This window comes from Papaver somniferum, chromosome 3 (genome assembly GCF_003573695.1).
Source record: "Papaver somniferum cultivar HN1 chromosome 3, ASM357369v1, whole genome shotgun sequence".
NCBI classification, from domain to species: domain Eukaryota; kingdom Viridiplantae; phylum Streptophyta; class Magnoliopsida; order Ranunculales; family Papaveraceae; genus Papaver; species Papaver somniferum.
Window position 1 is genome coordinate 203,301,477 of NC_039360.1, and position 72,089 is coordinate 203,373,565.

At 37.0% G+C, this 72,089-nt stretch overlaps 1 protein-coding gene and 1 pseudogene across 1 annotated transcript in view; both read right to left on the reverse strand.

The window, feature by feature from the left end:
* The window catches only part of LOC113358453 (rhodanese-like domain-containing protein 4, chloroplastic), a 3,359-nt gene extending 2,479 nt beyond the window's left edge, over positions 1 to 880 (reverse strand). The window contains exon 1 of the mRNA XM_026602025.1: positions 158 to 880. Within this exon, the coding sequence (XP_026457810.1) occupies positions 158 to 783 (626 nt within the window). The 5' untranslated portion in view covers positions 784 to 880. The remainder of the gene's footprint in view (positions 1 to 157) is intronic.
* A 44,760-nt stretch (positions 881 to 45,640) lies between these two features.
* On the reverse strand, positions 45,641 to 45,740 carry LOC113362376 (annotated as a pseudogene).
* Positions 45,741 to 72,089: the final 26,349 nt, after the last annotated feature.

Genomic DNA, 72,089 nt, shown 5'->3' on the forward strand with positions numbered 1-72,089 from the left:
GTTGGGAAACAACTTATCTAAGTATACATTTCTGTTTGTTATGATCAAAATTCCGTATCCGGTAGGTTAGGATTCTTAGAAGTGTAACATTTATCAGAAAAACTATTCCGTTTACATAAAAGTTTAGAATAAAAACCAAGCAGTTGAGAAGTTTTACTTGTCAAGAATGAGCAACGTAGTATTCTCTGGTTCCTTGAACTTTAAAGACAATTTCTTCAAGAACCCTGGTTTGTCATCACCTTTGTATACAATAGAAACTGGTTTTTTCTTCAATCCTCTAATATCCGGACTACCCATTTTCTTAATTTCAGCTGCTGCTCTAATATCAAGTAATTGAGCATTTCCATCTTCGGCTAATTTTGAGTAGGAATTTTTGGCAGATTCAAGACCCCATGCCTTGGGTTTCTTGCTAAACACTTGAGATAATACTAATGGAAGTCCTAAAAGTGCAAATCCACCAATTATAATTGCTGGGTTTTCTGTAACAAATTTAACAGCATTGTCAACGATATCAAAATCTATATCAGAATTGTCTGTGCTTACAGATTGTTGTAAAGCTTCTTCATATGTAAGTGCTTCTGCAAACCCACTACTAAGAACAGAAGATAATGCAACTAAACCTCTATTCAAACTTTTTGATAATGCAGAAGAAGCGTTAGGAGTAGAAGATTTTAAGAAACTAAGTTGAGGAATTGAAAGTAGTGATGAAACTTTTCGGGGTTTCGTTCTTCTATCAGAAAGAACTGAAACTGGGGTTAAGCTTGATGCATTTAAAGCTTCCATTGCATTTGGGTTTCTCAAGAAATTGAAAGTTCCATCAGAATATTTAACTTTTCTGTAAATTACGTTTCTTATGAGAAGATAGAGAAAAAGAGATGAAAGGCTAAGGTTCATAGAATGTCGAGTTGTTGATTGAAGTGGGCATTAAAGCTTAGCTGGAAGGAGAAATGAGTAATCTGCGAATAGCAATGTGACACGTACATAGGAAAGATGATACTTTCATGATCATGTTAAACCTGAATCAATGTGGCTTTATTTCCGTCGTCCATTCTCGCTATGACACTGCCTTGAGCAGTTTAACATACGCTTCTGGTGCACCATGTTAGTCATTTTTGGCTACAATCTAGCAATGAGAAACAACTATGCTAGTGTAGATGGTGATTTTCTGATAGGTAAAATTAAGGGGGAAAAGTTGATACTATTAGGCCTATTCCTATGCACATGCCAAAAACGAATATTTGGCATATATATGTATCCATTATGGGTATGCCAAACTGCCAAATTCGTATGGCTATATGTCAGGAACAACATATAGGTATACACAACAGAGTTTCCAGAGAGCGATAGAGTGTCCATCGCTCGCTGGTCATTCCAGCGTAGCGCTAGTCAAGCTGTCGCTCGCTGGTCTGATCAACGCTTATCAGATCTTCATCCAACGGCCATCAATTCCCCCTATAAATACCTAATTTCTACTCATTCCAACCCAACTTCAAATTCACTTCAACATGCCTAGTGCTCGCATACCGAAGTGGATTTTACTCCAGAGGAAGATGTTTCTCTAATTCGATGTTGGGTTTCAGTTGCAAGCGATAGAGATTTCAATTTAGAGAATTTTAACTTATGAGACACTGTGTTTCAAAGGTTTACGACGTTAAGTCAGGTAAATCCAAGAAGAAAAAAATGAGTATCTTCAAAATCGTAATTGTTTCATCAATAACAATGTTTGAAAGTATCAACAAATTATGTGGTTAATAAAAGGGGGTAATCCTGGGTTGTCAAATGAAGAACTAAAAATTAGAGCTCGTACCAAATGCGCCGAAGACAACGAAAGATGGTTTAGTCACGATGAATGTTATGAACTCTACAATGTTCATGTGCAGGGATTCAAATTATAAGTATTGTGTTATGCAATCAAGGTTAATTTTTAATGAAATGTAAAACTAGTTTGTATTTGAATATTAATCTAAAAAAAAGTTTCCATTAATTGAAAAAAATTATTACATTTCAACTAAATTGCTTACATAATTAAATTGCTTACGTTTAAACTACTCATTAACTTGTCCATTACCTCCCTGGCCAAAGATCCAATTGCCCGCGTTTTCTGGATCAAGAGTGTTGTTCAACATATCAGTTAGAGAGCCGGTTTGAGACTCACTTGGTGCTTGAGTCTCATCAGAATCACCATAACCTTGATAAGCAATGGGTTCAGTGTGCATGGGAACACGATGCAAATCTTGAAATACGTGTTGTTGATATGCTTGAAGAGTTTGCTGCAATGGTTGAAATGTTGATGAGCTTGAGGAAATTGGGGGGTGGAGGCAATTGAGGTATACAAAGTTGATTGCCTAATTACTTCCATGTTCACACCACCACCTGGAGTCATTATGTCAGATGGAAAATGACTAAACATACGTGCAGGAGTTGTATCCGAGCCAAAGTTTTATTCACCACCACGTACTACTTGACTATCTAATACTAGGTTTGGAGTAGAACTTTCTGGTACCTCCTGCATAGGACGACGTCTCAATCTTCTTTCACTTCCACGACTTTGATGACTTCCAGTTGGACTCATTCCTCCACCATTGGGACTCAAATGAGTCATTCCTCTACCGCTGCGACTCAAATGAGTCATTCCTCTACCAGCTCTACCACCGGGACTCATTCCCCTACTACTACCTGAAAAAGCGGGGGTACAACAACCACACCCAATATTTCAATTAACAATCTATATGGACTAATTCCAATATACTTTCAAGAGAATCAACTAGACTCAATCTTAATAAAGTATATCAAAGAGTTATATCTCTCTTTATCGATTCAATTCTTATTCAAGCAAATAGAAATCTGTGAGTCTAATTGAATACAAGATAAATCACTTGAATGGTATACCAAAGACCAATGTTCAAGGATCAATCAATTTCAACCAAAAACCAAAAGTCGGATTTCCCAATTGATTGATTAAAACGCACAACCTGTGATATTTCAATTATAGAGATAAACAATATAATGCAGAAAAGAAATAACACAGACACCCGAATTTTTGTTAACGAGGAAACTACGAATGCAGAAAAACCCCGGGACCTGTTCCAGATTGAACACACACTGTACTAAGCCGCTACATACACTAGCCTACTACAAACTAACTTCTGCCTGGACTTTAGTTGAACCCCAATCAATCTCACATTGACCCAAGGTACGGTTGCGCTCCTTACGTCCCTGATCCCATCAGGATACTACGCACTTGATTCCCTTAGCTGATCTCACCCACAACTAAGAGTTGCTACGACCCAAAGTCGAAGACTTTAGTAAACAAATCTGTATCACACAGAAAAGTCTACGATAATACATAAATCTGTCTCCCACAGAAATACCTACGAGTTTTGTTCCGTCTTTTGATAAATCAAGGTGAACAGGAACCAATTGATAAACCAGACTTACATTCCCGAAGAACAACCCAGTATTATCAATCACCTCATAATAATCTTAATCGACGCGGCGAAAGAAGATATTGTGGAATCACAAACGATGAGACGTAGATGTTTGTGATTACTTTTATATCTTGCATGTCGGAGATATCAATCTCAAGCCAATCGTTACGATTGTACTCAATACGATAGAAACAACAAGATCAGATCACATAACTACAAGAAAGTAGTCTCGGCCTGGCTTCACAATCCCAATGAAGTCTTCAAGTCGTTAACCTACAGGGTCTCGAGAAGAAACCTAAGGTTAAAGGAGAATCGACTCTAGCTTATACAACTAGTATCACACAGGAGGTGTGGGGATTAGGTTTCCCAGTTGCTAGAGTTCTCCCTTATATAGTCTTTCAAGTCAGGGTTTGCAATCAATGTTAGCTTAGTAACAAATCATTCAATATTCACCGTTAGATGAAAACCTGATTAGATTCAAGCTAATATCTTTCAACCGTTTGATCGAAAACTTAGATTGTTACACACAAATGAAATGCACTATTTTAGGTTTGTGTAACCGTACCCAAACATGTACATTCGTTGGTTCAACAATAGTTAACCAAATGGTTATCCATATGAGCACTTTCATATCAACCATATTCTTCTTTACCATAACTAGTTCAAATGACTCAAATGAACTAGTTAGAGAGTTGTTCAATTGCTTAGATCTTATAGAAGTATACAATACACAATCGAAGCAAAAATGGTTTGATTCACTCGAATCAATTCATGAACTTTATATCCACGGTTGGCAAACTTGCATTCCTTAGTTTATATAAGTATAAGTTCACGAATAATCGTTTTTAGACAATAACCAACCTAAGTACGCGGACTAGGTATGCGGACTTAAGTACCCGGAATAAGTTTGTAAATGGTTTACAAACTCCAGCAGATTTTCTCGGGAAGAGAACCTCCAACAGTTCGCGGACTGGTGATAGGATCCTGGGGATACCTATTTATAATAAATCGCAATCGCACGATGTCTAACTAGTAGACAGAGGCAAGTACGGGTCGAACCACATGGAGCGGTGGAAATATCAATAACCAGTATTCCTAATTAAAATCAAGAATAAAATAATCAAATTCAATATTTTCAGAAATTCGTGGAATTAAAGAAAATAAATAAAACGTGATCAATGATTATGGAGGTGTTAGGGTTCCGGGAATCCATTGTAGGTAAATTATTGCATTCAATCACAAAGGGTATTGACACAGAAGATATTTCGTTTAAAATGTCGACAATAATTATCAAAAGATTGTTTGCTCTCACCTAAAAGTATAACTCCTAAGCACTAGATATACATGGCATAACTAGTCAAACGAAATTCATAATTCAATTATTACTAAGGTTCAATGAATTCTTCTACTAATCTAACGATGGACTATACGTGGCATAGAACATAAAAATCTAGCTAGAAGGTAAGTCACTGATAGAGCAACAAACCACATTTATTAAGCTCATATTATAGAAAACTCTTGTTTCAAAAACAAAAATAAATCAAGCTACAACTTCATCCTTTCACCCCTAACATGAAAAACTAGCAAGTCATAACAAAAGAAAACGATAAAAAGCAAACCCTATTCTTCTGTACAGTTGTGGCTCCGCCTCCTTCCCCAAAACAGAACTCCAGCCGGCCTCCCCCTGTCTTCTGTTTCTTTTGGTTCATATATAGTCGAACCCTGCTTTTGGGCATACTGAAATCTTTCTAGGCATATTGAATAAAGACAAAAAAGGTTGTGAAATAGCAAATTCAGATAACCCCTTAACCCAAATTTTTTTTAATGACAAATCTGCCCTTTAGTATTAGTGTTAGTAATATTGATTAGTGATTAAATATTTTGTTTAGTGATTAAGATAATTTTCAGAATTATAAAGGTTGTTTAGATGAAAAATTTTGGGAAAAAAAATCAATGTTTTTATTGAGAAGGAGAGAAAGAGAAGGAGAAAGTGAGAAAATTTTAATTCTTGATCAATGGAGGATGAGGAGGGTCATAATTCATCTAAAAAACCTAGGAAAATACACATCAACTACACCAATGATTCCCAAATGGCTGATTTCTTAGATTATGAGAATGATTTTACACCCACTCAAACTCAAGCTCAAACTCAAGATAATGATTTTTTATGAGCCAAGTCCTGATGGTGAAGACATTGATGAGGAACCCAATGCTTTTGATACACAGGTACACTTCTATTTTATGCTTAATCTCACTTCTATAGCTCTTAATTATCAAAAGTTAGGTTTTTTGGATCATGGTTCGGCAAAACAGGTTGAGGTTCGGCTCACATCTATGAGACGAATCTACCAATTGATGAACGGTTCGGCTTATATGAAAGTTTCATAGTAAGCCGAACAACATCCTGAATAGCTCGAAAAAAAAAGCAATTAGGGGTTCGACTTATATTTCGCAAATAGTATGAGCCGAACATCAATTTGTTATTTTTTGGGTTAAAATATTATTATTGGTTCGGCACATATTGAGAATATCGTATAAGCCGAAACCTCTAAATGTTCATAGTTCAGCATATAATATGATTATCGTATGAGCCGAACATAAATTTTTAATTTTTGGGTTGAAATATTTTTATTGGTTCGGCATATTGAGAACATCGTATAAGCCGAAACCTTTAAATGTTCAGGGTTCGGCACATAATATGATTATCGTATGAGCCGAATATTTCTATTATTTTTCCTTTCAAGTATTTGAACCTTGTGATATTCTTTGTAGATCGTACCCATGGAAGATCAACCTGATCCAGTAGACATAATTCACGAGGATACCAAGGATCACTTCCAAAATGATTTGGTATGTAAGAACCTTTTGTTTAACTTAATGTTGTCGGAATATTCCAAAGTTTTGGAATGAACCTTTCTAATTACTTGTTTTGGAATGAACGCAGAGATGGAAAACTAAACCCGAAGTTCTGGATTGGCTTGAGGAACACGCGATGAAGATAAATTGTGTACTAGTTAAAGGGCAACAAAGCCGATGAGATCGGTTTGAAATGATTTGTGAGTGTAGTGGAACCGGCGCTAGCAAGGTTAAAAAGGGTACTGTATACGTTAGGAAGACCGGGAGAAAGATTAGGACGAAGAAGAAGAAAAGAAATTGCCCTTTCAAGATCGTTTTCAACCTCAAGAATAAGTCCTTGAACAAATAAGATCACTATTTCATAATGAATAAAGATATGGATTGTCGTCATAACCACCTACGTCCCAAAGACCTGCATGGACATGCGAAAGTAGCGCGACTCAAACCCGATGAGATGCTATAAGTGGATAAAATGACACGAGCACGTTTGCCACCGTCTAGGATTCTTAGCAAATTGAAGACGACAACAAGAATAACAAGTCGACTATGCAAACTATCTACAATGCAAGACAAAAGGTTAGAAGACTCAATTTGCAAGGTAGGATGGTGATGCAACAAGTAATGTGGTTAGGGGTGAAGAATAACTACACTTTCCAAGAGAAGTTGGATGAGTTCGTTCAAGTCACACACCTTTTCCTTGCCCACCCGGAATGCGTCCAATTGGCTCTATGCTTCCCATAAGTTATTATATTGGATTGCACGTACAAGACTAATAAATATGAGATGACATTGATGAACATTGTGGGGCATACTTCGACAAAGGCACCGTTCACCGTGGCTTTTTGTTTCTTGAAAAACGAGAAGAAAGAGAGTTATGTTTGGGAGTTAGAACAATTGAAGTTAATCTTCCGTGAGGGTGCTCTTCCTAAAGTGTTCGTTTCCGATCAAGATTCATCGTTGATGTATGGTATTAAGAAGGTATTTCCGGATGCATTCAATTTTCTTTGTACGTTTCACATATGGTGCAATGTGAGGAAAAAATGCCAATCGAAAATTCAACCACTTAAGTTGAAGGAATTAGAGAATATTGCTAAAATCCAACCGGAGGAGACACGAGTAAAGAAAAAGAAGTAATTCTTGAAAGAATATGAACATAATGAGATGTTGTGAGCTTGTTTCCAAGGAGAATGGGAAGCTTTGGTATGGTCAATCACCGAGGATGTCTACGAAGAAAATTTTAAAATGCTTATTAAGCATTGGAAGACCGGCTACCCCGATGTCACTACTTACTTGGTCAAAGATGTGTTGGAACCTAATAAAGAAAGTTTCGTGTTTTGTTTCACAAATCGGCAAAAACACTTCGACAACCAAGCCACAAGTATGGTAGAGTCGTCTCATTATCGGTTAAAGAAGAAACTTTTTGGATGTGTTGACACTTTTGTCACGGTTTTTGATGCAATTGATGAATATTTCAAAAGTGATGTTGTGAGAATTAAAGCCGCCTTCGAGCATAACCTTATGTTTAGACACAAGAATTATGGTAGTAAATGGCTACGAGAATTAACTTATAGAGTCTCACATCTATGCATCGACTTGTTGATGGAAGAAGTGGATTTGATTAAGACATTAGGCGCCAACTTGAAGGAAGGGTGTGTTTGTAAAATGAAGACATCTATGGGACTTCCATGCCGCCAAGACCTACTTCGGTACAAGGATGGTATCATACCATTTGAGGATATTGATCATTTTTGGAAACAATTAAGCTTCGATCCTCTCCCAACCGAAGACGACGAAGATGATCTAGAGATATGGGACACGACAAAATGGCAAAAAGTTGGCGGAGATGTATAGGAATATGGGCCAAGGTCAAAATAAATTCCTATGGGACAACATGATGCCGGTCATGTATCTTTCACCTAAGAAAATATTTTGGAGCCGAAGAAGAGTGAACCGAAAGGTAGGAAGAGTAAGAAAATGAATAATTTTCAAACTAGACAAGCCAACAAGGAACTATTGGGTAATAAGAGGGATCCATCCGACGTTGACTACCATGATGCAAGAATTGAAAAGGAAAAAAAGTAAATTGAGAAGTTGATGAAGGAGGAAGAAGTCAAAGTTCCAAAAAAATGAGGTCGTCCAAGTATTCAAAAAGCCGAAACAAGTAACAAAGAGGTGAATAATAATGATTGTTCGGCACAAGCAAAGGATAGTCAAGAGGATGTCAATAGGAAGGCTAAGATGTATCCTTCACAAACTAAGATAAAGGAGAAAAGGACCGTACATGAAATTGGTAGGATGAGAGGACCTAGAAGACATAAGTCCGGTAAGTATTTGAGGCCTATCAATTTAATATACGATAACTACTTGGAAGATCTATCGCCAATAATTCATGAGCATATTATAGCAATGGACGACGTGCAAGGTGATGGAAATTGTGGATATCACGTCACGGCGGAACAACTTGGTCTTTTTAAGGAAGAGAACAATTATGTGCCCCCTGAAAATGAAGTTAACTATATTCGGAAACGAATGTTACAAACCCTACGTAAAAACAAAGATTTCTATAAGACAATGATGAGAACAGGTGCAAGAGGAGATGCAGGGGTGGCAGCGGAGTACATTGCATTCGAACGTCGTTTGCATGGGGATTTTATCATTACCGAAGAACATTGGATGTCAATGCCCATTTGTGGGTTTTTAATAGCGTAGACATTCGATTGCGTCGTACATTGTTTCTCATGGACGGGTAGTAGCTGTACTTACGTGCCTCCAACAAAACCTTGCAATGAAGGTGTAAAGGATAGAAGACTTGTTTTTGGATTTGTTCAAAATTGTCATTTTATCCGCCTCAAACTTACACCCGCTTGCCCATTACCACCCTTGATGAGTGCAGCCTTTTGGCCTAGATTTGAAAATAATTTTGCGATGGATTAGTGTGCAAATTATGCGACGGAAATTGATCTTTTGATATCTTTGAATGTGCATCCTCCAAGTGGACAAGTAATTACGTTTTCAAGTGATGAGGATGAAGATGATAAGCCAGAGGTCAGTGAAGATGATGAGAATGAGGTCAGTGAAGAGGATGAGAAAGAGGTCAGTGAAGAGGATGAGATTCGTTTAGGATCTCCATAAAAATGTTTCATGGATTTATCCGCGTATTTTGTTTCTTTTGATTTTCGTGTATGATGAGGATGATATTTTGACTAGAATTGCAATTACATGTACCCATCAAAACGAAATACTTGAATGATTTACTTTTTGGTTATGGAACGTGTTGTTTTCTAGAAACTGGAACCATGAACATAGGATATGGTTCGGCTTGTAACTTTAGTTCAAGGAAAGCCGAACCCGACAGAGTGATGAAAATCCAGAGTTTTTCTGTCAGGTTCGGCTTAGAGTATTATTTTGATGAAAGCCGAACCTGACAAAAAAAAAACAGAGTTTTTTTTTCAGGTTCGGCTTATAATATTATTTCACTGTAAGCCGAACCTGACCAAAAAAAACCTGAGTTACTAGGCTAGGTTCGGTTTGTATTATATTTTTTAAGAAAGTCGAACAATGGATTTCAACATTCGGCGCATAACTGGAATTACAGGATAAGCCGAACCTTTCATGATTCATGAACACAAAAAATATTATATCATTCCAAATAGACTTTTCAAATTCATAGAAAATGTGGATTACACACCCGTTACATAATAGTGTTACAATAAATTTCTAATCAAATTCTTCTAATATCCTAAACGGGTAATGAGAAACCTTCTAAGAATGTAGTAGTGATCTTTGTATTCGAAATTCTTTCCTTTCCATCTTCGCCATTCCTCTAGAGATCGATCTTCAATCTCATAGTTTGTTTCACCCTTGAGACGATATAGACTCACAATCCGAACTAAATCTATAAAGTCTTTCACCGTTTCTTTAGTAGTTCCAATTCGGAAAAACAAGGCCGCACTATACCGGTTGTGAGGATTACCCGTATCGATGCTGAAGGCTTCATGAATTCTAACCAAGTAGTACATACTCATCAATCCCTTCACTCGTCGTTCTTTACCCTTCTTTGGATAGTATGCTACGTAATTAGTGCAAAGAGACAAATCTTCTTCTAAAGCAAACTCATGAATTGAGGGTGCCATTTTTTTTAGTATATTCTATGAAGATTATGAAAAACCATGTATGCCTATATATAATATAGGTTACAACGGCTATATATTTCAAAAAAGAGTCGTTCATAGATTTTTGTGCAAAAATAGACAATGTTCGGCTCATAAGAAGGTTTGAACATAAGCCGAATCCGTTTATGTAATGGCTAGAATTTCAAATTTTGAAACTTCTTACAGATTCGGCTTATACGAGTTTGAAGATCTAAGTCGAACCCTCCACTGATTTACATAATAGTTCAATCTTAAATTATCTCTAACGAATCTCGGCTATTAGTTCTCTAATGGCGTATTTCACAAAGGCTTTGAGATCTAGCTTCCTTAAAAAAGAAGAATACCGAAGTTAGTATGCAAACAAAAGCATACTATCGAAATTAAAGGTTCCGCGCAAAACTAATTCCATCGAATAAGCCGAACCTGAAGGACAAAGGATTCGGCGCGTAACTAACATTACATGATACGCCGAACCAGAGTTAAAACATGAAATTCAAGGTGTCCATAACACAATCCCAGCACCATTAAAAACAAAGTTCAGCACCTAAAACCAAAGATGTTTGCAACACCATAAAAGTGCACTTAAAACTTAAGAAAACATTAAAAGGGACTTGGAAACATAAAAGGGCATTTAACCACGACCCCTCTTCTTAGTTGCACGACCACCTCTTCTTCCACCTTGGTCTTCATCTTCCGACGCATCATTACCGGGTTGGCCGGTAGCACCATCCTGGTTTGTACCTTCACCAACTTGTCGAGACCTCTTACTGGTAGGCTTTTGTGTGGGTTACTCGGGTCCTTCTCCTTTGTTGATGATTGCATCCCACTTTTTGTAGAGGTATTTTTGTTCTTCCACGGTCATTGGTGTTTTGCAACCAAGTTTGGCCTTCATTTTTTTCAACATCTCCCTACCCGCGGCAACCTATTTTTTCATTTGTCAACAACTTATAACCGTGAGGTTGAAGACATTTTTACCATAACTAATATATGAAAATAGTATAAAGTGAAGTCATTCTTACCATTATCTTGAAAGCGTTGATTACATCTTCGAAAGTAGACGTGTTGGTGATCTTGATTGCCTTCACCTTCCCCTTATCAGCTACCTTTTGACTTTTCTTATTGATAATGAAGGGATGAGAAATTTGGTTATACCAATCCATATAGCCCGGATCCTCTTCACATGGATCATCAAGTAAAGGTGCTAACTTGGACGCATCTAATGTGTGATCTTCTAAGTTATTCCAAAACTCAAGGGTGGGATCAGGATCATACTTTGGTTCCCAAGATGAAGTGGTGCTTTTAGTTTCAATACCACTCTTTGGTAACAACCTGAATTTCTCATCAAACAAAGGAACCTTTTGCACGCATCCTAATTGACAGAGTACTCGCCGAGGATCGTATATAACATAACCACCGGGATACCACAATGGCCCATGATACGTACCTACCGGCATATCCTCATCTTCAACAACTTCATCTTCTTCATATTCCTTCTCATATGGTTTAAAAGTGACATCATCAACACCCAGTAGGTCTAACGTCTCTCAAACTTGCCACCAAGTGTTTTTTGTTCCTTTTCTTCGAGTCCTCGTACTTGTACCGTGCTGCAGTTGGCTCCGTATCAACATAATCGACATCCTTCTCAAATACTTTGGCCAAGTTCAAAATTGGGAAATGGTCATATATCCACACCTACATCCAAAGAACCACATTAAAAAATCAAAGGAATTGAAGTGATAGAAACAATTTTTACTTGGAAACATCAAGGTAAGAATAAAGTTTGCAAACTCAGAGAACTGTTCGGCTTATATGGATCAAGTATTACAAGCTGAACATAATAAATAACAAGTTCGACTTATACGATTTTATGGTTATAAGCCGAACCATACTCTGAACTCCCAAAAGTTACCTGGAGCAAAGTGAAGTTCCCTCCGATGTTTGTACTTGTCAACCTAGACGCGGTGGCAAGTTGTTCCATCAGGTAAGCGAGCGTAGCCGTTCCCCAAGCATACTTGTTACAAGTTTCAAGATTCTTTACCAATTGGAGATAATTAGCATTTACCTTGTTTCCGGTTGTGTCGGGAAATATGTCTCTACCAAGAGTATAAAGCAAGTAGGCAGTTCCGGCTTGCTTCACTTTGACGGGATCCATTACTCTCTTCTTTGTGTTCTCAAACTCCTTTTTCAAGTTAGTCAGCTTGATCTTCTTATTCTTCTTATTTCCGCCATTGGGAGTGCATACGGAATTGACATCTTTAACGGATCGACAAAACTCCAACTCAGTTTTGTTTGAATCCCAACCAAGACTTTCCTCGAACAAATTATAGAGCTCATCCCAATTCATGTCATAAAAATCAGCATCCACACTTCTACCCATTGCTTTAAGGCCTGTAATCTTTCTAGCCTCATCAGGAGTGATTTCCATCTCTCCAAAAGGTAATTGAAATGTGTAAGTTTCTGGAAAAAAGTGCTCGGTAAAGGCAGAGGTCGACACACTATCATATTCCTTATGTCCATAATTGATAGCAGGCCATAAAGCACTGGCTTGTACGTAAGCAATCACCTCAGGAACCTTTTCAGAAAGTTTCCATTCCGCTGTCCTCTGGTGTCTCAATACTCGGACTGCACTGTTGTGATCAGGAGTCTCATAAATTTTCTTCGCCCAAGATTCGTCATAACCAATCAACATATTTCCTCCATCTTCCGGAAGACCATGAGGAAAACCATCTGATCGAGGTGTAATTACGTCATCTTCATCAGGAATGTGTAAACCAGTGATCCGTCGATCAACATCGTCCTTCTCTTTCTCGGGTTCTGCCACCTTCTTACCTTTCTTGTCTTTCTTGGGCTTTCCTTGGGGTTGTGTTTCTTGATGAACTTTTTGATTATCATCTCCAGCTATTCCTTCTAGTTCTTCATCTTCAGATATTCCTTCTTCCTGTCTTTCAACTCTTACTTGTTCAGCTTCTTCTTCTAAAATGCCTCCTCTACCTCCCGCTCCCAATTTTTTCTTACCTCCTCTCGAGGATCGGGAGTTTTAGAAGTAGAAGGTAGTACCTCCATCTTCTTTCTTTTTTTAGCTACATCGGTCCTGACACAAGTATGAAAGTTATAAGACTACTTCGAACAAGAAAGGGATACAAATTATACGAAATATGGATTTCAAATGCCAAAAACTTGTCAACAAATAAGAAGGCTCGGCTTACCCTAAATAACACATATGAGCCGAACTATGTCTTAGAATTTTCAATAGCTTACACTGAGAGTGGTTCGGCTCATACCACAAACTATTTATAAGCCGATCTCATTTGTTCGTCTCACAACCAATACTATCGAATAAGCCGAAGCTAAAATTATGAATTCAAACATTTATTCGGCGCAAAACTAGTACTACCATATGAGCCGATCCTATACACATGCAAAACTTATGAAATTGAAACAACATTTATTCGGCGCAAAACTAGTACTACCATATGAACCGATCCTATACGCATGCAAAACTTATGAAATTGAAACAACATTTATTCGGCGAAAAACTAGTACTACCATACAAGCCGATCCCATACACATGAAAAATTTTATGAAATTTCCACAACACAAATTCGGCGCAAATCTAATGCCATCGAATAAGCCGATCCTAAATACAAGGCTCTATGTCACTAGGTTCGGCGCAAAACTGATACGCATTTTAAGATGAATCGTTCATATGCAGTTTCAGGGTTGAGTTTGAAGAACAGTTCGGCGCAAATCTAAACTTGATTTTACGCCGAACCCAACCCTGTAACCGCTGCACAAACCATGTTTTTGACGAATTAAACCAATCATACCAACCAAAAACATCAAATACGAGATGGGGTTGCAAAACTAACCTTCTTATTCTCATTTCAGGAGTTGGTTCTTCTTCAATCTCTTCCTCCGGTTGGATTTGTGGTTGATTTTCAGTTTCTTCGTCACTCTCTAAATCTTCTTCTTCTTCTTCAACAGGTTGTTCAATTGATCGATTAGAACGAGATATTTGCTTACGACGACCCATTATATAGATGAGTTTAATCGTCAATTAACTTTTCACGAATCGACGATCAAATTTCGGCGATGATTTTTTTTTTGGAGAAGATGAACGGGTTTGCTGCTGTGGAGAGGAAGAAGAAGGTGAATGAAACTGATTTTAGGTTTATTGATTATAGGTTTTTGTATTAGGGTTGGGGATAAATTAGTAATTTAAAATATTTAAGGGCATATAGGTAATTGAACTACCCATAGGGTACCCCTTATAAGGTCGCCCAAGTTAGGACTATTGCTTTGTATGCCTAGAAAGATTTAGGTATGCCCAAAATCAGGGTTAATATAGTCTGCTGCGACGAAATTCAGTTAAGCCCTAGCCGAGTTGCCAGGCCCAGTCCATTTGCTTATATGATCACCGATTGCACAATTAACATTCCCTGATCAGCATACTGACCCTTAGCTGCGGCACTATGTACCGGCCACAGACCCAGCTCTATTCCAGCTAGTATTGCCTTACACAATCAACTTTCTTAATTCTGACTCTTCGACCACATCACCATTCTTCATCCTGTGTCCAACCAAATCTCGGCACCACTAGTTAAGAAGCAAGTCAATTATCTCCAATGAAACCATCTCACTTCGAACAAACAACTCCACACAACACCATCCAGCAGACATCTTTTAAATCTCCTCGATCTTTCCAGCAATTAAACCCAGTTCAGCCAAACAACAACAAACATAATATTCCCTGATTATCCGAGTTTCGTCACCACCATGGTACATCGATTGCAAGCAGCACCTCCATTTCAGTCGACTGCGGTAATGGCAACTGCAAGATGAAACTTAGCTTATATAAAGACAACTCTCTTTATTGATGTTTAGAAAATCTCTCAAAAACTAAACACAAGCTCTAATCTTGCTCATATGATCAACCACAACTTTGGTGATCATATATATATAGAACTATGAATTCCTTTTTCTAGTCATATTACCTTATTACATGCCTTTCCTTTTCTTAGAACTAGATGACTTCTAATTCCCTTAGGATTACATCAATTTCCTAATCTTGTCCTAACCAGCTTGTTAGTGACTTCTATGTTGAAGTTTAACCAACATTCTCCCCGTTAAGCTTCAACCTTACCCGTGACATATCTTGTACTCCAATCAATTGTCTCATTTCTTCAAACTTGATCCGAGCTAATGCCTTTGTCAATATATCTGCTTTATGCTCAGTTCCTGGTATGTGTTCAACGTTGATGATCTCCTTCTCGATACATTCTCATATGAAATGATACCTTTTGTGAATGTGTTTCTTCTTCCCATGAAACACTAGATTTTTAGTAAGTGCAATTGCAGACTTATTATCAATCTTGATGAAAACTTTTTCAGGTTCTCTTCCTTTGATTTCACCCAATAATTCTTGAAGCCATATTGATTGTTTAGCTGCTTCTGTTGCGGCCATGAACTCAGCTTCGCATGATGACAGAGCTACTGTGTCTTGCTTCTGTGAACACCATGTAATAGGTGCTTCTCCTAGATAAAATATATGACCAGTTGTACCTTTTCCATCATCTTGGTCAATATTATGACTGCTGTCACTATACCCAAAAATTCTTTTTGATCCTCCTCGACCATACTTCAATCCATAGCTGATTGTTCCTCTTAGATATCTCAATATCTGCTTTATTACATCACCATGAGACTTGCGTGGACTCTGCATATAACGGCTTGCTACTCCCGCAGAGAAAGCCAAGTCTGGTCTTGTGTGTAACAAGTATCCAAGGCATCCAACATTTCTTCTATAACTCGTTGGATCAATCTCAGCTTCTTCTTGTGCCTTTGAAACTTTAAGTCCAAACTCCATTGGTATCTTAGTTGGATTATAAGTTTCAAGTCCTGCTTCTTTCAGAATTCTACTTGCATAAGCTTCTTGTTTAATCTGAATCCCATCTACTCCTTGATGGAATTCTATGCCAAGGTAATAAGTGACTTTTCCGTGGTCTGACATCTCAAACTTTGATGACATTTCTCTCTTGAACTCATTGATCACCTTAAGGGAGTTGCCAGTCAAAAATAGATCATCTACATAGACTGCAATCACAAGAAGCGTTCCCTTTTCTTCTCTTCTGTATACTGATGTTTCTTTAGAGCACTTAACAAATCTGATTTCTCTTAATATTTGATCTAACTTTGTATTCCAGGCTCGAGGAGCTTGTCTTAGACCATATAGAGCTTTTGATAACTTACAAACCTTATGCTCTTGTCCTTTTACTTCAAAACCTTCTGGTTTTTCAACATACACATCTTCTCGCAATTCACCATGTAAGAATGTTGTCTTAACGTCTAAGTGGTGAATTTCCCATGAGTTTGATGCTGCTTCTGCTATTAAGAGACGAATTGTCTCTAGTCTAGCAACTGGTGCGAAAACTTCATCAAAGTCTATGCCTGATTCTTGAACGTATCCCTTAGCTACAAGTCTTTCCTTATATTTGTTGACAGTACCATCATCATTCCTTTTTATTTTGAAGATCCACTTAAGAACAATCAGTTTTACCCCACCTGGCTTATCAACTAGAAACCAAGTCTTGTTTCTGTTGATTGAAATAATTTCTTCTCTACATGCTTGTGTCCATTTAGTCGAGACCTTTGCTTCCTGAAAATTCCTTGGTTCATCATTAACAGAAAGTAGCATAATCTCACATTCTTCTGCATCTTGAAAAACATAATCCTCCAGATACTGTGGTTTTTTATCTGTCTTGTTGATTTTCGCAGTGGAATGGGTTGAGTTATTTCATCGATCTCTTCTTCTTCTTCTTCTTCTTCTTCTACTTCTTCGTTATTCTCAGTGTTTTCATTATTCTATTCTTCTTCTTGATTATCATCATTGTTTCCATTTGTATTGATGATTATGGGTCCTTCGCCTTCATCAATTACTTGACCCCATCTCATGTGAAACATTCCTGGATCCCTACTTGGTCCATCATTAGTTTCTTTCCAGTTCCAGTTTGCTTTTTCATCGAATACCACATCTCGACTCACTATTACTCTTTTCGTTGTTGGATTGAATAATCTGTAAGCTTTGGATCCAGGCTCAATTCCTAGATGCACAAGAGTCTGAGATCGATCATCCAGTTTCTTAAGAGTTGCATAATCAACTTTTGCGTATGCTTTGCAACCAAACACTCTTAAATGATCTATGTTTGGTTTTCTCTTTCGCAAACTTTCATATGGAGTCATGTCTTTCATAGCTTTCGTAGGTATCCTGTTTATCAGGTATGTGGAGTGTCGTACATCTTCTCCCCATAGATAATTAGGTACCTGCATAGCCTTTAAAGAACTTATTGTCATCTCCATTAGAGTCTTGTTTCTCCTCTCCACCACTCCGTTTTGTTGTGGTGTATATGGTGCTGCGAGTTGCCTTTTGATTCCATTTGACTCACAGAACTTGTTGAACTCTACGGAAGTGAACTCTCCTCCTCTATCAGTTCTAAGCATTTTGTCCTCCTCTTTTAACTCTTTTTCTATCATATTTCTGAAAGCTTTGAATCTGTCAAATGCTTCACTCTTTTCTTTCATAAGAATAGACCACATATATCTTGAGAAGTCATCTATAATAACAAATATGTATTTGTTATTTTCAAGGGTTTGTGGTGTAATAGGACCACATAAATCAGCATGAAGAAGCTCTAATGGCTTTGAGGCTCTGAATGTTGTTGCTTTTGGGAAACCTTGACGAGTTTGTTTCCCAACTAAACATGATTCACAGATTTTTGCTTCATCATTTATCTGTGGTAGTCCTCGAACCATCTTGTTCTGAGACATTGCCTTTAAAGTTCTAAAGCTTATGTGTCCTAACCTTGCGTGCCACTTCCATGTCTGATCTTCCAGTCTCATATTCAGACACAATGGCCTTCCAATCATGAGACTTATCTTGTAGAGTCTATTCTGTGAGCGTGAGACTCTAACTAAAAGTCTTCCACTTGGGTCATGAACTGTTAGATAATCTTGCCGCATTCTAACATCACATCCAACTTCTGTAGCTTGTCCTAAACTTAGAATGTTTCTTTTTAAGTTTGGGATGAAGTAGATGTTTGTGACAAGCTTCTGTTCTCCGGTCTTGCTCTGAAATAGAATTGATCCTTTCCCTTTAATTTCTACAGAAGATCCATCCCCAAACTTCACTTGTCCTTTGATTTTCTCATTGAGTTCAGAAAAGTAGTATCTCTTACCAGTCATGTGATTGCTGGCTCCATTATCTAAATACCAGATTCCTTCTACTTCATCCTTTGATTCGTAGTTCTTTGGTATTAGTTTCCCTTCGTTTAAGAATACAACTTCGTGCATGAAAAGAGCTGTATCTGCTTCCCTTGTTTCATTTTTGTTTGCTTCTTCCATCTTTTTTATTCTTTCAGGGCATACAGAGGAGAAGTTTCCTGGTTTATCACATCTGTAACAAATAATGTTTGATCTATCCTTCTTTTCTTTCCCTTGGTTTTGATCATTCTGACTTGTTGTTCTATCTTGTGAGTTAAACATTCCTCCCCTTCCTCGGCCTATGTTTCCTCTACCACCTCTTCCACGACCTCTTCCTCTTGTCGCAGAGTTTTGTTGGTAAGAGTTTGTGTACAAGAGTTTTCCTTGAGTTTCTCCATTGTTTTCTTCATCAAGGATTATTTCTTCATATGCTTTCAATCTTCCAATTATATCTTCATAGCTAGTCTTCTTTAAATCTAAGACTTGTTCGAGAGAAGCTATGATATGAATATACTTGGATCTTGGTAAACTATTGAGAAACTTCTTTACCAGTTTATCTTCATCAATGGATTGTCCAAGTGACGCAGCTTTTGAGGCTATCTCTGATAGCTTTCCTGCTAAGCTATCAATAGTATCAGTGTCTTTCATCTTCACTCTTTCAAATTCAGACATTAAGGTTTGCAGACGGGCTTCTTTAACTCGATCAGCTCCGAGATTACGTGCCTTTATTGCATCCCAAAATTTCTTTCGAGTATCCTGTTCACCAACTTGTAGAACAAGACATTCTGGTATTGCTTGAAAGAGTAATCCAATGGAAACATTGTTTTTGTCTGGGTCCAATGTACCAGGATCAATTGTTTCCCAAACTTTGTAGATTTTCATCAGTACCTTCATTCTCATGGCCCATACTGTGTAGTTTGTGGTGTTGAGGATTGGAACTTGTATTGATGGTGGCGTGAACTGTTTTGCACCCACAATGGTGGTTTCGTTTTCCATGGCTCAGAAACAAGCTCTGATACCAATTAATGGCAACTGTAAGATGAAAATTAGCTTATATAAAGACAACTCTCTTTATTGATGTTTAGAAAATCTCTCAAAAACTAAACACAAGCTCTAATCTTGCTCATATGATCAACCACAACTTTGGTGATCATATATATACAGAACTATGAATTCCTTTTCCTAGTCCTATTACCTTATTACATGTCTTTCCTTTTCTTAGAACTAGATGACTTCTAATTCCCTTAGGATTACATCAATTTCCTAATCTTGTCCTAACCAGCTTGTTAGTGACTTCTATGTTGAAGTTTAACCAACATGCGTCACTCAATTTCAATCATCGCCTAGCTTGCTGCTGCCATCAGGTTGCAATTTGATTCCATCTTCTTCACCCCTTCATTGCTGCAAAACCACCAACTTTCTCCTCCACCGTCGGCTGCTTGTCAAGTCGTGCCAAGAAACCTCTTCTTAATCATTCAGCAGCCATGGCATCAGCACACACCACAAGCTGCAATTTCTTCTCGACTGGAAGCAACAAACCATCCACGAACCAGATCACTCCATCGTCTGTGCCTTCACGGCAATTCAATAATCATCTTCTTCCGTGACCATTTTGAGTTCTTCTTTGCTGCTGATTTAGTCTTCAACTAACTCCAACTTCAGACCACTTTCGAACCACGTAGGAACCCAACGTGTTGCTGCTGATGTAGAACGCTGTTATCTTCCCCTGCAACTATTCCATCATCGAGACCATTCAGCCATTCTTCAATTTCAATCTATGCCAAAACCCTCAAATTACTGTTGTAGAAACGAGAGAACACTCCGGCGAGCTTCTGCCATTAAATAAACCCATCGGCTGGAGATCTTGAATCACGACAAGATGGGTGAGACATAAACAACTTTCCTAGACTATTCCCCACTAGCAGATGTGAACCGAAGCTGGAGAAAACGTGAACAACAGCTGCTTGGATCCATCTCCTTGCGATAAGAAATAAAGCTGCTGTTTGTTTTATCAAAAGCCAGTGCTGGACAATAAGACACGTTTCCCTCTTTTAACCCTCGTGCAGCTCACATGCTTGGCAAACGAGCACATTTCTTTGTTCCATTAGATTATGGGAAAAATATCGTTTGGTCCTTCTTTAGGTGGGCTCATGTCTGTTTGGTCCTTTGGTCAAACGCCTTTACTGTTTGGTCCATAATTATTTAAAAATATTAAACTGACAAAAATATCCTTCCATGTTAATTTTTATTTATTTTCTTGTAACAGTTCATTCCAGAAATGAAGTCCATATAAAAACCTAAAAAAAAACAGACTTCATTCCAAAAATAAACTCAATACAAAAACATAAAAAATCAGACTTCATTCCAGAAATGAACTCCATACAAAAACCTAAAAAAACAGACTCCATTCTAGAAATGAACTCCATACAAAAACCAAACAGAGTTCATTCAAGAAATGAAATCCATATAACAACCTAAATAAACAGACTTCATTTCAGAAATGAACTCCATATAAAAACCTAAATAAACAGACTTCATTCCAGAAATGAACTCTATATAAAAACCTAAAAAAACGCAGTTCATTCCAGAAATGAAGTCCATATAACAACCTAAATAAACAGACTTCATTCCAGAAATGGAGTCCATATAACAACCTAAATAAACAGACTTCATTCCAGAAATGAACTCCATATAAAAACCTAAATAAACAGACTTCATTCCAGAAATGAACTCCATATAAAAACCAAAAAAAAACAGAGTTCATTCCAGAAATGAAGTCCATATAACAACCTAAAGAAACAGACTTCATTCCAAAAATGAACTCCATATAAAAACCTAAAAAAACAGAGTTCATTCCAGAAATGAAGTCCATATAAAAACAGAGTTCATTTCTGGAATGAACTCCATATAAAAGCAGAGTTCATTTCTGGAATGAACTGCATCATCATCATCTTCATCATCTTCGTCGTCTTCAACAACAACAACAACATCTTCGTCTTCAAAAACACCACTGTCTTCATCATCAACGGCAGTAGCAGTAGCTGATCTTTATCTTCTTCATCTTCTTCATCATTATCATCAAAATCAAGATTAACACCATCGCCTTCATCGTCAACAGCAGCAACAACAACATATCTTCATCATCTTCATCGTCAACAGCAGCAGAAAAAAGAAAAAAAAAACCTAAAAAAAATCGTATTCAACAGTACCAACATCATCGTATTCATCTTCTACAACTACCGATCTAAATATCTAAATCGATTTTCACCTTCATCACCATCGTTTACAGCAGCAGGAAGAAAAATAAAAGAAAAAAAAATGGAGACGCCATTAACAGGAGGAAAAAGAAGAAGAAAGAAAAAAAGAGAGAGATTAGGTCTGGAAAGATGAGAGAGAAAGTAAATCTGATAATGATTTATTGTCTCTTACTTTTTGACTATATAAATGGTCTTTATCCAAAAGGGTATTTCTTCCACTACAAGGTGACATTTACATCATCCATGACATCATTCTAGGACCAAACCATAATTTTTAGGACCAAATTATAAGTTATATTACCAAATAGGACCAAACAGACAATTGACTAGGTCCACTGGACTAGACTGTCTCTAATATATTATTTGTAGGACCAATTGGTATTTCCTTGTTAGATTATCTGTGAGTTGGCTTATGTGCTGCTGATATGTAGAAATACCAGGCCAGCTACATTTTGTCACATTTGTCTCAAACGCCAATATTTTAGCTGTGTATGCTCCCGATAATCAGAATTGCTTATACTTTCTGTAAAAGCACTAAAAGAGTGTTGTTAGACAAAATATCGAGTCCTAACTAATATAAATATGGGTATAAATATAGGACTTACGTGCTTATCAACTGGGTATGCGAAAACAAGAATTCTCAATCATTGTTATACAGTGTCATAGTATTATCACACAGCATCAAAGTTCAATTGTATCACAACTTCGAAAACAATACTATGGTAATATGTATCACTCCCCCTTGGTCAATACTCCATCTCATATGGAAACCACTCTCCCTTACATAATGATCCGAAAACCATATGTATTTGTAGTGTGAAATACACATTAATTCTCCTCCTTTTTGTCAATAAAATTGGCAAAGGTACGAAAATGGGATCTTAATGAAAATTTCTATAGAGACATTTCATGAACAAAATCAAGCACATATCAACTTATTTAGATGCAATCATAAAGCCGAAGCTAAATGATTTCATCAAGGAGTTTATAAAGATACAAGATAACCCCTATAATATTCCACAGCCGCACTCCCCACAAAGCTTTGGAAATTAACCACAAGTTCAATTAAGAACTCTCCCCAATATGATGTCATTCCGAAAGAACAACAAGAGAGACCTTAATTTCATAGAGAAAAGAAAGATTTCTTTGGACATAACAAATCACATATGAATATGAATTTGAATCCAAAAATGCTCAATTAAATTAACCACAAGAAAACCCATGATTAATCTAATCGGAATTGCTCGACATAAAAGAACTTACGGAACCGCACAGTATATACATAAAATATGGATCAGGGAAGATCAATACTGCAGAATAGACAAGGATCCATTATATTTTCCATCACTATTTGCACAATGACATACAATAGACATAATCCTCGTAAACAAAAGTTCATCCCATCTTCCATCAATATTTGCATAATGACATAATAGGCTTCAAACTTTTGTAACGTCAAAAGTCCATTCATTCTTTTATCAATACATGCATATCGACATAAGAAAGACTTAACTTTTGACAAGGTATGAGACAATCATAGTTCGCTGACGCAAACACACATATCCCATAACACATTGCAATATATATAACCATAGAGATTAATACTACAAAGATCATCTTCCAAACAATTTTAGAATTTAAACAATAAACCTAAAAACAAGAAGATGAAAACGTTGGACATAGCTATGTGTAATCACAATAATGGCTATTCCAAACTCTAATAATCCTTCTCAAAAACGAGAATAAATTCTCAAAAGAAGTTTCCTAGGCATCAAGACAAACTCGTAATGCACATATGAGATGATTTGTCCTTAGAGGGTAGAATCAATTTTGTTCGCCTGGATTTACACCAAGAATAGCTACCAAAGGCGTATAAAAAGATTTTCTTAACAAATAAGAACATACAAAATCATTAAAGATCATGCACCATAGTTCACATAAGATGGTTGTGAACATTCAAGAATCCCATAGCAATACGTGCTACTGCCTATTCTTGAACTTCCTTCTTTGTGATTCACCAACAACATTCTTGTAAAAGCTACAAATTTATTATATTATAAAAATGAATGAAAAGATGATCATACAAAGCTATTGGTTGGCAACCTAGCAACAAGCTGGGCACCAACCCCTCTTTGAATAGAAATGCCTAATCTATGGAAATTATAAAACTACCAAAACCACTACTAGCGTCATTATTAACAAGACAGAACGCTTAAAAAAACATAAAGTATCTTCACCAAATTCCCCCAAAGTAGATAAATCCAGGACCCCAAGACCATACCCAAGTGAAGTGCACTTGTCTAAATATTTAGCACGCTTTCTTGAAACCGCCTTAGAAATAGCTTTCCCTGGGACAAAAGAACGTATACCATCAACAGTAAAGGGCGAGACACCAGTGACATCCATACAAACATCTTGACCGTTTTCCCAGTTGAGAACAAGAATATCGGCAGGCCTCAAGTCTTTATCCTCATATGAGAGAATACCAAGAGAGACTTCCTTGCGAGCAGGTACACTAGCTTTGTAACAAATATCAACAACAATATCACGGACGAGATCATGTCGAAACTTACTTCCAACATCTTTAGAACAAATTATCTTAGAAGAGTATTATTCCAAGAATACAAGTGCCCAAGCCCAAGAGAAGTGGAACAAGTGCGACGAAGCGGAGCAAACACTCAAAAACAAGAGACAGAACAAATACCAATCTTAAGTCATCCAAATTCAGGGATTCTAATCTCCAATTTTAAGAGAATTCGAAGAGGAAGAGAATGCAAAAATAATGAGGTCATTCCGAGTTCGGACGAAGAATTTACGGCTAAAACAAGTTTACCGAATATCGACGTCAAGTATGCATACGGGTTTGCAAACGAATTTTCGTATCCTGGAGCAGTATGCAAACGGGTATGCGTACTTAAACTCCTGGATTTTGATTCTAAATGATGTTATGCATACCTGGTATATGTACCGTTTAGTCCAAACATCCTGAACTATTATTTTCAAACCTAAACATTTAAGAATCTTAAACACAGATCAAGTTAGGTAGAAATGAACGATAAGAAAGGTACGTGGATCATTATAAGTTCTTTAAGCAAATAAAAGCACAACTCTTGATCAATTTTATATACATACCTTTTTAGAATAATCCAGTCGAATTCTACATCCTTACCGTACATAATCTGTGTGCCCCAATTCTCGTGCTTCCCTCACCGTATAGATAACATGACATTCCTTGGTGAGGATGTACTTACAACACAATTAAGTTGTGTTGGGGTGAACAATATCTTGCTCACCACAAGTGACCTTTGGATTATCATGAAAGAGATCGCTTTTAGAACCTTTCACATCCAATTCCATTTTTCCAAAAAACTTGTTAAGTTCCAACATCATGGATATTGCCTTCTCCATAGTTATGGAATTTTCTGGAAGATCATTCCTTTTTCACACTCAAAGCATCATTGGATTTCTTTGGTACCCACTTCTGAGTGCTTTAGGAACAATCGTAACCTTCTTCCCATTACTCTCTTCAAGATTTATCGGAAGAGTATTGGATTGACTATTCTTTTGCAAGTTAGTCTTTCTCCAATTGGGAGCATCGGATCTTGTCTTAGTCTTTACGAATTTATCCTTTTGATAACCATTACGATTGTGAAAAGGATTCGCATGACTTTTCTAGGCAAATCTAGATTTATCACATCACTGATTCCTTTGCCTAAAGGTTGGACAGTTACAACCTGTAGTGTTAAGGGAATTAGTCTTAACATATGATTTTGGTTTCACAACTCCTTGTGATGCCTAAACAAGAACATCATGAAGTTTCTCATTCCTTATACAGAAACGACATCTCCCTTCCAGGTGACCTTTATTTACGCAATAGAGGCAAACATAAGGAATGTTCTTACCTCGATCCGTGTGTGCTGACTTTGGAGGTTGATATACTTTGCTCTTTTGAACCTTAATTGACGGTGAAGGTATTTCACTTTTTCCATCAGTGGGAACCTTTTGTTGAGAAGAATCACTAGCCTTGACAAATTTTACCTCTTTGCTAATACTTGGAGCATCTATTCCCTTATATCCCAATCCTCGTGTATCACGATGATTTTTACTTGCTCCTAGCATAGTGGTTAATTTGCTTGAACTAGTATTGAATTTTTTCAAGTCATCTTCCAATATCTTGATTTTATCAAGAGCAACATCTAAATCAGCCTCAAGGAGTTTTTCTCGAGCGAGAAAAGCACTTTCTCTATCATCAAAACTTGCTTGCTGAGAGTTAATCCTTCCTTCAGTTTCTGCAAGTTTCTCTTCTAACAAGAAGTATTTTTGATATACACAATCACATTCAAGTGACTTTCTACTCAGAAATCCTTTTCAATTTCAGCAAGTTTCTTGTTTTCTCGACAGAGAGGACTGATTAGAAAGAGCGATTCCGACCATAAATCCTTTTCAATTTCTTATTTTCTCGACAGAGAGGAGTCAGAAGAGGTGTGACATGAGAAGTTGTAATCTTATTCATTTTCCACGAATCCAAAAACTTAACATGCTCTGAGACTTCCTCATCGACATCTCTATCAATATCTGAATCACCTTCATCAGAAAGTTCATCCAACTGTTCTTCTAGAAGTGTTTCCCAATCAGCAGTTTTTACATCAAGAGAATGTTTAGATATTGACATAGATGTGACAGTTCTCTCAGGTGAATCCAAGCTTTCAGAATCATCTAGTAGTTTCTGAACTGGTGCGTTATTAGAGATAGACTCGTCCATAATCATATCACTACAAACAAAGACTTATAAGGTCTTAAACGTGTTTTCCTGCTCTGATACCAATTGAAAAAGCGGGGGTACAACAACCACACCCAATATTTCAATTAGTAATCTGTATGGACTAATTCCAATATACTTTCAAGAAAATCAACTAGACTCAATCTTAATAAAGTATATCAAAGAGTTATATCTCTCTTTCTCGATTCAATTCTTACTCAAGCAAATAGAAATATGCGAGTCTAATTGAATACAATAGAAATCACTTGAACGGTACCAAAGACCAATGTTCAAGGATCAATCAATTTCAATTAACAACCAAAGATCAGATTTCCAAATTGATTGATTCAAACGCACAACCTGTGATATTTCAATTATAAAGATAAACAATATAATGCGAAAAGAAAATAACACAGACACCAGAAGTTTTGTTAACGAGGAAACTGGAAATGCAGAAAAACCCCGGGACCTAGTCCATATTGAACATACATTGTATTAATCCGCTACAGACACTAGCCTACTACAAACTATCTTCGGTCTGGACTATAGTTGAACCCCAATCAATCTCACACTGATCCAAGGTACAGTTGTGCTCCTTACGTCTCTGATCCCAGCAGGATACTACGCACTTGATTCCCTTAGCTGATCTCACCCACAACTAAGAGTTGCTACGACCCAAAGTCGAAGACTTTAATAAACAAATCTGTATCACATAGAAAAGTCTACGATAATAGATAAATATGTCTCCCACAGAAATACCTACGAGTTTTGTTCCGTCTTTTGGTAAATCAAGGTGAACATGAACCAATTGATAAACCAGACTTATATTCCCGAAGAACAACCCAGTATTATCAATCACCTCACAATAATCTTAATAGACGCGGCGAAAGAAGATATTGTGGAATCACAAACGATGAGACGAAGATGTTTATGATTACTTTTATATCTTTCCTACCGGAGATATCAACCTCAATCCAATTGTTACGATTGTACTCAATACGATAGAAACAACAAGATCAGATCACACAACTACAAGAAAGTAGTATCGGTCTGGCTTCAAAATCCCAATGAAGTCTTCAAGTCGTTAAATTACAGGTTCTCTAGAAGAAACCTAAGGTTATAGTAGAATCGAATCTAGCTTATAAAACTAGTATCACACAGGAGGTGTGGGGATTAGGTTTCCCAGTTGCTAGAGTTCTTCTTTATATAGTCTTTCAAATCAAAGTTTGCAATCAATGTTAGCTTAGTAACAAATCATTCAATATTCACCGTTAGATGAAAACCTGATTAGATTCAAGATAATATATTTCAACCGTTGGATCGAAAACTTATCTTGTTACAAACAAATGAAATGCACGATTTTAGTTTTGTGTAACCGTACCCAAACATGTACACTCGTTAGTTCAACAGTAGTTAACCAAATGGTTAGCCATATGAGCACTTTCATATCAACCATATTCTTCTTTACCATAACTAGTTCAAATGACTCAAATAAACTAGTTAAAGAGTTGTTCAATTGCTTAGATCTTATAGAAGTATACAAGACACAATCGAAGCAAAAACGATTTGATTCACTCGAATCGATTCATGAACTTTATAGCCACGGTTTGCAAACTTGCATTCCTTAGTTTGTATAAGTATAAGTTCACGAATAATCGTTTTTAGACAATAACCAACCTAAGTATGCGGACTAGGTACACGGACTTAAGTACCCAGAATAAGTTGGTAAATGGTTTACAAACTCCAGTAGATTTTCTCGGGATGAGAACCTCCGACAGTTCGCGGACTCTGTTCCGGTTTTCCTGAGCAGCAAAGTACGCATACTTTGGTTCAAGGAATAAGGACTTATACATATATGTTTTACCACACAATGCTTATATACAATAATGGTTATATATTCTAAACTCTCATTTCAATCATTGACAAATTCTTAGAGGACGTTATATAGTTGTTGTTAACAAACTATTTTTCGTCAAAGCCATTTTCAAGTAATTGAAACATAATATGACTTTCGTCACTATGTAAAGATGAACATGGCCAAAGCGAAATCTTACCAACACATATTTCGAGAAATAGATAAGCGAGATAAACTCGACTCAAAATAGCAAATGTGTATAATCAAAGTCTATATAGCAAAACGACTTTTGTCTCAAGATAGGAGATAGAGTAGATAGACTTTTGAGTGATAGATAAGTTCAAGTCTCTACATACCTTTTAGTCGATGAAGTTCCACCAGTTCCTTGAGTAGTTCTTCGTCTTGTATGATGATCGCCATGGAGTTCTTGAGCTCAACTACACTTTATATCCTAGTCCGAGACTTAGCTATAGTAGACTAGAAATCAAGACTTATAGTTTTGATCACTAACATTGACAAACATGCTTGAGATAGCAACGCATGCGAGTTCGACCGAGCAGTGCTCTAACACTACCTGAACCATCATTACCCTCAAATCCTTGACTCATGTCAAACATCATGCTTTCCCTCAGTTTTTGAAACTCATCCAAGTGGAATCTCTGAAAATCCCTGAAATAGAGCATGATAATCGTTCAACTGGGTCTGATACTGCAACTATGTTGCATTGATCCCCAGTACAGACAAGTATGATCAAGTGCAGTAGAAGCAATTGGATAAGTAACAATCTCTCCAGATGTGCTGGATATAGTCTATACATCCCAAGAAAATGGTGGCATGGTTGACGATGAACTTTGAGAAGGATATGCAAATGCCTCACCCGTCTCTGGTGGAGGTTGGGAAGGAGGAAATTCATCGGCAAGTGGCATCCTACCTAAAGCTGGGAAATCCATCCAACCCAAACTTTGCGGTTGCATAGCAATATTGGGCTTGAAAATATTGTTATACCAAGATAGGTAGTCATTTATGTCCATTGGCTTCTGGATCAATTGATCAGCTTCTTGCCAATGATGACCTTCCCTTATCAATTTGAAGTAATCGTCTTCGGAAACCTCTGTACTTGGATAAGGGTTGATGGCTATCACTGATCTTCTTTGCAACTGGAGAAGTTGTCTTTCACCATAATACCAAACACCCTTTTCAAAAATAGGTCTGTATAACACCATCCTTGTAAGGCTTAGCTGTACCATTCTCTGAGCTTGTTCTTCTTCGAACTAACGTATTGCTTCATACGGCTGGGAGATAAGGTCAAGGCTTGTTCTACACAAATGTTGAATCTTATAAAAAATAGCAGTATGTTGACCATCTTCAATCTGTATAGGTTTCCAATTCTCGGAATCGTACTTCCGTATGTTCGGAAAAACATTGGTATGATTCTTAAGAGAAGGTTCCGAAAAACGGAATCATGTATACCACCAATACTGAAAATAATAACATATATTGGTTATTCATAATTAGAGTTTCTTGATTTTTATAAAAAAAATACATAATTTAAAAATTAAATTACTAGAAAAAACTAACTTACTGCATTCAAAGTCCTTGAAAAAGAACGTGTTTGTAGTCTTCCACCATCGTTCTAACTTGAACTCCTTGAGTCATGTGGTTTCTAGGTTGTATATGATATAAATGTTGCCAAGGATATCTTCTAACTATCTCTTGAACAACATGGGGAAGTAATTGAAAAATCATATGTAACTCGGTCCATCCACCTATTAGATTTAGCGAATTAACTCGCTCCTCATGGTCAGATGTGATTAGAGAACATACCTTCACCGGATACTTGTCTAACATTATTAAACTCATAATTTGTATCCACAACAAAATTTATTTCACTGGTTGAGGTACTAGTACATCCTTTGGCTTTTCTGTTTCTTTTTCTTCTCTCCATATTTATTTAAGAAGTAAAACGAAAGATAATTGTGAAGGGAATAAGAGTTGAGAAAGGAAACAGAAGAGTTGAGAAGGAAAGTATGAAGAATATCTAAACAAGGTGTGGTATTTATAGGCGTTAGAATGTCGTACGCTGGCGATATTGATTATAACGCCAGTGACCGAGTTAATAGCGAGCGTTATTGACAATATCGCCAGCGATAAAGTCTTTATCGCTGCCGATATTGTCAATAACGCTCGCTAGAAACTCGGTCGCTCCTTGGTTTCCCCATAATAGCACAATTGGTTTGACATGCTAGCTGGTATGCCAAACAACTTTTTTTTGGCATGTGTATAGGAATAGGCCTTAGATCGACCCAAGTTAATCAGACTAGCTCGGCAATCTAGAGCTCGACTAGCTCAACTCAGTTTTACAGCTCGTGTAGTCCAGCTCTATGCTAGACGACGATTAGCTCATCTCCAAAGTGAGACTACCTCAGGTTTTAGAGCTCGAATCGCTTAACTCAGTTTTATGGATGACCACTTCAGCTCTTCTCTAGATCATGACCAGTTTACCTCTCCTCATGACTGGCTCCTAGTACACCCTCGAATAAACTCACTAGTCAAGTTAATATGTTGTATAGTCTCGTACAAACAAGAAACACTCATTAGGCATATATACATTGCCTACTACTCAGAAGAGGAATGCCCTCAATCTAGTATGAAACACGAGACCTTCAGGAACTTACAAGCCTCATTCCCGATCTTGTGGGCACGTCGACGACTGGCTCCATGAATCTGATCTATCCAAGTTCTTTTAAACATTAAACTAAGCTACAATTATTCCACCGAGCTCTTGTGCTTGTCTAAAAGGACCTACAAAGGGGAATTTGGTCTTTGTTATTTCATTGCCGACTACACTAGGTTGATGATTAACCTACATTCATCTTGTGTCTCGCTCATGATCCGCATTTTTATATCGTGATCTCCTCCACATGGCTCATGCTAGTCATAACGCAAAAACTAGGGAGTAATCCTCCACCTCAGTCAACGTCGACTATGGAGAATATTTCTACTCTACCAACATATCAGATACGAAGGTTGACTAGCAACTAATCACTTCTTGGGTTAATCAAAAAATTTGAAGGATATTTTTAGGGTTTTAATCTGGCGTCTACAACACGTGTGAGTATGTAGATGTATTAACCCAAAAAGTAATTAGTTGGTCGTGCGAGCTATCGGAATCAAAGGATAAATAGGCATCACAGAGTTATTCCTAGAGGGTAGACTCAACTCATTTATCAATATATAACATTTCTTATTGTTTTAAGGTTTTAAATAATTTCTTGAGATGTAGAACCTGATTACATTCATGCTCTGGTAATGCTTTCAAGTGGATAAGGAGGCTGGTATTGGTGAAATGGAGACCGACCCTCGTTTTCGCGATTTAGCAGGAGCTTCTCTTTATTTTCACAGGTGATGAAATTTTGTTGTTGAATACTTTTTGGTACTAGATCGTTGACGACGTGAACTTCGTCATCTTCTTGGTCGTGAGCTCTTGAGGTGATATCATCAGGGAAAAAAAATGGAGGTATTTTTTGCTTGATGTATCTGATACTAGCGTTGCTCTGGTGATGGTTTTTCAGTGAGATTATTGATATAAGTATCTTCTTCTGAGTGGCTTCCATATCGACTTGGTTTTTTGTGAACGTCTTCATTAAATTCAGAACACTCGGATGATATGGAGTATTCTGGTCTTCTTCAGGAGTTTGACTGAAAGAGTTGGTGCTGGTCGGAGTAACACCATGAATAACGAAAATTGATACTAGGAGTAACCGGAATGGTATACTTGATATTGACATAATGATATTTAAAAGTTTCTGAACCCAACCTAATCTCAACCGTTTTCAATTTTTATTTTTTCTTGCGAGAAACTGATCTCCCACTGTGGTCGCCAATTGTTTGTACCTAAATTGCTAGGGTAAAATAATGCATTGTGAAAGTACTTTAAGTTTTAGAGATCAAAATCGTATAGGGACAGTCTAAACCAAGATATGGATGTTCTTACCTTGATTCGGTCACAGAGAAAGGTGAAGGGTTGATCTTAAGGGAAGGAATCATAGAAAGTTGAGGAATCACAGCGATGATATATTTACAGTGTGAAGTTGTTGAACTATTGTGTGTCGGCTAGATCTATGAACATAACCTTGTTCTGATCGTTCTTCTTTGTGAACAAATGAGTCTATCTATTTATAGTCATATTGGTCACGTTGATTCCTTATAAGTAGTGGAGGTTGTGAAGGAATGGAGAAGTGGAGATCGTGTAGGAAGTGGTGAAGTCATGCCCGATATGTAAGTAAAGATTTTATGAGCATTACTTTATCACTCTTCTAATTGCTATTGACGGTCACCACTACTTGTTATTTTCTCACCATAGGGTGTTTCAACGCCGTATGTTGCTGCAAACCACCATACCAATTCCCCAATAAATATCCCCATATGATACATTTGATATCTCGTAGAGAATAGTGGATCCATGGACTACCTCTTATTTCGTCTAAGTCATAGCCATGTCTAGTCTCTACCTCTTATTTCGTAGAGAATAAATTGACTACTATCAAGTCTTATTATAGTGATAATAAGTCGATGAATGACTTGTGCTTTAGTATGTCTAATAGTATATAATATTAAATGAAAAAACGGGGGTATAACAACCACACCCAATAATTCGTTCGGAAATCTGTATGGATTAAACTCCAAAATAATTCTGAGAGCACCAACTTAAAAGTGAGACTCAATCAAGAAAGATATCGAAGAGATTTATCACTTTCTCAATATAATCAATAAATCAACAAGATAAATTCGTGTGACTGATTGATATGAGAATAACTTGGACGGTACCAAAGACCAATGTCCAAGTATCAATCAAGTTATATCCAACAATCAAGGTCGGATTTATCAACTGATTGAACTACGCACGACCTGTGATATTTCAATTATATAAACGAATATAATGCGGAAAATAAATAACAGACACCAGAAATTTTGTTAACGAGGAAACCGAAAATGCAGAAAACCCCGGAGCCTAGTCCGGATTTGAACACCACACTGTATTAAGCCGCTACAGACTCTTGCCTAATACAAGTTAACTTCAGACTGGAATGTAGTTGATCCCTAACCAAGTCTCACACCGATTAAGGTACAGTCGTGTTCCTTACGCCTCTAGAACCACGCCAGATTCTGCACACTTGATTTCCTTAGTTGATCTCACCCAAAACTAAGAGTTGCTACGACTCAAAGTTGAAGACTTATAAACAAATCGTCTCCCACATATATGTCTATCCTTTATTCTTTTTGTTCTGTATTTTGATACAGAGATCAAGGTGAACATGATCCAACTAATAATCCGGTCTTATACTCCCGAAGAGGAGCCTAGAAATATTAGTCACCTCACAATAACCTAACTGATTAACAGAAGTAGTTATTGCGGAATCACAAGAGTCTGAGACGAAGAACTGTTGTGATTAATTTTTATATCTTACCTATCGGAGATCTCGAGTAAATTTTAGATAAGATAAAACTCAATACGATAGAACAAGAAAGATCAGAATACGCAACTACAGAGAAAATAGTTGGATTTGGCTTCACGAATCCCAAATGAAGTCTTCAAGTCATTAACCTAATAATGGTTTTGGAAAACTTAGGTTAAAGGAAAATCGACTCTAATTTGCAACTAGGACACAAGGAAGTGTCGGGATTAGGTTTTCCAGTTGCTAGAGTTCTCCCTTATATAGCCTTCAAATCAGGGTTGCTTTCAATCAAAGCTAAGATAGTTTAGTAACAAACCATTCAATATTCACCGTTAGATGAACTCCTGATTTAAGATTCAAGCTAAGTTTGCTTAGAAATTAAGCAATTATTCTCCACCGTTAGATGATCTTAGCTTGTTACACACAAATGAAATATAGTTATATTTAGATGTGGGTAACCGTACCTAATAGTGTATATTGGGTTGGCTCAATAACAGTTAATCGAAGTTATCCATATGAACAGTTTTGACTTAGCCATTTTCACCTAACACTTCTATATCAAATATGATGATCAATCAATCATGATAGATGATCAAATGAATTTAATTATGCTTCAATAGAGTTGTTCAATTGTTCACTATCTCATAAAAATACTCATGAACAAATTGAAACGTAATCGATTTGATTCGTGTTTGTATAGAGTACTTATACAAGAATCAATTCATGAACATTAAGCCACGGTTTGCAAAGTTAATTTGCATTCCTTAAATCATAAATGTTTTAGTTTATGAGTATGAGAATCATACAATACCAATTTTAGAAATTAACCACTGTGTTCGCAAAATGGGTACGCGAACAACATCTCTGGACCTTGGCCTAGTCAAGCCGTTCGCAAACCCGGTTCGCGAACAAACGTTTTGGACCCAACTCAGGTAAACCCGTTCGCATACTAGGTACGCAAACAAGAGTTCCAGACCTGAATCATCACAATAGAGTTCGCATACTGGGTATGCATACCGTGTTGTATTCAAACATGGGTAATCGTTCTAAACTCTTATTTCAATCGTTGAAACATACTTAGAATACGACAATGGTAATATCACACACACCATTAACTTCAAGTAATTTTCAAGTGATCGAATGATCAATAAGAAACTTCTCGAGCTAACATCAAATGACTGTCTCACACAAATCATATAAGATGTTCAAGGTAATTTTCACACGATCATATTTTGACTTAATATTTAGTTTCCAACAAATAAGTTGTTTCCAACTAAACTCGTTAAGAATACGATGAACATAACTAAAGCAAAAATCTCCCAACACGTATTTGGAGAAATAGATAAGCGAGATAAACTCGGCTCGAAATATCAAATGTGTATAATGTAAAAATCTATATAGCTATACCACTTAGTCTCATTAGAAGATAGAGTAGAATAGACTTCTGAGTGATAGATAAGTTTTAGTCTTCACATACCTTTTGTTGATGAAGTTCCTCTAAGCTCCTCAGTAGCTCTTCTTCTTCTTCTTCAATTGGTAAACGCGAAGTCTAAAGATCGACTACACATTCGATCCTAATCCGTGACATAGATATAAGTATACTAGAAATCAAGTATATAGTTTTGATCAACTAAACTTTACAAACGAGCTTGAGATAGCAGTGCTTGCGATTTCGACCGATCAGTGCTCTAACAATCTCCCTCTTTGTTAATTTTAGTGAAAAAACTCTCAATACATATGGATTACAAAATAAATGAACTTTGTATCTTCTCATCCATCATGCTTGATGTCCTTGGCTCTTCAACTTTCCTTGAATTCTTCGTTACTCCAGGTACTCCAGCGATTCTGAACGTGTTCAACTCAGCATCATTGTTGTTGAAGATCTGCAGCCATAACAACAAGAAAACAGATGTTCTCAATCATTGTTATACACTGTCATAGTATTATTATAGAGAATCAAAGTCCAATTGTATCACAAATTTGAATAATACTATGGTGATATGTATCTGAAAATGCGGGGGTCTAACAACCACACCCAACAATTCGTCTGGCAATGTGATAGGACATACTTTAATATACTTTCTATAGATTCAACTAGACAGTCATACTCAATCCAGAATAAAGTATATCGAAGAGTGCAATATCTCTAACTCTTAATTCAATCCGTAATCAGCAAATAAAAATATGCGAGACCGATTGAATATAAGAGGAGTTACCTGAATGGTACTAAACACCAATGTTCAAGTGTCAATCAATGTAAATCAACAACCAAAGGTTGGATATTCTAATTGATTGATCTTAACGCACAACCTATGATATTTCAATTATATAACAAAACATATTGCGGAAAAGAAATAACACAGACACCAGAATTTTGTTAACGAGGAAACCTCAAATGCAGAAAAACCCCGGGACCTAGTCCAGTTTGAACACCACAGTGTATTAACCCGCTACAGACACTAGCCTACTACCGATTAACTTTGGACTGGACTGTAGTTGAACCCTAATCAATCTCACACTGATTCAAGGTACAGTTGCGCTCCTTACGTCTCTGATCCCAGCAGGATACCATGTACTTGATTCCCTTAGCTGATCTCACCCACAACCAAGAGTTGAAAAGTCGAAGACTTGATAAAAAAATATATCTCACACATAAAAGTATATATGATTGAATAAATCTGTCTCCCACAGAAATACCCAAGAGTTTTTGTTCCGTCTTTTGATAAATCAAGGTGAACAAGAACTAATTGACAAACCGAACTTATATTCCCGAAGCAACAACCTAGTATTATCAATCACCTCACAATAAGCTTAATCGACTAGCGAAACAAGATATTGTGGAATCACAAACGATGAGACGAAGATGTTTGTGACTACTTTTTTTATCTTGCGTATCAGAGATATAAATCTGAAGCCAATTTTACAATTGTACTCGTACGATAGAAACAACAAGATCATATCATACAACTACAAGAGAAGTAGTATCAATCTGGCTTCACAATCCCAATGAAGTCTTCAAGTCGTTAACCTACAGGGTATCGAGAAGAAACCTAAGGTTAAAGGAGAATCGACTCTAGCAATACAACTAGTATCACACAGGAGGTGTGGGGATTAGGTTTCCCAGTTGTTAGAGTTCTCCTTTATATAGTTTTCAAATCAAGGTTTGCAATCCAAGTTACCTTGGTAAAAAAGCATTCAATAATACCGTTAGATGAAAAACCTGATTCAACCAAGCTAATATCTTTCAATCGTTAGATCGAACTTAGATTAATACACACAAATGAAATGTACCCTCATTTAAGTTTATGTAACCGTACCCAAACGTGTACACTCACGTTGGCTCAACAATGGTCACCGAAGTTATCCATATGGTTACTCTCATATTAACGTTATTCATCTTAACCATAACTAGTTCAAATGAATCAAATGAAAATAGTTAAAGAGTTGTTCAATTGTATAGAAGACACAATTGAAACCAAATCGGTTTGATTCACTTGAATCAATCATGAACATTATAGCCACGGTTTGCAAAGATTTCATTCCTTAAGATTTAAATGTTTAAGTTCATGAACAAACATATTTGACAAAATAACCAGCTTAAGTATGCGTACAGGTATGTGTACTTAAGCAACCGGATTTGAGTTTGTTAAGTTTCCAAACTCAGTAGAAATTCTCGGTTTGAAAACTTCCGCCAGTATGCGTACGGGTATACATACTTAAGGTGACTAGTTTAGGAGTTTGTAATTTCCAAACTTAGCAGATAATTTCGGTTCGAAAACTTCCTCTTGTATGGGTACGGGTATGCATATTTAAGGTGACTAGTTTAGGAGTTTGTAATTCCTAAACACAGCGGATATTTTCGGGTCAAAAACTTCTACCAGTATGCGTACGGGTACGTATATTTATGTTGTCTCCTTCACCAATTTTGTATACACACATATGCATACACTTGGTTCCCGATTTATGGATTTATTTATAATCATGTAAATGCTACATTTTACACCCATATTTATATTAGCTAGGATACAATATTTTAGTTACTAATACTATTTTAGTGCTTTTGTAGAAAGTACAAGTTAATTCGATCATCCAGCGAATAAACAGAAAAATGTGAGACTTAATGGTGTTTGCGACGAAAATGGCAAAATGTGGTTGGCCTAGTACTTCCATATATCAACAACCAAAATGATAAAATGTTGTTGGCCTGGTACTTCCATATATCAGCAACCACAATGATAAAATGTGGTTGGCCTGGTATTTCCATGTATCAACAACCACAATGATCAAATATGTTGTCCTAATATTTCCATGTATCAGCAGCTGGGTTGGCCTGGTATTTCCATATATCAGCAACCACAATGATGAATGAGATTGGCCTGGTATTTCCATATATCAGCAACCACAATGATGAAATGGAGTTGGCCTGGTATTTCCATATATCAACAATCACAATGACAAAAATGACAAAATGTAGATGGCCTGGTATCTCCATATATATCAGCAGCATAAATTTGTTTCATAGGCGAGGCACAAACGCAACAAAGGAATTGAAATCAAAATGGGGTTGGCACATGCAAACTGAAAATAAGAAGTATTTTATCTTTCTTACTTTATTACAAATATATTCCACCGGGAAAGATAATTTATTTGCCATGTGAAGAATTAATTGAGGAATATTTACACGTGAGATTATTTTGGAAATAAAATAATTCTTTCTTCATTTGGGAGATTTTGGAAATAAGGAGAGTTTATTATTTCATTGGAAGAACGAGGTAGCAATACTATTTTGGGAAAGATACTGATGACGACATAAACTTGTATGCAAGATATTTCATAGAATAATTTATTTTGATACTTTATTTAATGAAATAAAAGAAAGGGAAGGTGTATAAGAAGGGTGTCGACTATTTGAGGGGGCACCCGGCTACAGTGCCGCAAGGAAGGAAGGAAGGGTTTTGAAGTTTTGTCTTCGATTCTTCATTTTTCATTAGCTAGAGTTTAATTTTAATATGCTTATGGCTTTTGAGAAAGCCATTTCTATCTAGTGTTATGTTAGGGTTTAGGTAGAAACCAATAAATTGTGTAAACTCTATATTTATACGCTCAATAATGATTTGAATGACTAGTAGTTTTTCTTCATATATCTTGGTATTTTATTGTTCATATGATTTCATTGATTATTTATGCTTTTTAATTGATATGGTGTGCTTTGGTTAAATCCCTTGACGTGATATACTTTAGGATTGATAGGTAATGCTTTAGAATCGCTATCCATGAAGCGGAGAAACAATATTTGAAAATGCATGGAATTTATTTTTAACGATTAGTAGAATTTTCATAATTGATTGGTGGAAAACGAAAACCCTAGTAACCCACACTCATTTTGTTTATCTCTAAATTATTTATCATTTCATTTTGTTCCGAATTTCTAAAAATCATTAAAACATTATCTTGTTAATTACTTTATTTTTGGTATTAGTTTGTAGAGTATTTCACACTCCTCGTTGGAACGACCTGTACTTGCCATTGTCTACTAGTTAGACGTTGTGCGCTTGCAGTATATTATTGTAGGTTTTCGAGCCTACCAAGTTTTTGGCGCCGCTGCCGGGGAGTGGTAGCAAAATACTCACTAGTTGATGTCAGCGTATATAACTTATTTTTAATTTTTGTACATAATTTATTCTTATTTTTCTTTTAGATTTCTTTTAGTTCTTTTTACGCAGTTTGTTTGATTATTATTTTTTTAGGTACTTTAGTTTGAAGTGCGGGCGAAAAGAAAGTATGCACTCGCAAAACATTTGCAAGAGCCACTTGGAAGATCCATTAGAGGTTTGCTTAGCTCATTTTGGGTATGATTATGATGACGATAGTGTTATTTGTGAAGTAAGTGTCTTATTAGACTCCACACCACTTCTAGACACTAATAAATGGAAGCCCAAACTAGAACCTCTAGCTCTGTCCGAGTCTCAACTAGTTCAATCAGTCGAGAATGCTCCTACCTTGACCCATAGGCCATTAAATTCTGAATTTTTTCGTCTTGATGATATTCATAATGAAACCATTTTAGATGATAATGGGTCTAAGAGTCGTGATATTTTTTCTCCATTGAGACCTTGTTCAGCGAGTGAATTTGAACAAATATCAGTCGTAGAAGTTATTTCCGCTGACTTAGAACCAGATTTAGGGAGTACAATAATTGTTCAATTCTTTAGACAATCTTTAGTAATCATATGCGAACCTGATTTACTTCATATTCAAGTTTCGAATTATGTTTTAAATAAGATTGAATTCAGTTTTAGCTCTCTCGGTACTAATCATTTCTGTTGCAGGATCATCTTTTCAGCTGACCGGATTAGTTGGGTTGATCCCCAACTCTTCAGGTTTTATATATATAATTCGCAACTTACCTTGGGGTACCAACCCATATTGTTTGAGAACGTGCTACTGGAAAGTCGGGAAACAAATACATTTCGCTTCATGGGAGTCAACCCATCAGATTTGTTCCCTGCACTCTATCTTTTATTTTTAGTTCTTCAGTTTGTGCATATGTATTTTAGAATTTCCCACCTTAATTTCTACGTTGGATGACTCAATTACATTGAGGACAATGTAATGTTTAAGTGTGGGAGTGGGTAATTATCCATATTTTTGCAGGTTTTCACTTTTCTTAGGAGTAAAAAAAAAATCAATTGCATAATATCTCTGTTTTGCTCGAGGACTAGCAAAATATAAGTGTGGGGGGTGTTGATAAGCATGTAAATGCAACATTTTACACCCATATTTATATTAGCTAGGATACAATATTTTAGTTACTAATACTATGTTAGTGCTTTTGTAGAAAGTACAAGTGAATTCGATCATCCAGCGAATAAACAGCAAAATGTGAGACTTAATGGTGTTTGCGACGAAAATGGCAAAATGTGGTTGGCCTAGTACTTCCATATATCAACAACCAAAATGATAAAATGTGGTTGGCCTGGTACTTCCATATATCAACAACCACAATGATAAAATGTGGTTGGCCTGGTATTTCCATGTATCAGCAACCACAATGATCAAATATGTTGTCCTAATATTTCCATGTATCAGCAGCCGGGTTGGCCTGGTATTTCCATATATCAGCAACCACAATGATGAAATGAGGTTGGCATGGTATTTCCATATATCAGCAACCACAATGATGAAATGAGGTTGGCCTAGTATTTCCATGTATCAGCAACCACAATTATGAAATGGGGTTGGCCTGGTATTTCCATATATCGACAACCACAATGACAAAAATGACAAAATGTAGCTGGCATGGTATCTCCATATATATCAGCAGCATAAATTTGTTTCATAGGCGAGGCACAAACGCAACAAAGGAATTGAAATCAAAATGGGGTTGGCACATGCAAACTGAAAATGAGAAGTATTTTATCTTTCTTACTTTATTACAAATATATTCCACCGGGAAAGATAATTTATTTGCCATGTGAAGAATTAATTGAGGAATATTTACACGTGAGATTATTTTGGAAATAAAATAATTCTTTCTTCATTTGGGAGATTTTGGAAATAAGGAGAGTTTATTATTTCATTGGAAGAACGAGGTGGAAATACTGTTTGGGGAAAGATACTGATGACGACATAAGCTTATATGCAAGATATTTCATAGAATAATTTATTTTGATACTTTGTTTAATGAAATAAAAGAAAGGGAAGGTGTATAAGAAGGGTGTCGACTATTTGAGGGGGCACCCGGCTACAGTGCCGCAAGGAAGGAAGGAAGGGTTTTGAAGTTTTGTTTTCGATTCTTCATTTTTCATTAGCTAGAGATTAATTTTAATATGTTTATGGCTTTTGAGAAAGCCATTTCTAGCTAGTGTTATGTTAGGGTTTAGGTAGAAACCAATAAATTGTGTAAACTCTATATTTATATGATCAATAATGATTTGAATGACTAGTATTTTTTTCTTCATATAGCTTGGTATTTTATTGTTCATGTGATTTCATTGATTGTTTATGCTTTTCAATTGATATGGCGTGCTTTGGTTAAATCCCTTGACGTGATATTCTTTAGGATTGACAGGAAATGCTTTAGAATCGCTATCCACGAAGCGAAGAAAACTATAGGGGAGAAACAATATTTGAAAATGCATGGAATTTATTTTTAACGATTAGTAGAATTTGCATAATTTATTGGTGGAAACCGAAAACCCTAATAACCCACACTCATTTTGTTTATCTTTAAATTATTTGTCATTTCATTTTGTTATGAATTTATAAAAATCCTTAAAACATTATCTTGTTGATTACTTAATTTTTGGTATTAGTTGGTAGAGTATTTCACACTCCTCGTGGGAACGACCTGTACTTTCCATTGTCTACTAGTTAGACGTTGTGCGCTTGCGGTATATTATTGTAGGTTTTCGAGCCTACCAATGATAGACGCATTTATTTGTCTGATTTGTCCTCAATGTTCCGTATTGTGAGTACTCGATTTTGTACTTATTATGGTTTTTTGTGTGTTTGTAAGTATTTTTTGGAAATAAATATTGTTGGAAAATTCGGCTCGAAAAGTTACTTGGAGCACCCCCAGGAGGACAATTGCTATACGGACCCCCACTTTTGCTAAGGAGCACCCTCGGCTATGTACAACCCAATTTAATTCTCAACACCCACCTGCTAAGGAAACCCCTAATATGGATAGGGGCACCCCCTTCTTCTTCCACGTTTAAACAGATTTTGGCGGGAAAATGGAACAGTGAAACTGGCAGAGTTTAAAATCAAGAATTTGACGTGATTTCTTGAGACTCAATGGCTGGGTCTGCAGGGGAAGACTTGATTGGGATTATCAGGCTTGGTAAAGGCCTTTGGTTCAGTTGAATTTGGTTAGATAAACCGAGAGTAGGAAACAGAGTGCCACAGGTTATAGTTAGTCCATTCCGAGTTCAATGTGTGTGATCGAGAGGTTTTATTATGCCTGCTCCGTGTTATACCACTTCTGGATGATGACTCAACATGTTGGATGTCTTATGTCACGAGAAAACAACATGTGGAGTTAAATATGATAAAAGAAAATATTCCCGAGAATATTTTTCTTCAAAGCCGAGTAATGGAAGATTACATGCAGTTATGATGGGAGATTTGGCGCAGTAAGGTTATATAAGTCGTTGAGGTTCAGTAGAGGGGGACAGAGAGTTTGGGGGAGCAGTTAGAATGAACAGAGAGTCGAGAAATCAAAGTTGCAGGAAACGCCATTTCTGCTGCTGCATAGCTGAAGAACACGAAGAACAGACCAACCAAGAAAGTTTTTTATCAACAGTGATAACGACACACATCCGTGGGTCTTAGAAGCTACAGTCTCAGCGACTGTTGCGCGACAGTCTTATTTGCTATAGTAACAGCGACAACCAACATATATCGTTATATGTAATTTTAATTATTCTCACACTTTCATCATTTGTAAACCATCTTTGAGCATAAATGAAATCAACTTTTGAGCGTGTTTCCAACATGATGAGAGGCTAAATTCTCGCGTAACCAAGGCAATGGATGAAGTTATTTACACATGAATAATGGGTAACTATTTCACTTTCTCTAATTTTTAATTATAATTCACTCAATCAATGTTTACATAATTTTCTTAATTACTTGTGATTCAATTTGATAGATTATACTTTGTTTAATCAATTGATAGTCTATGCTTAGGGAATACAATTAATATTTGAGAATATGTTTGATTATTTGTGGATTAAGAAATAAAGGATTTAAAGGCTAATTAGAGTTATGAAATATTTGACGTCATTCATTCATGTGTAATAGTGGATTCTAGTGTCTTGGTTATCTTTAATATCTTGAAATCAAATTTTGAGTTAAGTTTTTTTTTAAGTTTTATAAGTCTAAAATCTATTGCTTTCACAAGTCTCAACGAACCTTTTACTACAACTCAATTGAAAATCACATTAATTTTTGGCGCCGCCGACGCGGACTTGTCTTTAGGATAGAGTTTTTAGATTTCTTTTTTCGGTTTTTATTTGTTCTTCTTTACGTTTTTGGGTTTTTGTCTTTTCCTTACAAATTTTGGAATTTGGAGCGAAGGAAAAATTTGCCAAAGCTTTTGGTGAATACTTAAAGATTTGGAGTAAAAGCAAAGCGAAAGGAGCTAAAGAAAAGAAGAAGAAAAATTAATTAAAAAAAAAGAGAGACATTTTATTTTGTTTTTATTCTTTAGAGTTTTTATTTTTATTTTTTTAGACTTTCCTTTTCTTTTGCACTATATTTTTGGACTGTGGACTGTGGACTTTGGGACATTTTTTTTAAACCCTACAGAAGGGTAGTTTAAATATAAACTGTTTGCAGAGAAGGACGGCGATTACGATATCGCCTCGGCCCCTCGGGTTCGTACATGACATAGGGGTCTTGGCCCGAGTAGAGGTTCATCCCCCTCTGGAACGGGAGGTAAGTTTATCTAAACACCCGCGAATCCTCTATCAGCGGGTTTACTGTATTCCTTTGTGTGCATATATGCCGAGGAATTGAAAACGGCTGCTTTAATTTCCTAGTAAAGGGCAAGGACTGGCCATACAAGATAAGGGTTCGGATTTCATCACCGTTCTCTTCTTGCCCGCCTTAGGAAAACAAAACCAAACGCGAACCTAATCCTAAAATTTTGACTAGAACGAGACCTATAGGGTGACGAGCTTAATAAGAAATTCATTCGAAAAATATTGGTTACTCTTTTGAGCATACTTTGAAGTTCATGATGGTTTCTGTGAGTTGAATACGCCGCCTTGTAACGCTGGTGAGTCCTTGGGTATCAAAGCTCCACTGAGCTTCCCTCGTCTCTATTCAACTTACTTTAGCTCAGACTGATTCCAGAGGGGTTTGCTTAAATTGTAACGAATTCCCTTTCGAAGGATTATAAGCTGGTCTAGAAACAATCTAAGTGGAGCCATCATGCTTTTTGTTTGCTAGAAATCAGTAAGTTTGCTGTGGTGGAGTCAGCCTCGTTTTTGTTTGCATAGAAATTCCCTTCATTTTAGGAATTTTATTTTTGTTTTTGTTTTTTCTAGTGTATGCCAGAGGTCATTATAGAGCGGGCTTGGAAAAGAAACACTCTGGGTCGTTTGATTAGCGACAAACCTAGTAGTTCTTCTTGTGAAGGCGGGGAGCTCGAAGACTCTTATTTTGAGAGCCCTGTCTTTGGAAATTTCAGCTTTGAAAACTTGACAGTTAGTGAAAAAAGTACTCCTAGTCCTTTGGTAGTGCCAGAAATGGCAACTTTGAAAGCTTTATTAAACCCAACTAAGACCTCTCGTCCGTCTTGTATCAAGTTAACTGAAACCGAGGCAAATTATGAACTCAAACCTGGGACTTTACAAATGCTCCCAATCTTTTTAGGAAAAGAGAATGAGAATCCCTATTTTCATGTTAGGGAATTTGAGGAAGTTTGTAATGCTCTGAAAATTAAAAACCTTAGTGATGATGCGTTGAAACCTAGTTTATTCCCCTTTTCCTTAAAAGATAAAGCCAAATCTTGGCTGTATAGTTTGGATTCTGAGTCAATTGAAACCTATGACCAACTTACATTTGATTTTATGCAGAAGTTTTTCCCAAGGCACAAAACATCGTCTATTAGGACACAGATCTGTACTTTTACTCAACAAGAGGGAGAATCTTTATATAGGTATTTAGAAAGGTTCAATGACTTAATATATCAATGTCCTCATCATGGTTTAGAGAAGGTTATGTTAGTTCAGATCCTCTACGAGGGTTTAGATTATTCAACAACAACCATGGTTGAGTCCTTATGCACAGGTGGGTTTGAGCATAAAACTGTTGATGAGGCGATGACATTTTTGAATGAAATCTCCAATAAGACCCAACAATGGGAAAATAGTAGGGAACCCCAGAAAACAATTCTTCTAAGTAGAGGAACTGTCAATAGGGTAGAAGGATCTTATAAGTCAGATGCTAAAATAACAGCCATAGCCAAAAGGTTAGAAGCCTTAGAATTATGTCATTCTAGTGGTAATAGTGGTAGAATGGTGACTTTTTGGGAAGGACATACTGTTGAGGAGCAAGCCAATGCTCTTTATAACTACACTAGATTCGATAACCGTCATAAGCTTGACCCATATTCAGAAACCTATAACCCTGGCTGGAGAAACCATCCCAACCTTTCTTGGTCTAAAGGCCAGAATCAAGGTCAGTCTAGTAACTCTCAGGTTCCCCCATGTTTTGGCTATACTAAGAATCCTTCAGCTCCGGCACATTTTCAGAACCCTTCGGATAAGTAGATTATGAGTGTAGAAGAGTCTCTTGCTTTGTTAACTCGTAACACTGTGCATTTTCAGCAATCTGTTGCTCAAGGTTTGTAAGAAAATAAGAGAATAGGTCAGGCTAACTCTCATGTTATTTCCCAGTTGAAAACCCAGGTTAGTCAGATCAATGAGTCTTTAAGAGAAACAGGTAAGTTTCCTAGTCAAACTCAACCCAACCCTAGAGGAATTAATGAAATAGGTGAAAGACCATCCGATCATGTAAATGCTATTAAAACCCTTAAGAGTGGTAGAGTGATAGACAACAAGGTTTCCATGCCTGATAGTGAACATGTTGTAGTTCACCCTTCTGAACCAGAAACTGAGGAGACTGATAGAGTCTCTAAAGAGACCAATGAGGGTCATATTGATCCCGGCTTTGTACCTAGAGCCCCATTACCACATCTCCTAGTTCCAACTAAGAGGGAGTCCACCTTTAATGATATATTGGAGGTTTTTAAGAAGGTTACTATCAACCTCCCATTGTTAGATGCGATAAAGCAAATTCCCGCTTATACCAAGTTTCTTAAGGATATGTGTACGTGACAACGAAAACTTAGTGTCCAGAAGAAAGCCTTTCTAGCTAGTCACGTGAGTTCCATTATTCAGAATACCACTACTCCTAAGTATAAAGACCCAGGGTCCCCTACCATTTCTTTCACAATAGGTAAATACTGTGTTGAGAAAGCTTTGCTTGACTTAGGAGCCAGTGTGAAATTACTTCCATACCATGTGTACCTTAAGCTAGGACTTGGTGAGATGAAACCTACCCAGATAACACTTCAGTTAGCTGATAGGTCCGTTAAAATTCCTCGTGGTGCGATCGAGGATGTTCTTATAGAGGTCGACAAGTTTATATATCCAGTGGATTTTGTTATCCTAGATACCCAACATGTCCCCGACCCAGAGAACCAAATACCAATGATTTTAGGTCGCCCATTTTTAGCTACATCCAATGCGATCATTAACTGTCGAAATGGTATTATAAATTTGTCTTTTGGTAATATGACTATTGAGCTGAACATTTTTAATATTAGTAAGCTACCTTCTGAACTAGATGACTCAAACATAGAAGAGGTGAACATGATAGGAACATTAGTCGAAGAGTCATTACCAAACACTTTGTTAGAAGATCCATTAGAGAAATTCCTAGCTCACTTTGGGATTGATTTTTATGATGATAATGTGATTAATGAGGTGAATGCTTTGTTAGACTCAACCCCTTTGTTAGACACTAATAATGGATGGAAACCTAAGTTCGAACCACTACCAGTTTATAAGTCTACCCTAGTTCATTCGTTAGAAGAGCCTCCTAAGTTGGACCTAAAACCATTGCCAGATACCCCGATATATGTGTTTTTAGGCCCGTCTAAGACTTTACCTGTGATTGTAGCATCCGACTTGGATAGTGATCAGGAAAGTAGGCTAGTAACCGTCCTTCAGAACAACAAGGAAGCTTTAGGGTGGACCATAGAATACATTAAGGGTATAAGTCTCACTGTTTGTATGCATCAGATATATTTACAGAGTGACACCAAACCTTCTAGGGAGATGCAACGCCGACTGAACCCTAATATGAAAGAAGTAGTTCGAACCGAGGTTATTAAGCTGTTAGATGCAGGCATTATCTACCCCATTTCAGACAGTAAGTGGGTCAGCCCCGTTCAGGTTGGTCCCAAGAAATCCGGTATTACTATAGTCCAGAATGGTAACAATGAGTTAATCCCAACCCGGGTGACCACGGGTTGGCGTGTCTGTATTGACTATAGGAAATTGAACAGGGTCACTAGAAAGGACCACTTTCCCCTTCCCTTCATCGACCAAATGCTAGAGAGATTAGCTGGACCTAGCCATTATTGCTTTTTAGATGGATACTGTGGTTATAATCAGGTTTTCATAGCCCCAGAAGACCAAGAGAAAACCAATTTTACCTGTCCCTTTGGTACCTTTGCATATAGACGCATGCCTTTCGGGTTATGTAATGCCCCTGCGAATTTTCAGCGTTGCATGATAAGCATATTTTCTGACATGGCAGAACGGTTCTTAGAGGTCTTTATGGATGATTTTTCAGTATTTGGTTCGTCCTTCGATGAGTGCTTGCATCATTTGTCATTAGTGTTGACTAGGTGTAAGGAAAAGAATTTAGTGCTTAATTGGGAGAAATGTCACTTCATGGTTCGTTCAGGAATTGTTCTAGGGCATATCTTCGAAGGGTATAGAGGTAAATAGAGCCAAAGTTGACCTTATTAAAACTTTACAGGTCCCAAAAACCGTAAGAGATATTAGGTCATTCTTAGGGCATGCAGGTTTTTATCGTCGATTCATTAAGGATTTTAGCTTGATTTCTATACCTCTTTGCAATTTGCTTGCAAAAGACGTTAAGTTTGTATTTGATGATGCTTGTTTAGAGGCTTTTTAGAAGCTTAAGAATTTACTTACTACCGCCCCCATAGTCCAGGCACCCAACTGGAACTTACCCTTTGAGATCATGTGTGATGCTTCAGATTATGCTATTGGTGTTGTGCTGGTCAGAGAGAAAACAAATTACTTCATGTGATTTACTATGCTAGTAAAAATCTGAATGATGCCCAGTTGAACTATACCACTACCGAGAAGGAACTGTTAGCCATTGTGTTTTCCTTAGACAAGTTTAGACCCTATCTCTTAGGTTCTAAGATCGTGATATATACTGATCATGCTGCTTTGAAATATCTTCTGTCTAAAAAGGATATGAAACCTAGATTGATTAGGTGTATCCTTTTGTTGCAAGAGTTTTCTCCAGACATTAGAGACAAAAAGGGTTTCGAAAATGTAGTAGTAGACCACTTGTCTAGGATAGTTGTTGATTCCCCTGATGATTCCCTTCCTATAAGGGATAGCTTTCCTGATGAACAACTTTTCTTTGTTACCCAATTACCTTGGTATGCAAATATAGTGAACTATCTTGTTACTGGTCGAATGCCCCAGCATTGGGGTAAACAAGATCGTTCTAGGTTTTTAGCCGAGGTGAAGCACTTCTTTTGGGATGATCCTTATTTGTTTAAGTATTGTCTAGACCAGATTATTAGGAGATGTATACCCGAGAGTGACCAGTCTAGTATTATTTCCTTTTGTCATGATCATGCTTGTGGGGGTCACTTTAGTGCTAAGAAGACTGCTGCTAAGATATTGCAGTGTGGATTCTATTGGCCTTCATTGTTTAAACACTCCCATAGTCACTGTGTTACTTGTAAGCGTTGCCAGAAATTAGGAACCATTTCCCGTAGGAACATGATACCCTTGAACCCTATTCTAATTGGTGAGGTCTTTGATGTGTGGGGTATTGACTTTATGGGTTCGTTTCCTAATTCTTTTGGTAACCTATACATCCTTATCGCTGTAGACTATGTCTCTAAGTGGATTGAGGCAGTTGCGTGTAAAACCAATGACCATAGGGTTGTGATTTATTTCTTGAAAAATAATATACTTACACGTTTTGGTACACCGCGAGCTATAATTAGTGACGGAGGGTCGCACTTTTGTAATGGACCTTTTAGGCTTTTGATGAAGAAATATGGTATTACACATAAGGTAGCTACCCCGTATCATCCACAGACTAGTAGTCAAGTAGAGGTTTTCAATAGGGAGATAAAACGTATATTAGAGAAAACAGTTAATCCTAATCGGAAAGACTGGTCGTCTAGGCTTACTGATGCCTTATGGGCCTATCATACTGCGTTTAAGACCCCCATTGGAATGTCACCTTATCGACTTGTGTATGGAAAGGCATGTCATTTACCTGTTGAGTTAGAACATGGAGCATATTGGTCTGTTAAGCAGCTAAATTTTTCACTAGACAAGGCAGGATCCCATAGGAAACTCCAGCTCAATGAGTTGGAAGAGATTCGTAGATATGCATACGATGGTGCTAAGGAGTATAAGAACAAAATGAAACTTGTGCATGATAAGAATATTTTAAGAAAGTCATTTTCTCCAGGTCAAAAAGTTTTTTTGTATGATACCCGCTTGCATCTTTTCCCTGGGAAGTTACGTTCTCGGTGGACGGGTCCTTTTATTGTTCGCACTGTCTTTCCTCATGGAGTTGTTGAGATCGAGACACCGGATGGTAGTAGTTCTTCGAAGGTTAACGGTCAAAGATTGAAACCCTTTTTAGAGCCCTTTCCTACAGGTGATGTTGAGGAGGTCCCTCTGGAGGACCCTGTTTACCCTTGATTGACCATCAAGGTGATTGTATGTTGTATATTACTTTTTGATTTCTTTCTTCACCCAGGTACTATCTTTCCGACTTCTCTCTTTACTGATTCCTCATGTTACCTTACTTTTTGTTATTGCTCTTTCATTAGAAACATTGAGGACAATGTTAGATTTAAGTTTGGGGGCGGGGAAGAAACTTTTTGTTAGCTTTTAGTTGAAATAAATAAACTCCAGAGCCTAGAAATTTATGCTTATTAAGGTTGGCACTAACCAATCTAAGTGGATGAGAACATCTTGGTTGTAAGAGTTGAGGAACCAATCTGATTAGATGGAAACATCTAAAGAGTCTATTCATAAAAGCACAGATCTCAGGTGTTAGAATTAAAAAAAAAAAACATGGTAGTTTCGCCATATCTCGTTGAATCCTAATTCCTTCTGTTTTTATTTCTTAAGTGATTTGGTGGGGCACACGATTCAAGTTGTTACCATTGCTAGGTGAAATAGAGTGATTGAGATTAAAAAAAAAAAAAAGAGACCAGACCATCAGACCAACCAGAATAAATTCAATAAAGTCGACCACTGGTGCCCTTGTATATGCCAGTTGTGTTTCCTATAGTTAGGTTTATCGACCACTGGTCCCCTTGTATATGCCTGTTGTGTTGATATTAGTCATACCGGTATCTCAGTCCATTAGGATAGGTTCATCTTGGCAGAGGCCTTCAGACAGATATGGGAAACACCGTTCACTTTAAAACATATTTTTTTTCTTCTCTTTATCCACCTTCTTAATCTTTCCATGTGATTGGTTGACTCCAGTTATGATGTCCAGAAACCATCTGAGTAGAGCTCTGTCACTTATATATGAATTTTAGTATGCTGAGTGCAAACTCGTGTATAACAATTGGAATTTCGCATCAGGGTACTTTCTCCTATAGTCAATGATTGTATGCCAACCAAGGAGATTCTTTAGTGCCTTCCAAGGTTCTGCGTAGATAGCTAGGGTCTGGAGTAAAGGTTTTGTGGGTACACCTATGGGAAACCCTCCGTGACCCTAGCGGTTTAGCGGCTTGATGCACGTGCTAAGTGTAGTCATTTTATTTTCTAGATTAGTTTTGCTCGAGGACTAGCAAATAATAAGTTTCAGGGTATTTGATAGATGCATTTATGTGTCTGATTTGTCCTCAATGTTCCGTATTGTGAGTACTCGATTTTGTACTTATTATGGTTTCTTGTGTGTTTGTACCTATTTTTTGGAAATAAATATTGTTGGAAAATTCGGCTCGAAAAGTTGCTCGGAGCACCCCCAGGAGGACAATTGCTATACAGACCCCCACTTTTGCTAAGGAGCACCCTGGGTTATGTACAACCCAATTTCATTCTCAGCACCCACCTTCTAAGGGCACCCCTACTCTGGATAGGGGAACCCCTTCTTCTTCCACGTTTAAACAGATTTTGGCGGGAAAATGGAGCAGTGAAACTGGCAGAGTTTAAAATCACGAATTTGACGTGATTTATTGAGACTCAATGGATGGGTCTGCAAGAGAAGACTTGATAGGGATTATCAGGCTTGGTAAAGGCCTTTGGTTCGGTTGAATTTGGTTAGATAAACCGAGAGAAGGAAACAGAGCGCCACGGGTTATAGTTAGTCCATTCCGAGTTCTATGTGTGTGATCGAGAGGTTTTATTGTGCCTGCTCCGTATTATACCACTTCTGGATGATGACTCAACGTGTTGGGTGTCTTATGTCACGAGAAAACAGCATGTGGAGTTAAATCTGGGAAGAAAATCATCCCAAGAATACTTTTCTTCAAAGCCGAGTAATGGAAGAATATATGCAGTTATGATGGGATATTTGGGCGCAGTAAGGTTATATAAGTCGTTGAGGGTCAGTAGAGGGGAGGGAGGAGAGTTTGGGGGAGCAGTTCGAACGAACAGAGAGTCGAGAAATCAAAGTTGCAGGAAACGCCATTTCTGTTGCTGCATAGCTGATGAACACGAAGAACAGACCAACCAAGACAGTCGTTTATCAACAGTGATAATGACACACATCCGTGGGTCTTAGAAGCTACAGTCTCAGCGACTGTTGCGTGACAGTCTTATTTGCTATAGTAACAGCGATAGTCAACATATATCGTTCTCTGTAATTTTAATTATTCTCACACTTTCATCATTTGTAAACCATCTTTGAGCATAAATGAAATCAACTTTTGAGCGTGTTTCCAACATGATGAGAGGCTAAATTCTCACGTAGCCAAGGAAATGGATGAAGCTATTTACACATGAGTAATGGGTAACTATTTCATTTTCTCTAATTTTTAATTATAATTCACTCAATCACTGCTTTTGCAGAGTTTTTAAATATTTACATAATTTTCTTAATTACTTGTGATTCAATTTGATAGATTATACTTTGTTTAATCAATTGATAGTCTATGCTTAGGGAATACAATTAATATTTGAGAATATGTTTGATTATTTGTGGATTAAGAAATAAAGGATTTAAAGGCTAATTAGAGTTATGAAATATTTGACGTCATTCATTCATGTGTAATAGTGGATTCTAGTGTCTTGGTTATCTTTAATATCTTGAAATCAAATTTTGAGTTAAGTTCTCTTTGTTTTTTTTTTAAGTTTTATAAGTCTAAAATCTATTGCTTTCACAAGTCTCAACGAACCTTTTACTACAACTCAATTGAAAATCACATTATTTATACACTAGTATGCGAACACACTATATATGCTTATATCCAAGGATGGTTATGTCATCAACTCTTAATTTCAATCATGAAAACTTTCTTAAGGACGTTATATAGTTGTTGTTCACAAACTATTTTTCGTCAAAGCAATTTTCAAGTTATTGAAATTATCATAATGAAACACTCCAAGCCTACACCAAATGATTGTATCACACAAAACATGTTAGATGTAACTGGGAAATTTTCATATGATCTTATTCGAACTTTCCTCACGAATGTAAGATGAACATGGCTAAAGTGAAAGCTTTCCAACCCATATTTCGAGAAATATATAAGCGAGATAAACTTAGCTCGAAATCTCAAATTTGTATAATAGAAAACTATATCGTAGCATGACTTATATCTCAATATAGGAGATAGAGTATAAATAGACTTTCCAAGTGATAGATGAGTTTAAGTCTCCACATACCTTTTGTTGATGAAATTCCACAAGCTCCCCTTAATAGTTCTTCGTCTTCAAATGATGAACGCTGAGAGATCTAAGCTCAACTACACTATCTATTTCCTAGTCTGAGACATCTATAAATAGGCTAGAAATCAAGACTTGTAGTTTTGATCACTAACATTGACAAACATGCTTGAGATAGCAACGCATGCGAGTTCGACCGAGCAATGCTCTATCAATCTCCTCCTTTGTCAATTTTAATGAAAAACTATCAATACATATGAATTACAAAATAAATAAAAATTGAAGCTTCTCATCCACATGCTTGATCTCCTTGGCATCTTCAACACGACTCGAAATCTTCGTCACTTCCAAGTACTCCAATGATCCCAAAGGTTGTAAGTTTAGCATCATCATTGTTGAGGATCCGTATCTATAACAATGAGAAAACAAATGCTCTCAATCATTGTTATACAATGTCATAGTATTATTACACAACATCAAAGTTCAATTGTATCACAACTTTCACAACAATACTATAGTGATATGTATCACCCCCCCTTAGGCAACACTTTATCTCAACATGAAAACCACTCCCCCTTACATAATGATCTGTAAACCATATGTATTTGTGGTATGAACTACACATTAATTCTCCCCCTTTTTGTCAATAAAATTGGAAAATGTACGAAAATCAGTGGGATCCTAATGAAATTTCCACGGAGATACTTCATGACCAAAGGTGTATTAACATACCAACAAATTTAGATGCAATCATATAGACGAAACTAAATGCATTCATCAAGGAGTTTATAAAGATACAAGATAGCCCCTAAAATATTCCACACTCGCACTCCCCACAAAGATATGGAAATTAAGCACAAGTTCAAAAGAACACTCCCCCATAAAATGTCATTCCCGAGAGAACAACATAGGCGACCTTACTTTTACAAGAAAGAAGGATTTCTTTGGATATAACCAAATCACATGAAAACATGAATTTGGATCCAACGGATTCAATTGAATCAACCACACTATATGATCAATTTAATTGAAATGTGTTAGAACATAGCTCGGTTGAACCCGCCAAGCGTTGGTATGTCAAGTTTGTTATCATATTTTAGTGAATCAAAACTCATGTTAAGAGTCGCTTGATTATGTACTAGAGCCAACTTCGTATAGGTTAGATTGAAAGTACTAGGATATGAGACATTACAAATATTGCGAAGACTTGAAGATGTGAAGAAGCAAGGAGCTACAACGACAACATCATCCTTCTACTTGAGGTTAGTGATATTTGACTTGAACTATTTCATTCCCTAACGTATCTTTCAAGTCGTGCATATTGAAAACAAAAATGCGAAGCATGATTGAACTCTAGATAGACATAGTATTAAGGAATACAATACGAGGTTTATTGCTTAACCATTAAACTCTATAGATAAGAAAGATATCGACATAATCATTTAAATGCTATTGTGATTATGTATGGGTATGAGGTGAGGATTTCATCCTAGGGAACAATGTTTTACATGTGTTCTAAGGAAGTAAATTCATGAACTTGGTTTGTGAATCGAAAAGGAAATTATCAGGTGTTGTTGGCATTGTTATTCATTGCATATCTTGTGAACAACCAATATGTGTGATTAGTATAACTGTCCATGACTTGTTTGTGTTCTTGGTAAAACTATTCACAAAGGCCTGACTTATGTATTGGTATGACTTTTATTAGTGAAACTGATCTTAAGTAATCACCTGAGATGGTATGATCGAGTTTGTGATTTTGTGTCTGACCAAATCTGGGTAAAGGGGAACCGATCCTAGTAAGAGGTGCAGTACATCAAAAAGGGGAATCGATCCTTGTATGAGGTGCAGTAAGTTTATAGCAGAAATGGGAAATGATCCTATGGACATGTGCAACATGTTTTTAGGCAAAGGAGAACTGATCCTATGGACATGTGCAACAATTACAAGTTATATACCATATATATGTGGGGAACCGATCCTAGTACCTAGTCAACCGAATTTTGGAAAGCTAGCTAGTGTGACTATGCACAGTACTCACATGGCGGTAGAACCAAAACTTGTTTTGGTAGAACCGTTACACCCATGTTTTGTGATTGAATGTTATTTGATCAATCGCATAGTTCTTGAAAGTCAGATGAACCAATTCTAAACTTGTTTAGAAGTGTGGAAAATCGGTTCCAAGGTTGTAAGTATGAAAGAGGACTTACAAAGTAAGGATGTCGATATACTTTGAACACGTGCTGTGAAAGTTAATCTTTAATTGTTCAAAGTTATTCCTTAATATCTAAGGGAAGAGAATCCCAGATCGAAACATAAATAAGTTAAGAGTCTTTTAATTAAGGTTATTAATTTTATTTTTAGAAAAATAAGAATTAGTAATGTGCATTTACTAATTAAAGATTTTCCAAGAGATTTCGATCATTATTTTTGGACAAAGCATTTCCAGGAATTATAGAAACCGAATTTGTGCTTTAATAAATATCTTGAGAATATTTTCGGTTTTGGAAATTCCTTGGTGTCCAAACTTCCTTGTCTACAAATATTGAAGTTTGCATTTATAGCAAACTAATCCGTCGTAACAGCAAACTACCTCTTGTTGTGATGCTACTGGTGAAGCCGCCTTTTAAGAGAGGAGAGTAACCTAATTAGGCGAAATCTCTTACGACTGCTCATTTTAAAGTCTTCTTTGGGATTGAGAAGCTCTATTAGTAACGTTGGTGGGAAACTAGATAATTGTGGTTTATCTTTTATTTTCGATTGATTTGATTGACTAACGGTGGTTGAAATTTGATTGCACCTAGTTTGTTAATGTTTGAGGATCTTCTCTTCTGATATAAGATTCACTCAAACTAGTTCAAATTTTTGACAGGGATCTTTAAACTGTTTGTAGATATAAAGACGATATTGTGATAATCCATTGTTAACAGACTCCATTCTGTGCGTGATTGGTCACAATAGATTCAAGTTGTTGTGTGCAGGTATTTATTGAAGATCTAAGAAGATTTGAAGACAAAGAAGATGTTGAAGATTTCTGATTTGGGGTTCATAATCTTTGGTGTGCACAATACTTGTTTCAGTAAAAAGAGGATCCAACTATAATCGGTTTTATCTTTGTGATAGAATTAGATTGATTAGTTGTGTAGATCGGCATCAACGCAATTCTTTGGATTAAGAGTGTTGATTGTAAAATCTCAACGATTACTTCGATAATTGAACATAAGATAGATCTAAGGACCTGACGAAGGAGTTTATGTTAAGATAAACAGATAAGCCTTTGTCCGACTCATATCACTTGGTTGAAGAGAGTTGATACCAAACAGATTTGTTGTTCCTTTACTGTTTGGAATACAAACCAAAGGAATTGTTCCAAGTACGTGACTTATTAATAAGTTGGAGGCGTATGAATACAGACTGAACTAGGTGAACTATAGTTTAGTTGCTTGGTCTCAACTATGCGAAGTTAGGTTTAATTTTGTGTAGCGACTTAATCCTGAGAGTATTCAATTCTGGACAAGGTCCCGGGGTTTTTCTGCATTTCCGGTTTCCTCGTTAACAAAATCTTGTTGTGTCATTTACTTTATATATCTGCATTATAATTGTTTTATTATAATTAAAGTAAATTACACAAAACGTCAATTCTTATTTACTTGATAAGCAATCCTATTATGTTCGGTTAAGTCCGAACCCTTTATCAAGTAAACATACTTCGTTGTTGTATTGTCTCGATCTCGTATCCATAGACGATCACACGAAGTGTGAACCGATTAGTTGCATTGTCTCGACTCAGTCCATATACAATCACTTTCGGAGAAAGGACTTATAGGTAGGAAAAGTTTTAGATTGAGGTATATTTGGGTACCCTCGTCTTTTCAACATGCTCAACATAAGAGAACTTACGGATCAGCACAGTAAAAACACAAATACCAATACTGCGGAATAAACAAGAAATCGCTCTATTTTCCATCACTATTTGCACAATGACATAAAATAGAAATTTCTTGTAAACAAAAGTTCATCCTTTATTCCATCAATATTTGCATAATGACATAAAAGGCATAACTTTTGTTTGTCAAAAGTTCACTCTATCTTTTATCAATACTTTCATACCGACATATAATAGAGATAACTTTTGAACAAGTATGGGACAGTCAAGGATCACGGACGTAAACAACATATCCCATAACAATTTGCAATATATAAAACCATAAAGATTAAAATTGTAAAAATCATCTTCCAAATATCTTAGAATTTAAATAAATAAATCTAAAAACATTGAAGATGAAAACGTTGGACATGGCTATGTGTACTCACAATAATGGCTATTCCAAACGCTAACTATCCTTCTTAAAAACACAAGAATAAATTTCTTATAAGAAGTTTCCTGGACATCAAGAAAAACTCGTAATGCACATATAAGATGATTTGTCCTTGCGACAAAATGGAGCAAAACACTCAAAAACAAGAGACAGGACAAATACCAATCTCAACTCATCCAAATTCAATAATTCTCATCTCCACTTTGAAGATAATTCAAAGAGGAAGAGAATTCAAAAAGAATGAGGTCATTCCGAGTTCGGACGAAGAATATACGACCAAAAAAAGTTCACCGAATAGGGTATGCAAACGAATTTTCATGCCTTGGGGTGGTATGCAAACGGGTATGCGTACTAAAACCCCTGGATTTTGATTTTAAATGATGGTATGTCTACCATGAAATCCAAACATCCCGAACTACTATTTTCATACCTAAACATTTAAGAATCTTAAACACAGATCAAGTTAGGTAGAAATCAACGATAAGCAAGGTACATGGATCATTATAAGTACTCTAAGAAAATACAAACACAAATCTTGCTCAAGTTTATAGACATACCTTTTTAAAAGAAACCAATCTAATTCTACAGCCTTACCAAACATAATTTGTGCCCCCCAATTCTTGTGCTTCCCTCACTGTATACATAGCAGGGCATTTCTTGGTGAGGATGCACTTTTAACACAATTAAGTTGCTTTGAGGTGAACAATGTCTTGCTCACCATGGCACCAAGAAAGAGTTTATTTCCAACTACTCGTACATCTTACAGTATTGAATGAAACCCAAGGCACTATTTTTATACGTTTTTCAAAGAACATAAAAAGAGCACAAGATAATTTGTGTTCCTGATTTCTTCGTTTACAACTTATAACCCACAGTCTTTGCTGATAATGTTTAGTACTGCACATGGAAACTCTTTTGATAAAAAGAGACATCCTGACTTTCTCACAAAAGAGGGAAATACCATTATCTTGAGAATATGTATCAGGGATTGATTGATGAATTGGTTCATGCTTAGAGGTGATGCAGTCATATGACTTAGACTTAAACACTTCTTGTAATTCGTTTAGTTTTCTACAACCAATTGAATTACACATAGGAGGAGCATTGCTCTCACTGATTAGTAAATCAATGTCAGCCTCAACATGAATATTATTCATCATAACTTGATTTAGCCCGTCAAGAGACTGTTGTTCATTCTGGAGAGATAAATCAACATCAGGAGATAAGCTTTCAAGTTTCTTTTCAAGCTCTGAAAATACTTCAAGGGGTTTTAAACCTGGTGGAGGTTTAGATAGAATTTCTTCTACATATTTTATTAAATCATTCATGGAAGAGAATTTTGGAATCCGTGGATATGGTAGTGCATTTATTGAGATAGTACTACCGTCCATATCAGATCGCTTCAAACACACACTTATAAGGTCTTTAATGTTTTTTCCTGCTCTGATACCGATTGAAAATGCGGGGGTCTAACAACCACACCGAACAATTCGTTTTGCAATCTGAGAGGACTTACTCTAATATACTTCGTAGAGAATCAAATAGGAGTCAGACTCAATCTAGAATAAAGTATATCAAAGAGTATAATATCTTTAACTCTTAATCAATCCGCAATCATCAAATAGAAATCTGCGAGCCCGATTGAATATAAAAGGAGTTACTTGAATGGTACCAAAGACCAATGTTCAAGTGTCAATCAATGTAAATCAATAATCAAAGGTTGGATATTCTAGTTGATTGATATTAACGCACAATCTGTGATATTTCATTTATATGAAAAATATAATGCGGAAAAGAAATAACACAGACACCAGAATTTTGTTAACGAGGAAACCGCAAATGCAGAAAAACTTCGGGACCTAGTCCAGTTTGAACACCACACTGTATTAAACCGCTACAGACACTAGCCTACTACCAATTAGCTTCGGACTGGACTATAGTTGAACCCTAATCAATCTCACACTGATTCAAGGTACATTTGCGCTCCTTATATCTCTGATCCCAGCAGGATACTATGCACTTGATTCTCTTAGATGATCTCACCCACAACCAAGAGTTGCTACGACCCAAAGTCGAAGACTTGATAAACAAATCTGTCTCACACATAAAAGTCTATAGGATTGAATAAATCTGTCTCCTACAAAAATACCCAAGAGTTTTTATTATGTTTTTTGATAAATCAAGGTGAACAGGAACCAATTGATAAACTTGACTTATATTCCCGAAGAACAACCTAGTATTATCAATCACCTCACAATAATATTAATCGACTAGCGAAACAAGATATTGTGGAATCACAAACGATGAGACGAAGATGTTTGTGACTACTTTTTTATCTTGCCTATCGGAGATAAAAATCTCAAGCCAATTTTACAATTGTATTTGTACGATAGAAACAACAAGATCAGATCACGCAACTACAAGAGAAGTATATCGGTCTGGCTTCACAATCCCAATGAAGTCTTCAAGTCGTTAACCTACAACGTCTCGAGAAGAAACTTAAGGTTAAAGGAGAATCGACTCTAGCAATACAACTAGTATCACACAGGAGGTGTGGGGATTAGGTTTCCCAGTTGTTAGATTTATCTTTTATATAGTTTTCAAATCAGGGTTTGCAATCCAAGTTACCTTGGTAACAAAGCATTCAATAATCACCGTTAGATGAAAAACCTGATTCAACCAAGCTAATATCTTTCAACCGTTAGATCTAACTTAGATTGTTACGCACAAATGAAATGTACCCTCATTTAGGTTGATGTAACCGTACCCAAACGTGTACACTCATGTTGGCTCAACAATGGTCAACTGAAGTTATCCATATGGTTACTCTCATATTAACCTTATTCATATTAACCATAACTAGTTCAAATGACTCAAATGAAACTAGTTAAAGAGTTGTTCAATTGTATAGAAGACATAATTGAAACCAAATCGGTTTGGTTCACTTGAATCAATCATGAACATTATAGCCACGGTTTGCAAATAATGCATTCCTTAAGATTTAAATGTTTAAGTTCATGAACAGACTGATTTGACAAAATAACCAGCTTAAGTATGCGTATGGGTATGCGTACTTAAGCAACCGGATTTGAGTTTGTTAAATTTCCAAACTCAGCTGAAATTCTCGGTTTGCAAACTTCCGCCAGTATGGGTACGGGTACGCATACTTAAAGTGACTAGTTTAGGATTTTGTAATTCCCAAACTCATCAGATATTTTCGGTTCGAAAACTCTCTCCAGTATGTGTACGGGTATGCATACTTAAGGTGACTAGTTTAGGAGTTTGTAATTCCTAAACACAACAGATATTTTCGGGTCAAAAATTTCTACCAGTATGCGTACGGGTACGTATACTTATGTTGTATCCTTCACCAATTTTGTATACACACATATGCATACACTTGGTTCTTGGTTTATGGATTTATACACTAATGTGCGAACACACTGTATATGCTTATATCCAAGGATGGTTATGTCATCAACTCTTAATTTCAATCATTGAAACTGTTAGAGCATTGCTCGGTCGAACTCGCATGCGTTGCTATATCAAGCATGTTTTTCAATGTTAGTGATCAAAACTATAAGTCTTGATTTCTAGTATACTATAGCTAAGTCTCGGACTAGGATAGAAAATGTAGTTGAGCTCAAGGACTTCATGGCGATTCAACATACAAGAAGAATAACTACTCAAGGAACCGGTGGAACTTCTCGACAAAAAGGTATGTGAAGACTTGAACTTATCTGTCACTCAAAATTCTATCTACTCTATCTCCTACTTCTTGAGACAAAAAGTTGTATTCTATATATAGACTTAGATTATACACATTTGGTATTTCGAGCCGAGTATACCTCGCCAATCTATATATCGAAATATGTGTTGGTAAGCGTTTTGCTTCGACCATGTTTATCTTTACCTAGTGACATAATTCATGATATGTTTCAATCACTTTGAAAATTCCTTTGACGAGAAATGGTGTAACAACTATATAACGTCCTCTAAGAATGTTTCAATGGTTGGAATGAGAGTTTAGATTACATAACCAAAGATGGACATAAGTATTGTTGTGGAAACACATGTGTGCATAAGTCCTATCCCTTGAACCAAAGTTTGCGAACTTTGTTGATCAAGAGAAACCGGAAGAATGGCTTGTTGCCAAGCCCGCGAACTCAGTCCGCGAACTTCTGAACTTCTCATCCCGAGAAATTCTGCTGGAGTTGACAAATTAGCTGCGTCCGTGAACCCAGTCCGCCAACCGGCGGAAAGTCTTTGTCGAGATTTACTGCTGGAGTTTGTAAACTCTGCCCGGTTGCTTAAGTCCGCGAACCTAGTGTGCGAACTTAAGAAGGTTATATATCTGAAGATGATTTCTGAACTTAAACTTATAAAAGACTAAGGAATGCAATTTGAAAACCGTGGCTATAAAGTTCATGAACCGATTCGAGTGAATCAAATCATCTTTGATTCAATTGTGTCTTGTGTTGTACATAAGATTTCCTTGGAATTGAACAACTCTCTAACTAGTTCATTTGAGTCATTTGAACTAGTTATGGTGAAGAAGAATATGGTTGGTATGAAATGCTCATATGGCTAACCTTTTGGTTAACTATTGTTGAACCAACAATGTACACGTTTGGGTACGCTTAACAAACCTAGAAGCGTGCAGTTCATTTGTGTATAACAAGCTAAGTTTTCGATCTAACGGTTGAGAAATATTAGCTTGAAGTAAATCAATTTTTCATCTAACGGTGGATATTGTTTGCTTTGTGACCAAGGCGAAACCCTGATTTGAAAGACTATATAATGGGACATTTAGCAACTCTGCAAAACTAATCCCCATACCTCACGTGTGATACTATTTTACGTGCTAGAGTCGTTTCTCCTTTAATCTTTGGTTTTCTTCTTTTAAAACCAGGTTAACGACTTAAAGACTTCATTGGGATTGTGAAGCTAGATCGATACTACTTTTATCGTAGTTATGTGATATGATCTTGCATATTATATTGTACGAGTACAATCAAATTGATTGGCTTGAGATTAATATCTCCGATAGGCAAGATATAAAAAGTAGTCACAAACATCTTCATCTCATTGTTTGTGATTCCGCAACATCTTGTTTCGCTACCATACGATTAAGATTGTTGTGAGGTGATTGATAACTCTAGGATTTTCTTCGGGAATATAAGACTGGATTATCAATTGGTTCCTGTTCACCTTGTGATGAGTGCCTAATAATGTATATATTTATCCCTTTTTATTGGCATTTAACTCATCTTTTGTGCATTAATTCTACATTTTATCCCATATTCTGTATTTTCATTGTTTTCAAGAATAAATATTTTTCTTACTTAATTTTGCATTTTTAGGTAATAAATAAAGTTTGGATGAATAGCAGAGCGGAAAAGAGCAGAAAATTAGTGAAAAGCTGGAAGAAATTACGCAAGGAAGCCGCAAAGAATGGAGCGCACGTCCAAAAAGCTAGGAATGGGCTCAAGAAGGAAGAATTGTTCTTAAAGAAGATATGGGCTTGGCATACCCAAGGCCCAAAACCCTTACCCAAACCCATTTTCTATAACCAAAACCGCCTCCATCTTCAGCCGTCGGATTGGATCCATCTCATCATCCGATGGTCGCTCCTTCATCGCTCATCAAAATCTGAAGCTCCTGCAAAACACCATAGTGCCTAAATTCCAAGCCTTCAGATTAGATTGTAGTTGAATCCAACGATCGCTTCTTTTCCTGCGCATCAAATCTCGATACTTCCGCTTAACACTACAACACATAACTCCATCTGATGCCGTGAATTTCGTTGTACTTAAGCATCCGACGGTCGCTCCTCGCATCCGTCCATTTAGCCGCTCGATTCTTTCCAAACTCCACAATCCAACAGATCTCCTCGATGTTCATCAACACCCGATGACCCGGCCACACACTGGAGCACCAAACCCTACACTACCCTAAATCGACCAAAAGAGAACCTAAATCTAATTTCCATCTCCTCATTTCTCTGCAACTGCTCCACCCCCATACCTTCTCCATGTCCGCCACCACCTCTCCCTGCCACCATCTCTACCACCTCACCTCTGCAGCGCCATCACTTCTTCACCATCATCACCCGACACCACACCATCCCCCTAGCCGAGTTGCTTTAACTCCTCTCACCAACTGACCTAGGTGAGGGTTGATAAAACACCTCGAATTAGGGAGCAATTGACGCAATTGGAGGCAGAGAAGGACCGAGAGAGAAGAAAAGAGACATGGGTCGACGTCAATTCAAAGTTTAGGTGAAAAATTTTGGGAATTGAAAAACCCTAATTTCTAATTTTAGGGTTTGAAAAAATTGGGTATTTGTATGCTATAAATAGAGAGTGTGTAGAGCAAGTTCAGGGTATGCTGGACTAGCCAGTGTCCAGAACTTAGTTCTGTTAATTTTAGTTCAATTTTATTTCAATTTCAATTTCATTTCTGTTCATTTCTGTTCATGTTCATTTCTGTTCAATTTAGTTTCTTTCCCTGTTTTACATTCCCTGTTTAGTAGTTTAAATGTTTTATGCTCCTGTTAATGTGCTTGTTTTAATTTCATGTTATGTTCCTGTTAATGTGCTTGTTTTCATATCCTGTTGATGATCCTGTTAATGTGCTTGTTTTGATGCATTGTGTTGATAAGTTCCTTTGATAATGTTCCTGTTATGTTCCTGTTAATGCTAGGCTAGAAGCCTTTGAAGCACTGAATTGATTGAGTAAGGGAAGAAATCAGTGCTCATAGCAAGCTGATTATCTTGCCATTCCATTTTTGTATGCTTAGGATGCATTGTGTTGATTGAGCATTGGGAGAAATTAGTGCTCATAGCAAGCTAATTCTCTTCTCATTCTATTTGTATGCCTGTATTCTTCCCTTGGCCTTGCATTGTCACCATTTCAGTTTCATTATCATCCCTGCCCTTGGCTCAGGCCTTGGTTCATTTTGCATTGTTCTCTGCTTGTTTTCTTTATTGCATTCACTGCCTTGTGCTGCTGCTACTTGTTTTTTTGTTGCCTCCCTTTGCACTGCTGCTGCTTTCTTTGCCTGCTGTTGCTGCAGCTGCCTTTTCCTTCTACTGCTGCAGCTGCTGCTGCAACCCTGCTGCTGCTGCTTTCTTTGCACTGCTGCTCCAAAGCTCACTTCAACTGAGCCCAAGCTCAGTTCTCAGTTCTAAGCCCACTGTCCATTGTTTGTACAAACTGAAGCCCAGGTTTGAACCAAAAGTTGAAGCCCATTTCATCATTGGGTGAAGTTAAGCCCAGTCTACTGTGTACATAACTGAGGCCCAATTCAATCAACTGTGGGCTTAACCCAAAAGCCTAACTCAAAGCCCAAGGCTCAGTTCAATTCAAAGGCCCAAGGCCTAAAGCACTTCATAATTACAAACAAACCCACTAAGCCCAAAGCAAATTTAGAGCCCAAATAGTTAAACACTACAAAACACTCCCAATCTCTGTGGATCGACCCGTACTTGCACGAGCTACAACCGACGACCGTGCACTTGCGGTATTACTGTAGGCCCGCGTTTCATTGCGCTTAATTTTTATACACGTTCCCGGGCCTACCAAGTTTTTGGCGCCGCTGCCGGGGATTGGTGCTGTGTTTTTCTTGTAGTTTTATTAGCTATTTTTGCATTTCACTGCATAGCATTTGCATTTGCATCTGCTTCACTTCATTTGCTGTTGGACCTGCTGTTCTAAACCTGTTTTTCCTCTGCTGGGACGCCACCAAGGAAAAGAACCAAAACCCAACTGGGTTTTTGCAACAATATCAGAGCTGGGCTGTGCTTAAAAGGTAACCCATTTAAGAGAACCCGAATTGTGGGCTTCCAATTTTTAATTGTGGGCTTGTAATTTAAAGCCAATTTTTGGGCTTCTCTTATTTTCTGTTGGGTTTGTAATAATTTATTTGTGGGCTTGTTTGTTTAATTTTGGGCTTGTATTTAATTTTTGTGAGCTTGTTTAATTTGGACTTGTATTTTGTATTCTGGGTTTTTAAACCCAGCTGAGCTTGTAACCGATCACGCTAGTTGAACTCGTTAGTGGGCCGAGTACCCAAATTCTAGGCCGAGATTTTGGACTCAGTTCCACCAAAAGTTTTCAACCAAGCGGAGCCAAAGCAAACGCAAAACAAACAGTGGGCTTGCTCCCATTCAAAAACCAAATTTTATTTTCTTTTAAAAAAAAAAAAAAAAAAAAAAAAATTTTCTTTTGCTCCCAATTTTAAAACCAAATTTCTACTTTGCTCCCATTTTAAACCAAATTTTTTTCAAATATATCCCATCAAAACCAAAATTTTCCCAAAAATCCAAACCCATTAAAACCAAATAGTGGGCTTTGTGTCTTTCAAAATGGGCCAACCTCATGCTCTCCATGAATACATGTATCCGTCAATAAAATTCCATTATCATGTATTGTCTTACCTCAAACCAATAACCCTTTTAAAATAAATGCAAGCATGATACAAATACTTCCTATATTTCGAGGGTTCGATTCTGAGAACCCCTATACTCATGTAAGAGAGTTTGAACAAATTTGTCGGACTATGCAACCTGATCATATGTCCGAAGACTCTCTGAAATTGCGTTTGTTTACATTTTCTTTAAAGGAAAGGGCCAAAACATGGTTTTACGGTTTGAGACCACAATCAATCACTTGGGACAACTCACAATCAATTTTTCAAAAAATTTTTCCACACCATAGGACCATCGCTATTCGTCAAAGTATCAATTGTTTTGTCCAATTGGATGAGGAAACTGTTTTTCACTATTTTGAACGTTTTAATGATTTGTTGAGTGAATGTCCGCACCATGGAATTGAGAAGTGGAGACTTGTCGTCATCCTCTATGAGGGACTAGACTTTAAATCTCGAACCATGGTTGAGTCTATGTGTAATGGTGAGTTTATTGATAAATCTGTGGATGATGCATGGAATTTTTTAGCCGAGATTGCAGAGAAAACCCATCAATGGGAATCCGTTAGGGAAACAGGAACAACACCACATGATATGAGTCCCCCATGAATTAGAGTTTTATTCTTGTAATAGCTCCGACCTTAGGATTGAAAATTATCCTAGATTGCAAAATCCTATCATGATGATGATGATGATTATGATGTTATGTTAGAAGAACATGTCTATACTGAAAATGTTATGGAACCTTTGGGTTCAAATACATTAGGCTTCTCTGCCCCGACCTTAATGCATGATATTTCTTCTAGTATTCCATGTGATGTTTCCCCTGATGTGCCGATACACGAGAATAAATCTGTTGATGATGTTGATAATTCTGATTGTGATCTTGCCAATTTGATTGATGATTGTGAGCATGATGTGACATGTGTAGATGAGTTAGGAGATTTTGATTTGATTGATAATGATGTGCCTATTCTTCTACCTAAGTCACAATCTGATGGCCTTCCACCCAACCTAGATTTGGTTTGTACCCATATTGTCAAACCAATTTTTCTGAAAATTCCTAATCTAGGATTGGAACTGTGTGCTTCCCAAGTCCTCTTGGACTATTTTGCTTCAAAATATAACACTTTTAAAGAGCCACAGTTGGAATGCATTCTTTGCCCATCCCGAAAACAGTCCATTATGAGTTAGACCTTTTGAATCCTGAACCCTAAAATTAAAAGATTTTGTGCTTAAAAGTAAACCTGTTGAAATTTAGGTTTAGGGGTGATTCATTCGGTTTTTCACTCTCACTCCCATTTAAGTCCAATTTTAGTGTTTTGAAACTTTCTTTGTCTCTACACTTTTTCTTTTGGGTTGATCCTCAACTCTTTAGACTTTTAGTGTATGGTGAATTTTTTGTATATAATCCAGTAGATAAAATTTTAAAAACCCTTTTGTTCCTTTTGTATATATTTTGCTAATCCAATATGATCTCGGCTGAAATATGTTGGATTTTTGCCTTGAATAACGGAGTTTTAATTCTGCTTTCGCCGAAATCGGGTATTCTCTCTCCTTTTACTCTACTCAGCATGTCCCTTTCCATATGTTGCATTTTAATTCTTTCCATATTTTGAAACATTGAGGACAATGTTTAGTTTAGGTTTGGGGGTATAGAGTAGATACCATGATAATTGCCATAATTGAAAACGAACTCCTTCTTCTTTTTGAAAAAATTGAAAAATTCCAAAAAAAATTGAAAAATCAAAATTCAAAAAAAAAATTAAAAAATTGAAAAAAATCATAAAAATGGAGCTCATTTACCTTGAAATGTTGACTCTTGTGCAAATATGTATTTTATTAGGAGTCTTAGTCTAGATATTTAGGCACCCTGATTCTAGCACAATTCACATAGTGATAAGAAATTTGCACGCGCACGATCTACCAATACATGTATGGCCTCGATCTTCAAGGTGTTGATAGGAAGTTACGATTGCCAATCACTTTAGAATACTGAACGAAACTTGACTAGCTTGTTCTTTGGTTGGTTGGGATAGAAGGTGGAGGTTACATTAAGAAAGACAACCATCGAATTTAACTGGGTGCATCAAAAAGGGCTACCTCTTGCAAAGTGTCATGTAATTTTTGTTTCCTTTTGTATGTATCAAAAGTGTTTCCTGTTCTAAAAAAAAAAAAAAAAAAAAAAAAAAAAAAAAAAAAAAAAAAAAAAAAAAAAAAAACGATGTATATATTCAGAAAAAAAAAAAAAAAAAAAAAAAAAAAATATCAGAAAAATACAAAAAAAAATCAAGTATTTATCAATTCCATCATCTCTTGTTCCAAAAATAAAAGAGAATAGTCAATGTAAATAAGAGTCATGTAAATAGTCATTTTGTTGTTTTATTGTAATAAGCAAGGAGGGTGTATGCCATTGATGTACAACGCGAGTAATTGTGAAATACCTCCAACTCATTCACAATTCTCGTAAAGTCCGGACAGCTAGCTAGATTTCGACCTCAGTTCTTAGCCTGAGAAACTATCTCTTGGTGATTAGTAGTCATAACTTCAGATCTTTCTTTACACATGTGTAGATACACTTTACACTCTTATCACATGTCTTTTTTTGTTATCAGTGCTAGGATTGTGCCTTCGATAGCTAGATTGACATCTCCATTTTGCTGTGAGCTTAAACTGTTTTGCACATGTCACATTTGATGGAATCTGAGCTTATATTTTGACCTAGTTTTGTAGGTACGTTCTAGCAAACCTTCACGAGACTTCAACTCGTCCACTAGGGACACTTAGTGGTTTAAAAGGCTTAGTGCATACGCTAAATGCATTCGAGAGACCAGCGACAGTGGTATAGTTAGGATTTCCTTAGTTTTGTTTTACTTGAGGACAAGTAAAATTCAGGTTTGGGGGTATTTGATGAGTGCCAAATATGTATATATTTATCCCTTTTTGTTGGCATTTAACTCATCTTTTGTGCATTAATTCTACATTTTATCCCATATTCTGTATTTTCATTGTTTTCAAGAATAAATATTTTTCTTACTTAATTTTGCATTTTTAGGTAATAAATAAAGTCTGGATAACTTGCGGAGCGGAAAAGAGTTGAAGAGTAGTGAGAAGCCGGGAGAAATTACGCAAGGAAGCCGCAAAGAATGGAGCGCACGTCCAAAAAAAGCTAGGAATGGGATCAAGAAGGAAGAATTGTTCTTAAAGAAGATATGGGCTTGGCATACCCAAGGCCCAAAACCCTTACCCAAACCCATTTTCTATAACCAAAACCGCCTCCATCTTCAGCCGTCGGATTGGATCCATCTCATCATCCGATGGTCGCTCCTTCATCGCTCATCAAAATCTGAAGCTCCTGCAAAACACCATAGTGCCTAAATTCCAAGCCTTCAGATTAGATTGTAGTTGAATCCAACGATCGCTTCTTTTCCTGCGCATCAAATCTCGATACTTCCGCTTAACACTACAACACATAACTCCATCTGATGCCGTGAATTTCGTTGTACTTAAGCATCCGACGGTCGCTCCTCGCATCCGTCCATTTAGCCGCTCGATTCTTTCCAAACTCCACAATCCAACAGATCTCCTCGATGTTCATCAACACCCGATGACCCGGCCACACACTGGAGCACCAAACCCTACACTACCCTAAATCGACCAAAAGAGAACCTAAATCTAATTTCCATCTCCTCATTTCTCTGCAACTGCTCCACCCCCATACCTTCTCCATGTCCGCCACCACCTCTCCCTGCCACCATCTCTACCACCTCACCTCTGCAGCGCCATCACTTCTTCACCATCATCACCCGACACCACACCATCCCCCTAGCCGAGTTGCTTTAACTCCTCTCACCAACTGACCTAGGTGAGGGTTGATAAAACACCTCGAATTAGGGAGCAATTGACGCAATTGGAGGCAGAGAAGGACCGAGAGAGAAGAAAAGAGACATGGGTCGACGTCAATTCAAAGTTTAGGTGAAAAATTTTGGGAATTGAAAAACCCTAATTTCTAATTTTAGGGTTTGAAAAAAATTGGGTATTTGTATGCTATAAATAGAGAGTGTGTAGAGCAAGTTCAGGGTATGCTGGACTAGCCAGTGTCCAGAACTTAGTTCTGTTAATTTTAGTTCAATTTTATTTCAATTTCAATTTCATTTCTGTTCATTTCTGTTCATGTTCATTTCTGTTCAATTTTAGTTTCTTTCCCTGTTTTACATTCCCTGTTTAGTAGTTTAAATGTTTGTTATGCTCCTGTTAATGTGCTTGTTTTAATTTCATGTTTATGTTCCTGTTAATGTGCTTGTTTTCATATCCTGTTGATGATCCTGTTAATGTGCTTGTTTTGATGCATTGTGTTGATAAGTTCCTTTGATAATGTTCCTGTTATGTTCCTGTTAATGCTAGGCTAGAAGCCTTTGAAGCACTGAATTGATTGAGTAAGGGAAGAAATCAGTGCTCATAGCAAGCTGATTATCTTGCCATTCCATTTTTGTATGCTTAGGATGCATTGTGTTGATTGAGCATTGGGAGAAATTAGTGCTCATAGCAAGCTAATTCTCTTCCCATTCTATTTGTATGCCTGTATTCTTCCCTTGGCCTTGCATTGTCACCATTTCAGTTTCATTATCATCCCTGCCCTTGGCTCAGGCCTTGGTTCATTTTGCATTGTTCTCTGCTTGTTTTCTTTATTGCATTCACTGCCTTGTGCTGCTGCTACTTGTTTTCTTGTTGCCTCCCTTTGCACTGCTGCTGCTTTCTTTGCCTGCTGTTGCTGCAGCTGCCTTTTCCTTCTACTGCTGCAGCTGCTGCTGCAACCCTGCTGCTGCTGCTTTCTTTGCACTGCTGCTCCAAAGCTCACTTCAACTGAGCCCAAGCTCAGTTCTCAGTTCTAAGCCCACTGTCCATTGTTTGTACAAACTGAAGCCCAGGTTTGAACCAAAAGTTGAAGCCCATTTCATCATTGGGTGAAGTTAAGCCCAGTCTACTGTGTACATAACTGAGGCCCAATTCAATCAACTGTGGGCTTAACCCAAAAGCCTAACTCAAAGCCCAAGGCTCAGTTCAATTCAAAGGCCCAAGGCCTAAAGCACTTCATAATTACAAACAAACCCACTAAGCCCAAAGCAAATTTAGAGCCCAAATAGTTAAACACTACAAAACACTCCCAATCTCTGTGGATCGACCCGTACTTGCACGAGCTACAACCGACGACCGTGCACTTGCGGTATTACTGTAGGCCCGCGTTTCATTGCGCTTAATTTTTATACACGTTCCCGGGCCTACCACCTTGATTATTATCAAAAAAGGAACAAAAGCTTTAGGGTTTTTCTGTGACAGACAGATTGATACTTTGATAGACTTGTCTGTGTGAGACAGATTTGTTTATTGTTAATGCCTGCGATTTTGGGTCGTAGCAACTCTTAGTTTTGGGTGAGATCATCTAAGGGAATCAAGTGCGCAGTATCCTGTTGGGATCAAAGGCGTAGGGAGTACAACTGTACCTTGGACCAGTGGGAGACTGATTGGGGTTCAACTACAGTCCAGTCCGAAGTTAGCTTGGAGTAGGCTAGTGTCTGTAACGACTTAATACAGTGTGTGTTCAATCTGGACTAGGTCCCGGGGTTTTTCTGCATTTGCGGTTTCCTCGTTAACAAAAT